The 62,399-nt window shown below is 42.2% G+C and overlaps 1 protein-coding gene across 2 annotated transcripts; it reads right to left on the bottom strand.

Moving 5' to 3' along the window:
* Positions 1-7,198: 7,198 nt before the first annotated feature.
* On the bottom strand, positions 7,199-61,929 carry MFSD6 (major facilitator superfamily domain containing 6). 2 transcript variants are annotated; one of them, XM_056111754.1, is made up of 7 exons: positions 60,324-61,929; positions 27,287-27,384; positions 12,315-12,476; positions 11,303-11,401; positions 9,873-10,153; positions 7,645-7,669; positions 7,330-7,472 (listed from the first exon to the last, which is right to left on the bottom strand). In XM_056111754.1, exons 1-7 carry the CDS (start codon positions 61,883-61,885, stop codon positions 7,462-7,464), a joined length of 2,238 nt encoding a protein of 745 aa, XP_055967729.1. In that variant the 5' UTR covers positions 61,886-61,929; the 3' UTR covers positions 7,330-7,461. The 2 variants fall into 2 exon arrangements, with proteins under 2 accessions (XP_055967728.1, XP_055967729.1); XM_056111753.1 differs by lacking the exon at positions 7,645-7,669 and having other exon boundaries at positions 7,199-7,472.
* Positions 61,930-62,399: the final 470 nt, after the last annotated feature.

The following is a 62,399-nucleotide window of genomic DNA, read 5'->3' as shown; positions in this document are numbered from 1 at the left end:
CTTCTATTCAGACATCCGCTATGATGACTTTCTCATAAGTATAAATAATTCTAACATTTTGTTAGTTTCATCTGATTTATAATGGAGTGTTGTGTTTAATTGGTGGCATTTTGTGTATGTAATACGTGTAAATTCTCACACTCATCCTGTTCACCTCCCAGGAGACAGTTTGTGAATCATGAGAGGTATGTGTGAGTAACCTGTGTACTCTGCCAGCCTTCCCTCGAGCCCTTGGGCTCTGGCCTATGCACAGCAGGTATAATTGTGACAATAGAAATTGCTAAACAGAAAATAACTAGTCTCCTGTGATGTTGTTCTTCATGTTTCTTTCTAGAGCAACTATGCATTGATCGGTTTCTGTTATGTTAATACTGTGACACATTAAACAATTAAAAGCATTGCTTTCATGAATTGTTGTTGTGTTCATTTGATTTTGGTTTATTCGATAGCACTGGTCAGAGTAATATAAAACACACCTCATCACTTGCTTGGGATGCAAGATGTGTGTTGAAAGTAGACTATAGACCAAACACAAGGACCACTCAATACCTCCACAACACCCTAAAGGAAAGAGAGAGCAAAAGGGAGTGCCCTGTCACAGAGGTGGGAGGGGGGAATGGGAGGGGGTGGAGGGATACTGGGTTCATTGGTGGTGGAGAGTAGGCACTGGTGGAGGGATGGGTACTCGATCATTGATGACTGAAACACAAGCTCGAAAGTTTGTAAGTCTACAACTGTACCTCGTGGTGTTTCACTGAAAAAACAAAAACCTCATCATCCACATTATAGAGATAACACACACAAGTAATCTTTTATTCTCTCCCAGACTTCCTTCTTTACTTTGTGTTTGTCTCTCTTCTCCCATTCTTGCTTTAATGGCCTTTAAATGGCTTAAGTGATCAGGTGGTGAGATGGCTCTGCTTTTCACAGGTGGTGAAACCCTCCTTTATGCTTCCTCCACCATCGGTGTGCAATTGTAGAGTTCCTGTGGGAGTTGGTGTTGTTGCTGACGCTTGGTACCTCACAGAAGCATGCTGTTAGCAGGCTGGACTATGTGACAGTAAAATATAGGGGTGAAACGTAGTGTGGGTGGCTATGCTTAAACAATCATACCATTCAAATGTTATTTCTAAAAGGTTTTTAAACATCACTTTTCACAAATATGAATTGTACAATTTTCCAGTAATATGTAGGCTTGAATTACAGAGGCGTGTCTGACATTTAGGACTTTAAGTATATAAATGTATGACTTTCCTATTCTACACATTTAATAAGAAAATTTAGATTTTGAGAAGTTTGGAATAGGTAGATTACATCCATCTCTCTAAGCATTTGGATGAATTAATTGAATTTCAATAAATGAAGTTATTGTCACAGTTATACCTTCTGTGCATAGGCCAGAGCCCAGGGGCGATCCTGGCCAAAGGTCTCAAGGAAAGCAAAGCAAATTTCACATGCTTATGAACCCTGAAATGAACTCAAGAAAAGATACAGGCCTTGTACTATTTGTTCTGTACATGCTTATTTCCCAGAGTTATAAAAGAACAATTTTCAAATAAGCTATTTGGGGGGTGGGGAGAAAGGATGGTTTGAGTTATACCCAGAAGTGTCCAGGACTTAACTTTGGGCGGTGCTCTGTGGACCATATTTGGTGCCAGTGATGTAACCAGGGCTAGCTGTTTGCTTTATCTGCTATACTATGTCTCTGGCCTCAGCTTTTATTTTTTGGTCTTTCTTGGTCCAACAAAGGAAAGGTCCTGTTATAAATAACATGATGGATGTGAAATTGTGGGAAAAACCTGCAATAAGACAGAGAAGGAAGTATTTTCAGGTGCTGTAGAAGCAAGCTGCCTCTGAGAAATTTCCCTGCTATGGGTAATTTCTGGGTATGACATTAACATGCACACCATGTGATGTAGCTCGGCCTGATGGATTCAGAGCTTTGAGTTTGGTCACTGGACCATCAGATGACCTACCCTAGCCATTTCCTATAGTCTGTCCACCAGCTAGCCAGCTGAACACTCATGCATACATATGCCTGATAGGACTAATGGATTCCCAAAAGACAGATCTATGAGGGATCAAATTATAACAACTTTTACTGGTGAAAAGAGAACAGAAAGAGGTTTTGTTAAATAATTCATGTTCAAAGTCTAAAGCTTGAGCAGGCCCAGTAATGTCTCCATCGGAAACTTTGTTGTTACTGTGTTTGGCATATCGAATACATCACGGGTAGCTTGATTGGGCTGGAGCCATAGCACAGCGGTAGGGCGTTTGCCTTGCGCGCAGACAACATGGCCGACCCTAGTTCGATTCCTCCGCCCCTCTCGGAGAGCCTGGCAAGCTACTGAGAGTATCTCGCCTGCCCGGCAGAGCCTGGCAAGCTCCCCATGATGTATTCGATATGCCAAACACAGTAACAACAAAGTCTCCAATGGAGACATTACTGGGCCCACTCGAGCAAATCGATGAACAATGGGAAGGACAGTGACTAGCAGTGACTAGCAAAGTCTAAAGCAGACACCACCCTATCCATGAGTCTAGCCTTGCTTGGGTGCTGAGCTCCCCAACTTTTGGCAGACATGACATGACCTCCAACATCTTGACAGTGGTCCTGCCATCTCTCTCTCTCTCTCTCTCTCTCTCTCTCCCTCCCTCCCCCTCCCTTCCTTTCTCTCTCACACATTCATGTGTGTATACACACACACACACACACACACACACTTTGTTACTACCCCTTTTCTTCCTGACATATAGTAAAATTTCTTCCTGATCTAAGAAACCACTTTCCTCTTTTTCACCTCTGTTCTGCCCCCATCCAGACACCAGCTTCTTTTCCATCTGCCTAACAGTTTGGATTTTTGAGTCTTCTATTTAGAGCTTTGCTGAAATGACACAGGAGTGGTTTGGGTCTTTCAAAATAGTTTTGTCTTGTCCTCATGTACCAAAGGAAAGAAGAACTTTGCTGTGGAAGCTCATCTTTTTGCTTTCTTACAGCCAGCTCTGTAACAGCCTGCCCTTATCTTCACAGAATAACAGTTTCATACTGAAGATGAAACTGGAGGATGCAGACATCTCCCACATGAAGTTTCTTCCTTTACATTATCTGTATGGCGGCCAGAAGCCTCATGTGGCCATTTACATTTTGGAATATGAGAACACTGCAAACATGAGCTTAATCCCAGCTCTGGCTAATGGCTGCCATGCCAGGCTGCCTTTCTACAATGCCATGTCTTGCTGTGCAAAGCCATGGAGGTGTCTGCTTCTCTTTGCAACGCCTGAGGCCTTGTTCAGTGTCCTGAGCGACCTTGGCTTTCTCTACAGTATTGTCAAACCATTCAAGTCATCTCCAGAGTATAAAGTGCCAGTCACTCACAAGTAAACAATCACCTGGAGTTTTAAGGTACCTTCATTTCTAGAACTCTAAATAGAAATGCAATCATAAGTATGTGTAGATGGCACACGAAGTCCCGTGACATGCTCCACACAAGCAGGGCTGGCAGGAAGGTAGACCTGCACTTGGCACCAGGTGGATTTGAGTTTGTGATCTGGGTCCCAAGATGTATAAGGTCCATAATGTAAGGTCCCGTAACATGAAGTCCCTTAATGTAAGGTCCCTAATATAAGTCCCCATAACATAACATAATATACCTCCATGTCAGGCATAATGTAAGCTTCACATTTGAAGTGGGGACAGTGATAGGTACCACTTTGGTTGCTAAAAAGACAAAATGGACATCTCATCAGCAGGAAAGGAACCCAGGAACTATGGGACCTTCCAAGTTCACTCCAGGTGGGCCCAGAGGAGTACTGCTTAACCAGTGCTCCCCACAATGCCAAGGGGTTGAGTGGACAATATGGGCAAAACTGTCTATCAGAAGCACTGGGCCAACTATGTGCTTTATGTGGTGCATGGCAAGAGTCATGAGTCAGTCACGGTCACGGTCCTCCCGTCGATTTGCTCGAGCGGGCCCAGTAACGTCTCCATCGTGAGACTTGTTGTTACTGTGTTTGGCATATCAAATACGTCAAGGGGAGCTTGCCAGGCTCTGCCGTGTGGGCGAGATATTATAATTAATAAAATAAAATAAAACAGCCCTGCAGTCAACCCTCCCCTTCGCAAACGCCACACCCTGGGCGCCCCAGCCCGGGGAACCCGTATCCCCCTGAGCCCCTCCTCTGCACAGTCAGCCCATGGCCCTGGCCACCGCCCCACCCGGCACCACCTGGGACGTGTCCAGCTCTCGGGGCGGCTTTGGGGCGAGGGAGGGTCTCCCTCAGGCCCCGTCTCCTGTGTCCCCTCAGCTGAGTGAGGAGTTGAGGCTGCACCTGACCCGGACCCTGGTTGAGAACTACGGGCAGCCCCAGGCCGCGGAGATCACCGCCTCCATGGACCGGCTCCAACAGGACGTAAGCACCACGCCCACACTTTGCTGTGCGACTCTAGGCCACGCGCTTGCCCCCTCTGGGCCCCCGGGGGCCACATCCTAAAAGAAAGCCTGAGAGCATGAGTGACTCCCGGGCTCTCCCAACACAGCCCCCCCAACACGCGTCTGCCCGGTGCCAAGGCTCTACTTCCTGCTCCCTCCACCGACCCCACCCCAGCCCACCTCTGCTGCCTTCCCTGTGAGGGTCCCCCAGCGGCCTCTCATCGGCGCCCTGTCTGGCTGCTGGGTGGTGGGGCTTGGCGGGGCCCGACCTCACGGCTCCTGTCAGAGCTCCGGCTGGCTGGAGGCCTGAGATCAGGATCTAGGGGCTGGAGCCATAATCCAGCGGGGAGGGGCTTGCCTCAATGCACACTGCTGGCCCGAGGTGGGGGTGCAACGGTGCCCTGTCGGGTCCCTCAAGCACCGCCGGGGGGGGGGGGGGGTCCCTGAGCAAAGCCAGGCGTAAGCTGTGGACGGTCCGTTTCTGCATTCATGAGTCAGTAAAGCAACAAATTTTCTTCATATTTTCAGGAGGTTTCTTGGCTAGTGGAGAGATACATATTACAGTTATCTACTATTTAGTTAAGGTACTATGTGATTATTTATTCGCAACTAGCCTCTGGGTTAGTTCGCCACTCAGGTAATTCCCTCTCTACCATCACATAGGGAAAGGTGTATAAAATAAATCATCAAGGCACTTATTACAGTCTGGGCTCTGTAAAACCCTGCGGATTTCCAGGGAATTATAAGTGAAAGTTAAGAAACTCAAAATTTAATCTGAACTAACATTAAGATTTTTTAGTATGGCCTATGTCACTTTGAAGAGGGGAAGAAAAAGTCACAGAGGTATCTCTCTAGGCTAAAAGGCTGGAGATTATTGCATCGTTGAATCAACTCCCACAGTGAATATTTCATGACAAAGGGCTTATTGAATTTGGTCTCATTTACAGAATGAAGAACTTTTATTTGTTTGGTCCCTTCTTTAGCATTTAAGAAATTATTTTTAAATGGTACTCATTTTTTTTTTATTTCAACATGTCAACTGTGCATTTCCAAAACAGCAGGCTTCTCAAAGGAATAAATCGAAACTTGTAAACACGAGATACAGTATAAGTTTTTGTCTTCCTACATTCAGTTTCACAAATTCACATACTGTACATTCAGAGGTGAGCTGCAGCCTATCACCCATTTCTTTATTTCTAGAATTACATAAGCATAATAAATACATCTGATTTTAAAGGTCACTTAAAATGAGTCATGATCATTTACAGTACAGTACGTTTCAGTTCAAGTGCAAAAATAACTATTTGCTGAATTCTATTTCTTTTCCACTATTTTACTTTTGAAGCTGTGTGTTGTGAAGCTAGGTGTCCACGTGTAGCGCTTCTCTGAGACACAGCTGGGGGCAGCAGTGTGATATGTGGAGAGGCCCGCACTTTGCACTTGATCCCCACTCACCAAGGCCAGCAGGTAAGAGCTGTTCTTCAAGCTCTCCTCTCCTTTCCTTTCTCCTTGCTTTCTGCACTGGAGCGAACCCACGTGCATCTGAAGCCACACTTTTCCCTACAGCCTCCCCTCAGGCTTCCCAGGAACCCGGCCTGGCCTTTGTAGCAGCTTCAAGTGTGATTCGCCAGCCTCTGTTCCGACTAGTCGTGGTATCAACTATCTCTGAAGTGCCCAGTGCCTCTGTCCCCTGGGAAAATACTGAGCTCTGCTTCTTTGATCACTGGAGTAGTTACGTCTTAGCCCTGTCCTTTCCCGTTCTGGTTTCCTATTCAGTAGCGACCCCCCACACCCCGCACCAAAACCAAAACAGAAACTGATGCAGTATGTAATTTTTAAAAATGGTATCCCTCCCCCAGGCACTTATATCTTATACTGTTAATTGTAAATAGTACTGCTTAATTAAAGAAACCCTTATGAATTCAGTGGGGTTTTTTTCTGCTTTATTCCATCAACAAATTAGAGCTCAAATCACTTTTTAAAATTGTAAGTAGTGACGGAGGCTCTTTACAGTATCGTATATTTAGTAAAGCTTTATCTATAAGCCACAGGATACTGAGTTGGTAGGTTTATTTGCAATATTCTCTCCTCTGGTCTTAAAGCCCATTTAAAACAAAAGGCATTTTAAAGCTCGGCTTAGTTTGCAATAGTCAGTAACAGCTTTTGCTGCCCCAAGACTGTTGAGTCTTTTTCCTATTGACTATTTTTTTAATTATATACCATATACATATAAAAATATATTTGCTAGAGATATGCCAAGTTTCTGATGAAACTTTCCTTTTTTTTTAAGTGAAAGCATATATGCTATTAATTTCTATCTGGTTACTTTTGTTTTGTAATATGTCTTAGAATTTTTAATGGTTCGTTCTCCTCAAGAGAAACAAAACGCCAGCTGTATTTTGCTTCTGCCCAGTTTGCATGAAGAGCCAAATACTCGGGATAGATCATCAGAAACCATGTCAGCGTTCACCTGGTCCTTTCCCTCCACTTGGTTTAACTGCTGGTTGCAACTCTCCGCGGGGGGCAGAGAAGTCCTGTGGTCCTGGGCCTCCTCGACAAGCCAACAACTCGAGTCCCCGGGCGCTTCGTGCCCCTTCCGTGGGCCTGGCGGGAGGATGGTGGGTGGAATAGCTGCGTCCCTGCAGATGCCCGAGGGAGCTGGGGCGGGGGGGGGGGGGCGGGGGGGGCGCTGGATGTGGGTTCCATGTGAATGAGACGGTTAGAAGCGGAGATGGTGCCTGGTGCCGTGCTGCTCCTGGTGAGGGGATGCGAGTGAGGCGGGTCCCGGTGCCTCTCCCAGGGTCCCCAGGAGAGGAGCCGAGTTCCATGCAGGGTTTGAGGAGAGCAGGGCCCTCAGTGTCCTTCCCCGGCCGGAACCTGCCGGTCCCCACCCTCGGGGCACCCCTCTGCGCTCGGGGGAGCAGGGCTGCCGCCGCTGTGCATCTGGGGCGCTGCTGCTTGCGGGGATGGCTGGTTTCGAGATGGGTCGGAGGGAGGCTGCCGGGGCACCGCCGGGGACGGCTGCCGGTGCTCACTGGTCCCCTGCAAAGGAAAGACAGACAGGTGGCCCAGGCTCAGCGAGAGGGACGAGATGCCACGCTTGATGGAGTGCTTGCAAAGGAACAGAAAGGTCGTGTGGGGGCGGGGGAGATGGTCCTTGAAGGGAGCGTTTGGGGGAGTCGGTAATTAGAGGAGTAAGGACAGAGTTTCTTACCTTTCATCTCCTTTCCTATGTGCAACTGCCAAAGCCGCATGAAAAACACAAAGACTATGAGCAGACGGATCTTGGGGGTAAAGAAACATCACGACCAATTTTGCCAGTTCACTACTAGGAAGACAGTTTACATCAGCGGACATGTACTGAGCCCCTCCCACTGGCCGCTGGGGCTGGGCAGCATGGACAGGTAACTGGGCCGAGAACATGGACTTCAGTTTCTGGAAGGGGGCGGGGGCTTGTATGCCAGGAAATAATTTCACATTCTCAGCCCCCAAGAGAGGACCAGAGAAAGAGCATCCTGACTCAGCTTGGCTGTATGCTTGGGATTTTGACATGTTGCTAAAAGTTAACTAAAACAAAAGATGCAGCATCCATGTATAAACAGACAAACGAAAGACAAAGGCAAGGAAGTGAGGGTTTCTGTAAGCAACTATGAGTACATACTCCAGCATGTCACCACAGCAAGTCAGCAAAACGCTGGACCCCCACATCCACAGTCCTGGTTTTTTAAATTGCATTCTCCCCCGCCCCCCACCCGCAGTGGATTGTTCTCTGAATGAGTTGCCCATAACTTCAAATAGCTTAGCATTCAAAAAGTTATTCCCATGAATGCTTCATAAATGTAAAAAAAAATTCTCTAGTATATCAGCTTCTTCATAAGAATAACCAAGTCATGTCCTCTTGTTTTTATTAATATTTGCATATCAGAGAGAAAACTTAATGTTCCTTAAGCCCAAGAGGGCTCTGTACAGATGAGGATGAGTACCAAAAGTGAGGAAAACAACACTACGAAGGCAGAAAAGATCTGACCTTGTTCTTCACCCCCTGACTCACATCCTTCCTGAGCTTGGCCCCCTCTCCACCACGTTCTCCTCCTTGTTGGAGCAGAGGAGGTCTGGGAGTTTATTATCTTGACAAAAAGTATCACGTATGAACCAGCATGCAGTAAGGTTAGCAGTCATGGGTCAGATTTGGTTTAAATTCTAGAAATATAGCAGGTAGGGTGTTTGCCTTGTACATGGCCGACCCGGGTTCGACTCCTCAGCCCCTCTCAGAGAGCCTGGCCAGCTACTGAGAGTACCCCGCCCGCATGGCAGAGCCTGGCAAGCTACCGTGGCATACTCCAAAAACAGTAACAACAAGTCACAATGGAGACATTACTGGTGCCTGCTGGAGCAAATAGATGAACAATGAGATGACAGTGCTACAGTGCTATCACAAAGTTAAGATACAGTTAAGGTACTTTGAGCTTTTTAAAAAGGAAATTAACCAAATTGCTCTTTATTTTAAATATTTCCCCTTCATTTCTTCTACCTTATGTGCCTTCTAAAACTAGATAGAGGTGACATGACTCAGCAAATAAAAGGGGTGATTCATACGAACATCATTATGTATACACTTTACTTTGACCAAACTGACCATAGCTATCACCCTTAATCATTTTCCAAAGGCGGATTTCATTATACTTGCCTACACTGTTTTATCAACATGATTTTACTTTATTCAGGAAAAAACACTTTCTAGGGAAAAGAAAAATCAAAAAATTATTTTGATTTTTGATTTTTAAGCCATACCCAGTCATGCTCAGGGCTTATTCCTGGCTCTGGTGTTTAGGGATCACTCCTGGAGATGTTGGGGGACCATATGTGGTCCTGGGGATTGAACCTGGGTTGGCAGCAGCTTGAAGGACAAGCACTTTACCCCCTGGGCTATCTGTATCCAGCCCTGAAAAATCAGGTTTTCTATTTTTCAGATGAGGTTACTAGCAAAACCATACTTCTACTGAGTTAAACTTATTCAGGAGGGCAGAGTTTTCATTAATTTATCAGATACTTATTTAGGTACCTTCACATATATGTCCCTGAAAGAATTTTAGAATTACAGAGATTCATTGATATGGTCCCAAAAGGCAAGAACCGTATATCCTCAGGGCAACTGGTGTCTGGAAACAGTGAAATTAAAAGAAAGAACACAAAATCAGAATGGATTTATTCTTACTCTCTTAGGAAGTATCACAATTCTCTCTAAAAGCGTTAGAACTCCATACAGCAGAATGTCCCCTCTTTGGAACCTGGTCTATACTACTACAATGCACTTGTATGAGTACTGAAATTATTTGATAGATGTCTATTTTCTCCTCCAGACCTTCCATAAATCTTGTTGAAATAACTGAAATAATGAGAACTGCTGAGACCATTTCATGCCAGCCAGCAGAGGAACCTTACCTGTAAAGGCTGGATCTCAGAAGCACGGCTGTCTCTGGTTAACTGCATCATCTCTTTAATTTGGTAGAGTGCGTAGACAAAGGTGACCCAGGGTGAAGAGCTGACCCCCCAGGCTGGCTTATTCACATCCTCCTGTTCTTCCTGGTGCTTGGTTTTCTTGGGTGGAAGTCTGGGCTCAATGCGTGACATGGCATCTTCTGTCTGTTGCTGGACCAAGTCGATGGTTGCTATGGGAACAGGACTTGAGGGAACAGGAATTCTTTCTGCCAGCATTGTCTTGTCTGGAGAGAAAACCATATTTAAATTTCTGTTCAGAGTTCTTCTACATATTTAATCCAATGCAAAAAATAAATGAATACATAAGTGGGCAAGCCCATAAGCTTAGCAATATTAGTAAGTGTTATCAAGGGCATCTTTCTTGGTATAAGTATGAAGCAAATGAATATTTTTCTCTTTCAGGATCATCCCCTTCTAGGGCTTGCTAGACGACTCACTTATATTTAGTTGTGACATGCATTTTTCCTATAATATTATATCTAATGTATATTGATTAGAGTGGATGTTGCCTTAGGCTCACTTCAGGACTGAGATTTTTTAAAGATAAACTTCAAACAGGAAAAACTTATGTGATAGCTGGGGTGTTTTATTTGTCTGCTTGTTTTTTCCTTTACCAGGGCACCAGGGCTATGGAAGAGACACAGTCTAATTAGGATTGTGAAAGAGTGAGAAAAATCAGGAGTGAGAAAAATCAGTATTAGTCTTTCTTTGTAACTTAGCAGCCAAGCCTTTCTCAGGGGTTTCTTTAATAAGCTAATTTTTCTTTAACTGAAACACTTAGGCAAATCCTTGAAGAACGAAACACCAAAGAAGATGAGGCCTAGTATAGGAAAGAAGCTGAGCAAGAATCTCTGTCCTGCTGGTTGGCCTTCTTCACTTCAAGAAATTCTTAGCTACACATTATATTTGATTTGATCTCTTTATATTACAACAATTTTCATGAAGTCCATGCTGTACTAAGGGAACTTTTCAAATAATGAGACTTTTTTTTCTTTTCAAATGAAGGTAAAAACATAGAGATTAATAAACTCCTTATCCATGGCAGTAAAACTACTCTATAGTTTTGTATGTATTTGATTCATATTTTAAATCTTTGGGGAATATTAAAGAGATTTAAAACCATTATTATTCCCACATTCCCATAACCCCACTGGTGTCTTGCACCATAAAAACAAACAATCAACCCAAGAAAACCCAAAGCTATGAAAAAACACCCTCATGTTCTTTTTCCAACAATAGGTAGCTTTTCCTCAACAATAGCAGGTGAGTTCATCCATACACACCACTGAGAAGACAGAGGGCTGTCACTGCCCTGGCAGAGTATGCATACGCTCTCCCCCAGCCTTAAAACCACTATGAATGGGCATGTTTACCTTCTTCCTCGTCTGGCACTGCCAGCCACTGTATCAGGCTGAAGAGCAGGAGGATTACCAGGCAGGCCATACCAATCCCTCGGAAGGTCGAAGCAGCCCCTGTGAAAACAGTGGATGCTATAGAGTAATTCTGGGTGAGGCATGATGGCCTTGTTCCAAAGCCTGGGGCCAAGGCAGCAGAGCTGGGGATGACCCAGAGCAAAGCAAATAATTATCAGCTTTCTAGAATACCAAAAACACAGGGCTGACAAGGTGCCACGACCCTAGTACCAGCAACACTAGATCTGTTATTGATCCATTTTTTAATTGTATTTATAAAGGACTGCCTCGAAATGCTTTTCATCATAAAATTCAGTGGTATTTTCTTCATAAAGGCCAACCACCTACTGAACAGCCCTATAAATCTACAGAGGGGATGGCAATGCTCAGAGGGCTATAAATTCTGACATCCGACCTCTCCTGCTAGTTGGACCTTCTGACGAAGTCATCTATCAAGCAGTGAAGATGTTGGCTGAGCACTCAAGATCTGAAGCAGATCATTCATCTCTGCCCCAGGCTCTGAAGTCCCCACAAAGAAGATTTGACAGTTCTCACAGAAGTCGTGAGATTTACAAGGCCAGCCTACAGTTAAGAATTTTCTGGTTCAAAATTGCCAAATTTTCACAACAATGAACATCCCCTCTCTGGCATTATATCAGCAGGTTTAGGAAACTTTCCTTCTAGCTAGAAGCCTGTGCTTATTCATTTGTTGTGCTCCTTTGAGGTATCTGTGTAGCTTTCGTATAGCTCTTTGTCAGAGAAGTGTAGATCATTTAAGACAAGCTCTTTTCACCTTAAATGATTCAATCACGCTACTTTATAGCTGTGATTTTCATGGAGTTCAGGAAAAGAACATGAAAAGTGGGGTTCAGCTTCTGGTAAGCTTGAGAAATAATCTGTATGTCTACAGAGTTGTTGCTGAAAATCCTTATATTTGCATAAAAACTAGGAAAAAAGGGAAAGCCATTCTTACCGAAATAGTTGACTAGCACGCCTCCAATCATGGCCCCACAGCCACGGCCCAAGCCCAGGTGTAGGCCCTGCAGGATGCCCTGAGCTGAAGTCCTCAGCTCTGGGGGAACCGCAGCACTGAGGTAAGAGATACAAGCTGCCCAGATGGCTGCGTGCGTCACCCCTAGGGAGTTAGGACAGAGGCACCATCAGCATCATTTTTTTAAAACCTGATTACAATGCTATAAGGTAAGAATTTTGTTATTGAGTCATCATGAGATACACTGTTACAAAGTTTTATTCATGATTGAGTTTCAGTCAAACAGGGTTGCAACACCTGTCCCTTCTTAGAGTACACATTTCCCATGATCCGTTTCTTCAGTTTCCCTCCTGTCATGCTCCCAGACTGCCTCAATGGCAGACACTCCTCTCTTGCTCTCTCACTTGCGTGCACGAGCTCTCTCTCTCTCTCGCTCTCTCTCGCTCTCTCTCTCTCTCGCTCTCACTCTCACTCTCTGTCCTTTATTTTGCCCCATTCTGAATTCAGATGCATACAGTAGGGCGTTTGCCTTACAAGCGGCCAACATGGCCAACCCGAGTTCGATTCCTCCGCCCCTCTCGGAGAGCCCGCCAAGCTACCGAGAGTATCTCGCCCGCACAGCAGAGCCTGGCAAGCTCCCCGTGACGTATTCGATATGCCAGACACAGTAACAACAAAGTCTCCAATGGAGACGTTACTGGGCCCGCTTGAGCAAATCAATGAACAATGGGAGGACCGTGACCGTGACATTTCATGACAATACACATGCCTGTAGCACTGTAGTATTGTCCTCCTGTTGTTCATCGATTTGCTTGAGTGGGCACCAGTAACATCTCACAACAAATTGTGAGACTTGTTACAGTTTTTGGCATATCGAATACGTCACAGGTAGCTTCGTCGTGTGGGCGAGATACTCTCTGTAGCTTGCTGGGCTCTTCGAGAGGGGAAGAGGAGTCAAACCCAGCTCAGCCATGTGCAAGGCAAATGCCCTACCCTCTGTGCTATCAATCCAGCCCACACATGTCTAATAAAAATACTTTTAATTTGTGGTAAGTATACCTAACTCAAAATGTACCATTTTGCTGGTATAGCTCAGCAATGTTAAGCATGTCCACAGTGTTCTGCAGTCATCACCACCATCCACTTCCAACATATATTTTTTCTTCTTCCTGCAGTGTCAGGAATTAAACCCAAATATGGCACAGACCCGAACACTGAGCCTCATCTCTAGCCCTACTCCACCATTCTTGTTTGTTTTTGTTGTCCCAAAATGACACGTCTGTACTCACTAAACAATAACCTCCCACGGTCTGGGAAGCAGCTATCTACCTTCTGTCTCTATAGATCTGAGTACTCTAGGTACCTCAGTAAGTAAAAGTACCCGGTATCTGTCCCTCCAGGCCGGTCTTATTTCACTTGGCATAATGTCCTCACAGTTCATCAACACTGTACCACATGTCAGAATTTCCTTCCTTTATAACACTGGTATCTCACTGTATATTGCTAATACATTCTGTGGTTGTGTTGATGGCCAAGGTTATCACTTCTTTTTGGATGCTGTGAAAGTCTGCTGCTATGCATCTGCTGTGCTGATACTTGAGTCCCTGCTGTCAATTCTAATTTTTACTTTCTGCAGTGCCATGGACTGAAGGCTGCAAAGGCAGGTGCTCTACCACTGAGACACATCCTCAGCCCCCAGCAGCTGGCAGTTCTCTTGTGGACATAGTCAGAATTGGAATTACTGGGTCATATAGTGATATGTTTAATATTTTAAAGTACTACCTGACTGTTTTTCACAGTAACTGCACCAATTAACATTTCCACCAGAAACCCACAATATTTATGTTGTTATCTTTTTTTTAATAATCACAATTCTAATGGATGTGAAACAATATCTCATTGTGGTTTTACTTCCTAATGGCTAGTGATATTGAGTTATTTTAAAAATGTGTTCATTGGACATTTTAAATATTTTCTTTGGGGAATGTTGAATTTCTTTGCCCAGTTTTTGAATTGGGTTATCTGATTTGTTATCAACTTATAGTAATTGTTTTTCACACAGAACACACCTATTTTGGCAATAAGAATATTTTCAATAATTTTTCCAGATAATTAGCACCATGATTAACATTTCTTGGGATACAGCTATTTATCTTCAATGATTTACATTTACTGTAATTCTATAAATGTAGTTCAATTGTTATTCAAAGGAGATAACAACTTTATGCCTTTTAATATACAGTTCCAATTTATTTTCTAAGTGTATATAGAAGCCATTTATAATGCCTCATTACCAGTTTCATTATATTTTCACCACTTGTTAGGAAGGAGGAGCTGAAGATAACAATGGGGAAAATGGGTCATTATTTGAATGTAGAGCCAGTGTGTATTGACCAAATTTAAATCTTTATTACAGTACTGCTTTAAATGTAATCAGGATTATTACAATGGTTTTGATAGGTAAGAGGTATTAAGAAACTACCAAGGTCAAGTAAATTAACCATGGGCTTGCTCCCTGAGAAATAATCTCATCTGGATATAATATAATGAGAAATTCTGAACCTATGTTTTGGAAACCTAACCTAAAAGATTAATATTCAAGTAAGGTTTAATCTGACATTAGTCTGCTTTTAACTAAAATTGTGTATAACAAGAGCTGGATTTATCCTCTTCCCCCAAATCATTAAAACCTAGACAAAATATATGAAACAATCATTGTTTTCAAGATACAAGACGTCAGCACAAGAACAGAGGACCCAGAGATCACTGGGAAACAAAGAAGGCCCTGGCTTGCTGCAGGCAGGGCTAGAAACCCACCAGGCACCCAGAGGAACCACTAAGTTTTAGAGATGAGTTCTGGGGAGATCAATGCAGGCAGTGCTGGAGGGAGATGACCACATAATGCGAAAACTCCAGAGTGCTGTCTGCGCAGGGCTTCTCCCAAGAATGCAGCAAATCACTTATTAGCAAAAGCAGGTGTCGGAACTATCCGTACCCAGGAAAGAGCTGCCCAAAGCATGACAGGAAACAGTATCCCAATGAGTGACAGGAATAAATTCTGTTTCCATATACCAGTCCAAGGAAACTAAAGATTTATGTTTTTGCTGAAGTCCTCATAGGGTCTTACGTCAGCCTTCCAGAATCATTAGCCCTGTATAAGCCCTGTCCTGATCCTGCATAAGCAGTTTTTAGGGACAGACATAAAATTATTGCACCCATTTGTGGAATATAAAATAACAAAGTATCAGACTAACACCCAAGGACAGTAGAGACAAGAGCTAAGAGGATTGCTCCAGGGTTGGAAGCCTGCCTCCTGTGCTGGGGTAGAAGGCAGTTGGGAAAGAGAAAGGATCACTAAGTCAATGATGGTTGGAAGGATGGCTCGGGATGGGAGATGTTTGCTGAAAGTAGTTAAAGGGCCAAACATGACAGCCACTCAGTATGTGTATTGCAAACCATAATGCCCAAAAGTAGAGAGAGAGAGTAAAAAAGGAAAGTTCCTGCCATAGAGGCAGGGGGTGGGGTCAGGTGAGGTGGTGGGAAGGATACTTCCATGGAGGGATGGGTGTTCAATCATTGTATGACTGAAACTCAACCATGAAAGATTTAAAACTGCATCTCATGGTCATTCAATTAAAAAAAAAAGCAATATCCAAAAGGCTCATACTAGTTTCAGGTGAACTTAGCTGCATCCAGTACAAAACTTAATTTTATAGGAATACAAAAATATTCAGCTCCCAACAAGGTAAAATTCACAATGTGTCTGACATACAATTCCGCTACCAGAGCTGGTCTTACTTAAGTAACTCCATATGGAATGATAGTGGAAACATTATGCTCTAGAGTTAACAGAAAAACACCAAAATAATATTTCTTGGAGCGAAAGAAAGTCCATGGGGTAAGGCTCTTCTTGCCTTGCACTTAGCCTACCTGGGTTCAATCTCTGGCTCTGTATATGTTTCCTCAAACCCCACCAGGAATGAGCCCTGAGAGCAGTCAGGAGTAAGAGTTGAGCACAGTGAGGTATGGCCCCAAAACAAAATAATAACAATAATAATAATAATAACAGCAGTAGATAAGGAGGCAACCAGCCTTAGAGGGAATTTTTTTTACAGATATATATATCTCAACCTTGAACAACATGTTAGTGATCTCTTATAGAAGGGCATAATAGCCCCTAGGTGACATACAACAATCTCATACTCTTTCCTCTAAGGATACTTTTTAGTAGCATTTTCAGCTGTTTTTCATAATAAACAATACAAAACATACTATTTCAGTTCTGCTTTGGGGCAGGGATTGGGGTTCGGGATGGAAACATTCGAAATATGTTGTTGGGAATGTGTAATGGTTGTGGGATTGGTGTTTGAATATTAAATGTAAACAAATATTGTTAACTACTTTATAAAATTAAAAAATAACAAAAAATTTAAAATTAAATTTTAAAATAAAAAATAACAGCAATATATTATATACAATATACTGTTATACATTGTATCTATTGCTATTATACATATTATATATTATATTATGTATAATAGCAATAGATACAATTATATATATATCATGCAAGGCAAATGCCCTACTCACTGTACTCTCCCTCCAGATCAATAACATAAATTATTTTCATTTTATATGTTTCAGTAATCATTTCAACTAGATTATTCTTTAACTAGAAAGAAGGGCTAGATGATTAGATTAGTATGCATGCACACTTAATTTCTACAAAAATCAAGTAACATATTTGCTTTATCCGACTAAACAATTCCAATTCCTTCGTGTCAGCTTTCACAAAAGTAAATAAGGCCTGGATAGAGTCTTAATTATAAAAGTTGACACAGCGGTACATAATAGAAATATGTAAGTGCACTCATTTACATTATGAAAGAGACTGATAACTTCATTTCTTTTCAGATAAGTCTATTTTTTCATGAGCAATAGTAAAGAATAAAGCTCAAACCTATTCCAAGAAGAAAAATGAATTTATCTAAAATTGACTAAATTTACTGAAAACATCCAACATAGGTTTAAGTAAACTATTTCTTAAACATGAATTATTAAAGACCCCAAGCCACATCGAATGGCTGTACATTCGATTTTTGAGTATAGGGCCTCCCAAGTGGTGCTCAGGGAGCCTCCCCCGGCGACACATGGCTTGGTATTGTGACAGGGCCTCATGGTGCATGACCCAGAGATACAGTGAGGTGGGTGGGATTAAACTCAGGGCCTCCCGCATGCCAGACTTGTGTGCCAGCCCTCTGAGATAGCTTCTTGGCCCCCCTAACTTTGATGGTGATTCCAAAAATGTTATCCATAAATGAGCATCAGTTACAGGATTTACAAGCAAACAAAATGGACTGTGTAATTATGTGACTAAAGCATTAATATATCTTTGCTTTATTTCTAGATTTATTTCTAGATTCTAGCATTTATTCTCTTACATGCAAAGACCTGGGAAAATACAATCTCTTCCAATGACAGGATTTCTTTTTTAGAAAAATTCTAAAGATTTTATAAAACTTCTCAGGTAATTAAAGCATTTTCCAGCAGGATGGCTCTTTAAAATCAAGATGCTTTTAAACTGTTTTTAGAATTTGTTGGCGGGTATTAAGTGGCAGTTGTAAAGACTCTATAGTTAGATTTCTAGAGTTTTCTTATTGCTCTCTGAGACTGATTAGATAATTGAAACCGTATTCCTTAAAGCAACTCAGGGTGTTAATTAACTGAAGTGAAATAGTTTAAAAAAAATTAAGTGAATTTTTTTCTCCCTGGTACTAAAAATCCAGAAGAATAAAAGCCACTCTTTATTCGCCAACAGTTTCCAGGCAGATGATATACAAGTGAAACAATAGCAGAGTTCTCTGAAGTTTCATATTTCAAAATATCATGTAAATGGAAGAATAAGTGAAATTCATACTGTTTCCTAGAAAGGAAACAAGCAAAACTTAACAATCCACAGGAAGAATTCAGACTGATTTTATCACATCCGTATATGGACAGCTGTGGAGATGTGGTTCTCATTCTTAAACTTGAATATGCAAACTTCTAGCAAGATTAATACTGTGAAGCTTTTGCAAATGTTTTTAGTCAAGTTGTGTTTTGGTCTTCTGATTTGAAAAATAAAAACAACAACAAAAAGTCTAAAAACATTCCACTATTTTTTGTATTTGTGAGACAGATAAGAAAGTCTGATTTATACTACCTAAACTGACATTCCTACAACACTAAGTAGGTGAAGATAAGTAGGGGGACTAGGGTGAATAATGCTCCCACTTTTTTTTACGTATTAGAAAATTAGAAATATATTATTTTCTTTGTAATGAAATAAGCAGACATTCAATGGCATAGGTCAATGTGTTTACACTAGAACTGTACATTTCAGTATGAGATAACTACATTGGTGGATCAAGCAGTAAGAAGAAAAAGATGTTTCTCCCTGGCTGATAGCTCAAACAAACACACGGGACTTGATTGTTCTAGTAAAGTCCAGAAAAATGTATTCTATAGTTAAACATAATGATCTACTTTGGGAGATTTTCTGGGTAGGGTCAAACATGCCCAACATGATTCCAGTTGGACATCTAGGATTCTTTGGGTTTTGTTTTACTTGAACCACTTGTGCTCACTGAACAAAACAGAAGCATCTCTTTAGCACTGGTAAAATTGTGAGAAACTTTTCCTGTTGGTGTACTACAGTGTACATTTCAACTGTTCAGTGTACCTTTCAAATTCTGGGATTTTTTTAAAGAGCTGTTTCTAGATCAGCCTAGTGAAAATCAAGGAGCCTATTATTCCCAAGAAAATGACATCTTCGGGCAGGCTATGGGGAAAAGAGTCAACTGGGTTAAGACAATGCCAAAGGCAACAAATTACCAGTATCTTGGTGATTTCAGCATTAGATGTATAATTTTCCTGCTTATATAAAGTGCAGTGGGGATGGGGGATGGGGGAGGCAGCACTGAATGTAGTCATTGAGACACAGAGACTGCAGAGACTCTGCCATCTTTAATATCTGGCTGCCCTGGATACCAATCACTAGCAGGACAATGAGGGAGGAGAGGATGGCACATGGGAAATTTTCTGGGCTTGGTTTAGATGCCATGGACATTTTTTCTACTCATATTCCCCTACCCATAACTAGTCATACAGCCATACATAATTGAAAGAGAAGCTGGGAAACACAGTCTGGCTGGGCGTCCATGAAAAAATAGGAACAGTGAATAGTAGGCTGGGCGCTCTGCCAGACAGAGGCCACTAATGGCCTGGACTCTCCCAGTATAGCCAGGGCCCCTGTAGAGAGCACTGGGCAGCGGCTGCAAGACTCTCAGATGTCACGCGGGAAAGGAACTTTCTACGGCACACAACACTCGACTGTTCAAGACCAGCATTTGCTCTCCCTCTAGCAAGGCTCCGCGGGACAGCGGCCGAGTAGGCTCAGCTCCTTGAGAAAAGCGCTAAACCATACTGAACTGAAACAAAGCAGGGAATGATCTCATGTGGAGAGAAGAGGGAAATTGCCTTTGTGAATAAAAGGTCCAAATTCCATGGAGCTTCTATGGGCGTTCCCTTTAGAAAAAGATATATGAGTGGCTATAAAGAAAATGCCCACGAAAGATAACACAATGTACGGTAGAGGAGGAGGGCTCACATGAATTTTATCTGCTTGCATTATGCCCGAGACATACTTTCAAGTAGGTTTTAGGAGGGAACCATCCAAATTGTTTCATCAATACCTGGCAATATTCTGTATTATATGCTTAGTGTTTCTCCCTACAAAGCCACACAAGTGAGCAGCTTTTATTCCAAGCCAGCAGAAATGTCCCTTCCCCAAAGAGAAGCTTCAACTCAGTGTGCACTAAGTTTGTGTCCCTTACACTCACACCTTGGAGCTTAAGTCATGGCCAGGCTGTAAACTGCGCTTCTGCCTCTGAGGGCAAAAGCTTCTAAATGACTTTTTCCTCATCCTGACTTTTACATACTTGTAATTTCATATTTTACTTTGTCCATTCTTTAACATTGGGGAGGCTAATAACTATGGGTCTTGTGAAATCCTGAATACTTGGCATGGATTAATTTACTGAACACTGAGATTAACCTAGTCTATAGTCAACCAGTCTGAGATTTGGAAAAACTGAGCATCTTGTCTACAGCATACACAGATTACAAGCAAGGGAGTTGGAGTTACCAATAGTCTTTACTGGAACCTGATCATGTTATGGCTTCCAGAACATTGCACACTTTAGGAAGTTGTCTCAGATAACTGATGTAAGAGGTGGTATCATGAGAAAATGATTATAATAGCGTAATATTTCTATAGACATGCAACTAATGGTGCTGTGACAACAAGCTACCATGTAGCTTCTAAACTGAGTTTTCAAATGTTCTTAATATTTGTAAATTCTTGACTAGAACTTCCTATTATTGAAGAGCTTGAAGAATTAAAAGTTTAGTGCATTTTCAGGGATCTTTAAAATCAATCAAACAGAAATTTATATGCTGTCTATATGCATGTTTCTTTTCTTTTTTATTTTATTTCTATAAAGTTGTTCACAATAACTTATTACATTAAATATTCCAGCACCAATCCCACAACCATTATACCTTCCCATTATTTTGAATTATTTTGAATCCTACTACCACCACCCAAGCCTACCCCAAAGGCAGATCCCAAATAATTTATTTTGTACTGTTTTCTATGAATAGTCTGCTAAAAATTATACAAAAAGCTTTTCTTAGACAAAAGTATATATGTATGTTTCTTTGAAGGGCTGAAAAGGGCCTTAGAGAGAATTCAAATGCTAGAGCATGGGCCTAGCACATGTGAGGACTGAGCTTCATCCCTGGCACCATAGGTATAACCCTGGTGATCCTCAAGAATGCAAGGTCTGGCTCTGATGGCCCCAGCAAAGCCTTGTCAAGAAACACCCAAGTGTCCCTCTATCCATTTGAGTATAGGTCCTATTTAAAAGGCTCTATTAAAAAATATGTACACACAGACAAACATAAATATCAGTGTTTTCATTTAAGAATGTCACTGTCACTCACTGTCCTCCCTTTGCTCATTGATTTGCTTGAGTGGGCACCATTAACATCTCCATTGTGAGACTTGTTGTTACTGTTTTTGGCATATTGAATAAGTCAGGGGTAGCTTTCCAGGCTTTGCTGTGGGGGCGGAATACTCTCAGTAGCTTGCTGGGATCTCCAAGAGGGGCGGAGGAATCAAACCTGGGTCGGCCGCATGCAAGGCAAACGTCCTACCTGCTGTGCTATCACTCTGGGAATAAGAAGTTAAGAATTCAATTTAAGAATTCAATATTTAAGATTTACAACTAAGAATACAATTTAAGAATACAACTAAGAATTTTAAAGTAGTACTTATAAGTGGGAAGGAATTAAGTACTAAGCTATATAACACAGTGTATAAGTTAGAGAAAATTTCAGAGGTGAGATAAATATGGATGCAATTAACAGAACCTAAGAACTGGTCCTTAAAACTGAGCTTTCCAAGGAGTGAGTATGGGTAGGGCACTCCCAGACAATAATGGAGGGAAGCAGACACCCTGTTGGAGAGTGTGGTGCTGGAATAGTGTACACATGACACCATCTCATTAATAGTTCTGAAATCATTGCACTTTAAATAAAAAAATAAATAAATGGATGCAATTGCCCAAAAAGTGTGCATGGAGCAGAAGACTTAAAAAAATAAATTCTAAATGGACCACCAAGTAATTCTTATTTTGAAAAAAATTAGTATAACAAATTTTCGTAACTGTGAAACACAGGAATGGCAAAAAAACAAAATTATAAATTTCAAAGAACAGAATTATAATTTATAAGACAATTCTGATTAAAAATTAATTCTATCAGTAACACTGCTGACTTTTCTATGCCAATTTTTAAATGCTCACTGAGAGACCTTACATGGACAAGGACCTGTGTTGTTTCAAGGGTGAGTCAGACAGAAAATTTCCCATAGGGGTAATAACAGATCAAAATATTGTCTATAATTTCCACTGTCAATAATGGTGTATAGTAATCCTTTTGTAACTTCTTCCTATCCTTTGGAAGATACGAGGAAGGATAGCATGGTTCTGATGCAGCTGAAGAGGCATGCTCAGTAAGAGAGCAAAGCTTCATAAACGTCAGTTCTACTCCTCCCACTGGTGACACTGGTGACATTAAAAATCCATCTTTCATCAGAATCTTAACCTGGCTCCCATTGCTCCAGCATCCTGTGGAACAGCATGTAATACAGACCTCGTTTTCAGTTCTCATTGTCTGCACCATTAATTTAAGTATCTCAAGAGGACCCTACTAGGGTCAATCTGGCCCTGGCCCTGCTCTCCTTAAGAACATTTTAGCCACAAGTATAATTTTGATCCCATTCAATTTAAAGTCTGACAATCAATATTCACACTGAAAGCAATTTTTGGCTTGATTTTTATGAAATGTCTATAATTCCTGATCACCATCATGAATGTTTAAAGACTTCTTATACAAAGAGTAGAGGAGAAAACTCTTATGGGTTTTAAAAATGAGATGTTGGAAATATAAGCTATTCTACCTGATGTACTAATGCTTAGATCCACTGGTTCTTTAAAATTACTTGTAGGCTCTTTATGGGTAGGAAATCTGTTTTCCACTTCTTTCTGTAAAGCAGCCAGTTGCTCCAAAGAATGACATAGTTGCTGCATATGGAAGCTGGACTGCTAAAAGGAATTGGCTATAAGAGAATATATGCTATGAAATGTGAGAAAGAAGCATTCCAACAATTCCCAACAGCATGGAAAGACTTACCTTCATCTCCAAACAGATCCCCACCCAGCTCTTTCTAGATGCCTAAAGAACAGGAATTTTGATTTATCCCCATCCCTATGTGCTACATTGAAATGTAGAAGAGCTCTGAGGAGAAAAAGCCATCAGAGGGTCCTCCTCCCTCTGTTATACGTGACCCCAAAGATGAAGAAGTGGGTGATCAGAAATAGGGAGTAAAAAAACAATCCCTTATCTCTTTCCCTTCATGTGGTTTCATCCCTCCCCCGCCAATGTGGTACCATTTCTCCTGGTGAATGCAGGGTTAGCCAAGGGGTGATAGGGATAAAAGACAGAACTCACCTTTGATTTTTAGCATAGCTTAGAACTAAAGAACTGAAATGCTGACTATTCCCTATCAATGATTAGAACTAACATCCCACTTCCTGTTCAAAGATTCGGCCATTAGTAAACCTCAGGTCACTGGTCCACACGAGATGAAGGCATGGACTAGAGAGATGGCTCAAAGGCTGAGCACATGTTTTGCATGCAGATGCTCATGTTCAATCCCCAAACCACAGGGGCACATATGGGCACTGCCAGGAGTGAATGCCAGGCACAGAGCTGGGAATAGCCCCTGAGCACTGCAGAGTGTGCCCCCAAAAGCCCAGTCCCCCTTCAACAGAAAGAAATTAAGGGCCATGCATCATGGCAGTGTAGTCTTCCTGTCATTCAATCACTCAGTGCTTTGTCATGCTTATTTCTCATTTTTACTGCATCCTCAATAAAATAAACAGCAGAGCCACTTTACAACCACTTGGACAAAGCTTGTAAAGGTGGAAGAATCCAGAATGCCAAAATAAACATTTTTGGTAAAAAAGAATGTGTTCCTGTGATAAAAGATTAGTTCCACATGATTATTTACAGTTTACCGAGGGATGGGCATGCGTCAAAGCAAAACAAGGGATTTCTCTCCACTTTGGCATAGTCAAACATTCAGCACACACTTTTGGAGAATGAAACCAGTTTAAGACACAAAGAGCTCTTGGAACTGGTACTGAGCCCTCTGTTAGATTAGGAGACTCTGTATTTACAGATCCTTCTCACTTCCGCTTAGTAACAAGGTCCCTGCTGGCACAGGAAAAACAGAACTAAAGCACACATGGAGAATCTGTAACCTGTCATGGGAGGCAGAATTCCTGCTTCCCTTTAGAGCATGGGCAATTCCCAAAGCCCTGGTATAATCACCCCAAGGTGCAGAGAGTACTGTACACACTTCTGGTTTGCACCTGGAACAATACAGGTGTACACTTAGGGCCCCATTAACGGCCAGTCAGCTGGCACATGGTTCTTGGTGATACCCAAATGCTTACTCCACATAGACCACCTGGTAGACTCTGATGCACCATTCCAAACCCAATTCATTCCCTAAAGGAATCTTTCAAATTATCTCTCCACATCCTGCTTCTGGCTTCACCAAGATAATCATCCCCTTCTTGGAGGGAATATATAGTAATTACCTGCTTATACATTTGTTACAGGCTTCCGGAACAAACAGTGAAACCTTAGGGCCTAAGGTAGTATACTGATTTATTTATTTTTTATAATTACAATCTCAGGTCCTGAGCATACTGCCTGATTCAAAGTAGCTATTTAGCATTTCTTTCTTTTTTTTCTTTTTTTTCTTTTTTTTGGGGGGGAGGTGTCACACTCGGCGATGCACAGGGGTAACTCCTGGCTTATGCACTCAGGAATTACTCCTGGCGGTGCTCAGGGGACCATATCGGGATGCTGGGAATCGAACCCAGGTCAGCCGTGTGCAAGGCAAACACCCTACCCACTATGCCATCAGTCCAGCCCTGATCTTTAATAAAGTTAATAGGGAAAGTTTGTTAGTTGGTTGATTTGGGGGCCATAACAGGCAGTGCTTAGGGACTATTCCTGATTTTGTGCTCAGGGATAACTCCTGGCCCAGCTTGGGGGACCATAAGAATCTAACCAGGGCAGGCCACATGTAAAGCAAGTGCCTTAACATTTCTGTGAAGTGGGAGGCAGAATTTCTCTCCACTTCCAAGAAAGGTTTTTTTTATTCACATCAGCATTGATTTTTAGCGTGTGTGTGTGTGGGGGGGGGGGGGGGGGGGACGTGGCAGGAACAGAATGCAGGGCTTCACATATGCAGGCCAAGCTCTCCACTACTGAGCGACACAGCTGACCCAGGTCAGCTCTGCTCTCCCTTTAACCATTTCATCAAAAAGCTTTTCTTTTTGGCTCTATTTTCTTGAGTCATTTATGCAAATGTCATTTCTGATCTAATTTGTAAGACAGTAATTTTATTCCTGTATTATTAAATAGGCCTGTAATGCTGTAATGTGATTATCGTGATGTTATTATGGAATATTAGGTAATCACATGTGCACTGTTTATTCACGTATCATAATAGAAGAGAGAAGGCAGTACTCAGGGTACTGCCACTTGTTTTCATATGTGCACTATTTATTCATGTATAACAGTAGAAGAATGTAGACTGTACTAAGGGCACCCACTGGTTTTCATATTTATTCATGTATAATAGTAGAAGAGTGTAGGCAGTACTAAGGCACCCCGGCTGGTTTCCTCATAGAGGCTGTGCATGGCACACCAACACATCCCATGGCTGAGTCAGGTGAAGATGCTGCCCAGCAGAATGGAGCAGAAATGGGGATGGCAATTGGGGTGGCCTATGCCTTGTTTCTGCACCCGTCTTTGCCAAGGTTCGTATTTAGCACTTTGTCATCCATAAAGGACACAATGCTGAGATGTGTGTTCCACTTTAAGATTCTATCAGAATTCTAATTATTACAAGTATGAATTTCTTAATGATTTTCCAGTTTCTGTGTATTACAAATATCCTTTAATCAATCACAATATTGCATCGGTCCTGAGAAAAACACAGTTAAATGGTATACCTGAAATTTATAACTCTACTATACCTACAAATTATAACTAAATCTCCTTTTAAGAAGGGTAGGATGGTTTTTTTAATCATTGCCATGGGAAAACTGAGAATGAGTCTGTGTTCTGTACATTTTGTCTAAGTGTATAATTGGGAATCTTTTATTTTGGGTGTCATAATCAGAAACATTACTTTCTTGTGCTGCATTTACATTCTCAGAGTTAAAGAAAAATGATATAATAAACTATAAAGCTGATAAAATTTATATAATCATAAACTATATAACACAGTTAGTAATTAATTAGCTTGGGCTCTCCCAGAAAATCTCAAGTCATGTGATATTGTTCTGACACTCTGTTTGAATCATGATGTCAACCACGAATGGAGGAACCAAGCTAACAGGGTTTTCAGAATATAGTCCAGATGACATAAAATTAGGTCAACAAGGTCTGGATAGAAATCTGCATGGAGAGAGGGTGCAATGGGTAAGGCCTTTTACATGGCTAAAGTCTTATACACTGGCCCAGGTTTATACCCATGCACTCCCTATGGACTGCCGAGCTCTGCTAGGAATGATCCTGGAGCCAGGAGTAAGCCATAAGCATCACCAGTGTGGCCCAAAATACACACACACACACACACACACACACACACACCAAACAAAAACAAACAAACAAACAAAAATAAACACAAAGAAATACATGTTTTCAGCCTTCAAAGTACATAGCAAGAGTAGCGTACATTTTTTTCCTAAGTTATATGTTGAATGAAACGTATTGATGCCAAGCGAAGAACTCAGGTTCAGATATTTGAGCAAAGATGTTAAAGGGTCATAGGAGAATAACTGCAAATTGTACCTGAAGATATAAAATAATCATGCCATTTTCCAGTAAGTATGGTGAACCTACAGAAATACCACAAAATTCATTCCAAGACAAATCCTTTCATAGTTTAAAACCACCTTTGGCTGCATATTGAACCACTGTACCTAGGATTTATTTTATTCTGGAGTTCTTCTTTCCATGTTTAATCACCATGTCTGAACCTAGCATTGTTCGGCTCAACAAACACAGAACAACACTCATCATAACTGAAGAACCAGAGTCCTGACGTCACCTCTTCCTTAACTCCCACTTGCACAGCCTGTGAACCAGCAGAGCCTCCCTTCCTTTGTAGCCAGATGCCAACGGCCACTGAGCTTTAAATAGTCAAAGTTCAGTTGCGGGGGGGGGGGGGGGAATAATTCTAATTCCAGCTGCTAGCTTACCTTGAAGAACTTCCATGGGGAGAACAGTCCAGGCATTTTCCAGGTAGGAAATATAAATATAGCGAGCCGTGTTGCAAGCCAGACCAATATACAGAACCCTACAAAACAGAAAAGAAAAAAAAAAGAAGCAAAGGAAAATAATTGAGGCCCTGAGATGAGCTATACAAAAAGCAAATATTTTACCCAGCCTTTCCCCTGCCCAGGCTGTCCCATCCTCTAGCAGTGTTCCAAACTTAGGAGGAGGGAAGCTAGAGGACAATTAAATTTAAACATAAGCTCTTAGGAAGACGGCGACTGCTTCTAACTGCCTTTGGCCTTCTCACAATGCGTGTTAATATAAAAACGAATACCATCCTCTCTGAAACTTAATTAGTAGCAGAGGAGATGCTTTTTTAAGATAGTCTGGGCACACTGCCATCTATAATGACATTGCTGGCTTCCTTCCAGGTGCTGTAGGATAGACATACTGGGGAGGGCAGCCACTCCACTATGAGGGGGAGGAGGAAGGATGAAAATGAGAACATGAGAAGAAGAATGTGGTCTTCCTTGCAAATCCCAAGATGCCAAGCAGTTTCACAAGGAGACTCTCAAGGTCACTAAAACTATCAAGGTCACTAAAAACTATCAAATCCATTTTTCCTATTAGTTCAACTGATACATATTAATTTCTCAAAATCCATTATATCATATCTGCTTTACTAAAACAGTGGTAACTATATCTCAACATCTCACTTTCCCCTTATCAATCACTACCACCAAAATGTGAGTATAATGAAATAAAGGCCTAGAGTGGTGCACCCAACCTAGAAGGTTGCCACGTCTCTCCTCCAGAACTGGATGAGCTGGTTTTGAAGCAAACAGTGGCTGTTTCTAAGTATGAAACACAACCTGATGATGGGGATTACTTTATTCGGTTGGTTTCCATTTTCAGATAAGTTCCCTAACCTGAATGCTTTCCTCTTCCTCCCTTTTCTAAATTCAACTAGGACTGAGGTGAAAACTCAAAGGTAAAATAAAGAAGTCAATAGTATAATCTGATATTTTTTCTAATCTTGCTCAATTATATCAACTATACTTTTATATTAAAGCCGTTCCTGTAAACATTGCTCTCTTTTACCAATACTGGATCAAGAAAAAAAAGCTCTGAGATATACAACTGGAAGTAGTAATTGTAACAGAGGACATAGAAATGAAAACTGGAATAGTGGATGAAACAGAAGATAGAGAGAGAGGAAATGGAGGTGTGATGGGCTTTAGGAGATTCTTGGTGGAATACAGAAACGGTCCTTTAACTTGTTTTGTGGAAATTTCACTCATATTTGCTATAATTTTATGTTTTAAGGGGTAAAGGATGTCATTCTTTTTGGTTTTATTTTTTTTTTTACGTCACCCAGCTCTTTACTTGTGTGTGTGGTGGGAGTGGGGGAGTAGAGAGTGGAAGGTCACTTAGCCTGTTGAGCTATATCTCTCTGGCCCCTCAAGATTTTTTGATAAAGAATTGTGTTGAGCAAATATCTTACAGAGCCATCAAGTATGGTCCTTCTGTCAGGAAAGAAACAAACAACAACAACAAAAACTGTGGGAAATTAGGACACAAACACAACTTGCACACACCTATGTCTGTCTCCTTTTAAAATTCTAAACCAGCTCTGTCGGTGACCTCCACTTATGTTAACTCTTGTGGTCAACAAATATTTTCACTAAGGGAAATGCAGAAAATAGTTCAGGCTTTATAAATCCCTTGCAACTCCTATGACTCTGTTGTGGAGTGAACTCAACCACAGACAACATGTAAATGAGCGTGGATGTCTAAGTTCCACGACAATTGGAATTATGAACACTGAAATTGAAGTTTCATATAATTTTTTATACATGGCAAAGTAATATTCTTGCCATTTTTAATGAACCACTTAACATAAAGTATTTTTAGTTCAAGGGCTATACAAAAATAGGAAGCTGATCAGATTTGATTTATAGGTTATAGTTTGCCAACTATGGCCAAACCCATTAACTCTCACTAATTCTGGCGATAAACCAGATTGACTAAAGCCTTTGTAAAAAAAAGGCCACAGATGTCAAGTCCCACAATCTCAATAAAGATCCCTGGGGCTGAAACCCAGGTGCCGTGTTCTGAAAGCTCCTATTTTATTCAGATTCTGAGTCAGAATAGAGAACCAATGTTTGAGCTCATTCTAAGCAACATCCTAAAACATATGCCTACAATATCACTGTCAAAAACAGATATCACATCTTCCTTGAGTTCACGCTGCTTATCCCAGTGGTTTCCCACCTTCTTATACATGCAGACTAGTGAAAAGAGAAGTATTTTGTAAATTGTTACTGCAGAAATAATAAATATATTATTTGTGATAGTATTTTGTGTATTGTTTTAAAGCTAATACTATAAAATAAAACTGCTCTCATAATTTTAAATGGAACAAGACATAGAGCAATAAACAAAAACACAGTCATAGAACATCTCAAACTTTTGAGAAAGCAGTATTTAATTCAAATAATGTTAGCGCAGAATATGCTGTTGCTTCTTGGCTAGAATTTTGATCCTGTGGTGCAGCATTGTTTCAGAGAGACAAAGGTCTGCATTGTTTTGTCAGTTTGATTTTTATCACTGAGGAGATTTAGCAGTTAAGTAGCAATGAATTTCTCATAGACTGGCAGGAAATTTTTGCAGACAAGTGTCAGTCCACAAAACCTGGAGGTGAAAAATCACTGGTCTATCCTGAACCTGAACCGTGGTCGAGGCCATCTCTGAACTAGGGTTTCTATGACAACTGTCCTTTAACCCAGGTCTGAGTCCAAAGGTCCTGACCTAAAATAATCCAGAGTGAATCTACTGACCCAGATTTGGGGCAGACTCTGCTTAAATTTCTACCATATGGGTTTCAGTGAGAGTCTGTAAGTTCTATAGTTCTGGTTCTCAGATTGCCTGCACAAATCAAGAGGTTGAGAACTTGAGTGAGCCTTCCACACTTGCCCACATTCTACTTTCATCATTTCTAGTCCCTTGAGACCTAACAGGTACCTTAAAAGAGAATAAAATAAGACCAAAATAAAATCAGAAACATCCAGAGCAATTTACCTCATCTATCTGAGTTCGTTTCCTTACACCTGCTCTGCAGACTTGTGATGATAACACAGAGAATTGCCCCCAATAAGCACTCAATAAGTGTAGCCTTATTACTTTATATATTTCTCCTGGCTGGCTCGGTGGGACCGTTGACTCTTTATGGGCTGGAGCGATAGCACAGCGGGTAGGGCATTCGCCTTACACGCGGCCAACATGGCTGACCCGAGTTCGATTCCTCCGCCCCTCTCGGAGAGCCCGGTAAGCTACCGAGAGTATTCGATATGCCAGACACAGTAACAACAAAGTCTCCAAAGGAGACGTTACTGGGCCCGCTCGAGCAAATCGACGATCAACGGGAGGGCCTTTACTTTACTTTACCTTTATTCTGGGGGCCACACCCAGCCAGCTCTGCACTCAGAAATTATTTGGTGGTGTTCAGGCGACCATACGGGGTGCCAGGGATTAAATCGGGTGAACCATGTACAAGGCAAATGCCCTACCTGCTGTACTATTGCTTTCCCCCAATACTTCATTATCCGAAAGATGAGGAGCCAGGTATCTTTTTGTTTTCTGACTCAACTTTTATCCCCAAATTGCAAAGGAGAGGATCCTGCCGGATTTTTTTGGGGGGGCGGGGGTGCTGAGATCAAAACCAGGGCCTAATAAATGCAAAGCATGTGTCCTTACACTGAATGACATCCCCTGGCTCCTCTGCAACCTTTCTGGGGAAGCCAGCAAGGGCAGGAAAGAGAAGACAGGGTTCCGGAAAAAAGACACGAAGTTCTGGAGAGTACAGAGTTCCAGAGAGAGAGGACAGGGTTCAGGAGAGAGAGAGAGGTCAGGGATCCAGAAAGGACAAGGCTCAAAAGAGAGAGGATGGGGTTCCAGAGAGAGAAGACAGAGTTCTAGAGAGAGATGACAGGGTTCCTGAGAGAGAGAACAGTGTTCCAGAGAGAGAGGACAGGGTTCCAGAGAGAGGACAGGGTTCCAGAGGGAGAATACAGGGTTCTAGAGAGAGGACAGGGTTCCACAGAGAGAGGGGAGGGGGACAGAGTTCTGGAGAGAGAGGATGAGGTTACTGGTGAGAGAGGAAGGAGTTTCAGAGAGAAAGGATGGGGTTCTAGAGAGAGGATAGGGTTCCAGAGAAAGGACAGGGCTCCACAGGGAGAGGACAAGGTTTCAGAGAGAGGACAGGGTTCCAGAAAGAGAGGGAGGATGGGGTTAGCGATGAGAGAGGATGGAGCTCCAGAGAGAAGGGATAGGGTTCTAGAGAGAGTACAGGGTTCCACAAAGAGGACAGGGTTCCATAGGGAGAAGGCAAGGTTTCAGAGAGAGGACAGGGTTCCAAAGAGGGAGGAGGGGGACAGAATTCTGGAGAGAGAGGATGGGGTTATTGGTGAGAGAGGATGAGAGAAAGGATGGGGTTCCAGGGAGAAAGGATGGGGTTCTAGACAGAGTACAGGGTTCCAGAGAGATCACCGGATTCCAGAGGTGGGGGACAGGGTTCCGGAGAGAGAGAAAGGATGGGGGTTCTAGAGAGAGGACAGGGTTCTGGAGAGACGACAGGATTCCAGAGGAGGGATAGGGCGCAGGGAAAGTGTTCCGGAGAGAGGATAATGGGTTCTGGTGAGAGAGGTCAGGCAGATGACTGAGCAGAAGCACTGGCCCTGCTGGACCCCTTGGAAGGACCACAACATCCACTCCTTGTTAGACAAAAGTAACACTATCACCAGGGCAAGGAGCAGCAATTTTTTTTTTTTTTTTTTTTTTTTTTTTTTTTTGCTTTTTAGGTCACACCCGGTGATGCACAGGGGTTACTCCTGGTTCTTCACTCAGAGTGAGTTACTCCTGGCGGTGCTCAGGGGACCATATGGGATGCTGGAACTCGAACCCGGGTTGGCCGTGTGCAAGGCAAATGCCCTACCCAGCCCCAAGGAGCAGCATTTATAACAAAGAAAAGGCAAGTAAGTAATATATTTTTATCTAATAGTCATTATAAGGTATTTTAACAATCCAAAGAATCTCTTAAATATCTGTCTTAATTATATTTCATTCACAAGTGCTAAACTTGTGTTGCCTCCACTCCAAAACCACATATTAAAGCACTACGTTCTTACCCCAGTACCTCTGAGTGTGGCTATGTTTGGAGACGAGCCTGTAAAGAGGCAACTAAGGTCAAAGGGGTCACGGGGCACAGGGGTGGAGGGGAGAGGGGGACGGCACAGAGCTTCAGAGAGAAGTGTGAAGGCCAGAGGAAGATGAGAAAGAGATGAGAGAAAGAGAAGAGAAAGGAGAGAAAGAGGTGGGGGGAGGAGGGAGAGAGGACAGATAGCTGAAAGAGAAGAGAGGGAGAAGAGAGGGAGAGAGAGAAGAAGGGGAGAGGGGAGAGAGGGGAGAGAGAGACAGAGCTAAGAGAGGAGAGAAAGAGGGAGAGGAAAGGTGGGAGAGAGCTGAGAGAGAAGGAGGAGAGGGGAGTCCTCGGGAGAGAGCGGCCCAGCTAACACCAGGCTCCTGGACTTTCAGCTTTTGTTGCTGTGAGGAAACAACCCTCTGCTCTGCCTTCAGCCTCCCAGTCTACAGCGTGCAGTGTCAGTAACCAGAGCCCATGAATAACAGGACTTGCTAATTAAATGGAATTTATCCTATGTGTTATTAAAGCATCGTCTTGTTCACGCCGAGCACATGTTCCTCATCATCTTCCAGGATGCTGTGGGGTCGAGAACATCTCTAATGAAACAGCTCAGAAGCAGCATCCCGTTCCAAGTGCAGGAGGCCAGTAAGTATCAAAGAGGCAAGATTAAAAGGCAAATGGTGGGGGGAGGGGGCGCGGAGAGATAGGACAGCGGTTAGGCGCTTGCAATGATATATATTCCCCCAAGCACCACCAGGGATGACCTGAGCACCATCAGGTATGGCCCCCAAACAAAACAAAACAAAACAAACAGCAATGCCTATGGGCCAGAGTAATAGTACAGCAGGTAAGGTGCTTGCCTTGCACACAGCTGACCCAAGTTGGATCCCTGGCATCCCACATGATCCCTTGAGCCTAAGTGGAGTGATTCCTGAATGCAGAACCAGGATTATCCTGAGCAGCACCTCCAGGTGTGGTCCAAAAAATAAAACAAAAGGCAAATTTGGAAAAGGTAGTTGGTGTAAGAAAATACATGTGCAAATAAGAACACATTGGTGTGGAGAGAATAATTCATCAGAAAACACTCTACTACGGAAAACCCAAATTACTAATTTAGGAAAAAATTTGAATTTGTCAAACAACTTGATTCTATATTAAGGAAAATGTAACAGGAAAATGCTAATGAAACTTGAATTTCTTATACCACCACAGTTCACTTTATGAGCAGGATAAACTGACTTGGTTATGTTAAGAAAGATAACTGATACTATAGTTTCCCAGAGAGACAGTTGTCAAGATATAGATACAATTAATTCTCATTTTGCCATTCCTGTCAGTTGTTAGTCATTATACATTTTCTTAATTTTAACAACTTATCAGACTGAGTAACCTCTGAGCCACATGAACATACATTTTGCTTCATCAGCACCTACTTTGAAACCCCTGTGTCCCATACACAAATCTGGACTCCTGGGGGAAAATCTTCCCCACTTCCCTGGTGAAGGGACAGATACAGAAACAAACAGATTAAAGACGGTGGTTCTAAGAGTGGGCAATAGTGTGTGTGTGTGTGTGTGTGTGTGTGTGTGTGTGTGTGTGTGTGTGTGTGAAGAGAACTTGTATGATTTGGTGGAGGGGGGTAGTTGGCATGATAACAAATGTGATCACTTACTATTTAGTTTGCTCACAGAAGGGAGATTTTCAGGGGGCACTGAGGTTTTTTTTTTTCCTGACAAATAAGTTTGGGACCATCTGCTCTTTAGAGTCATACACAGTGCACTGAGGGAGTCCTATGGAGGACACCCCCAGGTGTCCCTGGGAGTTCCTGGAGACCTGGGTTAGAAGCAATGGATAAAGGCAGTGAGCAAAGAAAACAATTCGGAACAAAAGTAACCAGAATAATCATTATTACTGTAATTCATGAACATGGAATGAGTCCATTTATTTGGGTCTTCTATATCTTTAAACATTTATAACAGCTTTCAGTGTATAGATATTTCTTATTTTTTTTATATTAACTCTCAAGTATTTTTCAAATAGCTACTGTGGGTATATTTTTTAAGTTTATAGTCAGATTGTGTATTAAAACACAAAGATTTGTATGTAAAAATTTTTCAAAAAATAAAACCTCAAGTGTCTGCCTACAGGATCTGTAACAGTTTCAGAAGGAACAAAGTAATTATTTATGAAGAGATGAAGGTACTTTTTCAGTCCAGACCTAATCCTGAAATGATTCTTCATTCTGGATTAACAAACAGTCCAACAAAGGAAGACCCAAGTAGGTTTATTCAATAAGGGTCAGAGCTGAAGCAGAAGGGAAGCACCAAGCACAGAGTGTTCTCAGGTGAATTAAACAACTGAGAGGCGAGCAGTCTGCAAAATCATCACTGGAAGAACATAAAGGTTCCTAGAAAATAAGTGAGACAAACTACTCAGATGAAGACTGATTTTTATTCTGGGAAGTGGAGAAAGGAGACTGAAAATGTTACACAATCCTTGTTCTAGATGCTCACATGCCAATGTTGACAAGCACTACTCAGGGCCAGGGGGCGGAAGACAGACTAACGGACTAGCAACCAAACACACTCAGACAGCAACACTTCAATAGGGGACACACCATTGGGGAAATTTCCTCAGCTGTGCCTCGCTATCATTTTTAACAGTTCCTAACAAAAATAAATAGGCTATTCATACCACAGTCTATAATCTGCATAGTATATTATTGATCAACTTATCTTTTCTTAGAATATGGCTTGCATTCAGGTTGGATTTCATTCTTCCCAGAGCATCACTTTAAGGTCCAAACAAACTTATCCCCCCAAACAAAGTTGTCTTCAGATTACTATCACAGAGAAGACAGACATCAGTTGCTAATCACAGTGAAGATTCTGGTGCTTGGGGTCAGGGAATACCTCAAAGGGCTGAACCATATGCTTTACATGTGGGAACCCCGGGATTCAATTCACAGCACTAGCTGGTTTCCCTGGCACTGCCCCCTGTGGTCCCTGGACACCATAAGGTATGACTGTACCCCTCTCAGTAACTCAACAGCAGGCCAGCAAGATGGTTCAAAGGGCTGGAGGACTTGACATGTTGGTTGGGTCCCCTGTATCACATGGTCCCCCAACACCAATGGGAGTGACTCCTGAGCACCATGATGGATGTGATGAAAAAGCACCAAGTAACTAACCACAAGTGTGTGTAGGGCTGCGAGCAGGTAAGATAGAGAAAAGAACAGTATGACAATGATATAATAGCTGGGGATGATCACGCTGGACAAGATCTGAGAATTAAAAGCGGGTAAAGGGATATTCTTGGTAACCTTTCAGTATCAATATTGCAAACCACAATGCCCAAAAGGGGGGAGGGGGAGAGAGAGAGAGAGAGAGAGAGAGAGAGAGAGAGAGAGAGAGAGAGAGAGAGAGAGAGAGAAGAAAAGCATCTGCCATAGAGGCAGGCAGGGAGTGGGGGGTTGGGGGTTAATGGGAGGGAACCTGGGGACACTGGTGCTGGGAAATGTACACTGGTGGAGGAATGGGTGTTGGAACACTATCTGAGTGAAATTTAATCATGAATAGCTTTGTAAGTGTCTATCTCAGAGTGATTCAATAAAAAAGTTTAAAAAATAAAGAAAAAACACCAAGTACTAATGAATGTGTCACTGTTTTCCTTTCATGTCCTCCAGTGCTCCCAGCCCCCACAAAAAAAAAAAGATAACCACTTCTATGAGCACTTGCTCTTCCAAGAACAAAACATTTTCTAGCAGTGTCACTGATTCATATTAATGAGCTAGTATACTGATGGATGTAGTCAGTTTAGGAAAGCAGGTGTATATTTAGAAGGTGGGTATATATCTACCTAAACCATTTAAAAGTAAGATTTAGCCCTGTGAAGTTCAATTTTAGTTTACTGAACTTCCAAAGGCCATGCCCCATACCTGCCACCACAAACCCATGTTTCTGCTCTTCGCACAATAAGGTTTCACTGTTGGCACTCTCTATTTATTTTTTTTAAATTTTTATTAGTGAAACACCATGAGGTACAGTTGTAGACTTACAAATTTTTGTGCTTGGGTTTTAGTTATACAATGATTGAGTACCCATCCCTCCACCAGTGCCCATTTTTCACCAAAACTGATCCCGAGTACTCCTCACACACCCCATCCCCCCCCATCCCACTCTGCCTCTGTGGCAGGGCATTCCCTTTTGTTCTCTCTCTCCTTTTGGGTGTTGTGGTTTGCAAAAGAGGCACTGAGTGGCAATCATGTTCAGTCTATAGTCTACTTTCAGCATGCATCTCCCATCCTGGGAGCATCCCCCCAACACCCTGTATTTGATGCTCCCTTCTCTACCTGAGCTGCCCTTCCCTTAGCATGTGTGGCTGGCTCCAAGCCATGGAGTAAAACTCCTGGTACTTATCTCGGCTATTCTTGGGTGTTAACCTCCTATTTTGTTACTTTATGTTCCCCAGATGAATGCAATCTTTCTATGTCTATCCCTCTCTTTCTGGCTCATTTCGCTTAGCATGATACTTTCCATGTAGTACCACTTGTATGTAAATTTCATGACTTCATCTTTTCTAACAGCTACATAGTACTCCACTGTGTATATGTACCAAAGTTTCTTTAACCAGTCCTCTGTTCTCGGGCACTCAGTTTTTTCCAAATTCTAGCTATTGTAAACAGTGCTGCAATGAACAAACAAGTGCAGATGTCACTGTTGGCACTCTCTTTACCCTTCCCTTGCTTGCCCTCTTCAGGGTCCTTTCTTCCACCCACTGTCACCACTGCCAGGGTTTCCTGGTTGCAAGGATCTTCACTGATCTTCCCTGGAATTCTCGCCCTCACCACATACTCCTCTGAGAGCACGAGGGCATCAAGAGCAACCAGAAAGCAGGAGGAGATGTGGCCACTGAGTCACTAGGCTGAGCTGCCCCTCCCTGGGCTCAGAATACCTGAGAATGAACTCTGAACCATTTTCTTATCATAAACTGAGCACTGGTACCTCTGACTGTGAGTATTCTTGACAGAAGACAACCCTTTCAGAAACCTCTTCCCTGGATGTTTTAGGTAGGACTCATCTCTTTCCCTCATTCCGCGGTGATTACCTTTGCTCCCATAAGTGTGTGGTACAATCTGTAGCCATAATGGGAGGAGATGGAGGCCCTAGGAAGGGAAGGCCAGGCCCATCTTTGTTCACAAAAGGAGTCTATGTTGCTTGAGCTCTCTATGAGTCTGTAATAATGTGATTTAATAGTATCCCAAGTAAAATGGTCAAATGAGAGCCCAGAAAAAACAACTGTCTTCCTGAGAACAGCATTTCCCAATGAACCCCTATCATTCTGAATGGTTTAATAATCCCATAGAAGCCACCTTTTCATGGCAAAAGGCTTGCATCCCATTAGGTGCTAAATATCAGTATTTGCAACAACTGAAAATGCCCCCACACATCTTTCTTGATGTTTTCTGTTGAGAACTTCTAGTTGAATCTCTCAAAACAATGACTTTATGATCTTTGTATCACAACAAAGTGTGTGTGTGTGTGTGTGTGTGTGTGTGCATGCGTGCTGTCTATATTCAAGTGATATTAGTACATAAACAAATCTACAGGGACAATAAATCATAACCAATGATTTTTAGGAAATTTGTAATTACAGAGTCCTTTGTTGGCTAGGGAATATATTCCTATGGATTTTTACATTTGTATAGTGAGACATGTACCTTTTGATAACCATATAGCAATAATATTATAAAGATTTAAAAAATTCAAATTAGATATGAGAAAGACAACCATGTAAATACTGGATTTAAAATAAAAACTGAAAAGAATTCTTGTATCTTTTAAGTATTTAAGTATTAGAAACAAACTGATGGAAACCGTAGATTATTGGTTGACCCTCATCAACAGAATTATTTTCAAATAAAATGTCTTGCTTTACTTTAAAGATTAATTGATTGTTTTTTTTTTAGAGGATGGTATTAAGCTATAGCTGGTGGTGTTTAAGGTTTTCTCCTGTTTCTCTGCTCAAGGATCACTCCTGGGAGTACTTGGGGGACCACATGCAGTGCTGTAGATCAAACCTGTGATCCACAACAAGATGCTTTGGTCCACGGTCCTCCCGTTGTTCATCGATTTGCTCAAGCGGGCCCAGTAACGTCTCCATCGTGAGACTTCTTGTTACTGTGTTTGGCATATCGAATACGTCACGAGGAGCTTGCCAGGCTCTGCCATGCGGGCAAGATACTCTTGGTAGCTTGCTGGGCTCTCCGAGAGGGGCGGAGGAATCGAACTCAGGTCAGCCATGTTGGCTGCATGCAAGGCAAACGCCCTATCGCTGTGCTATCGCTCCAGCCCGAGAAGCTTTGAATGTGACCCAAATTCCTTTACATGTGTTCACAGCATCATGTGCCTCTCCTCATGTTTTTGTGGGAACAGTATAATACACTGACACACTTGGAGGTATGCCTGGTTTGGTGCTTTGGGAGTCATTCCTGAAAGTACTTAGGGAATTGTTTGTGTTGAAAATACAATTCAGGGCCTCACATCTGCAAGGCAAGTGCTCTACTCTGAGCCACATCCCTGGCCCCTCCCTCTTCATCCTTTTCTCCTCTGTGGGCATCTGTTGACAGAACTGAACAGGCTGGGCCAGCAGGGACAGGGCTGTTTCACATTGTGCTGGATGGGGTTTATCTCTAGTGCTTGTTGTAAGGCAATAACTTAACAAATAACTATGGACAAGAAGGAAAATATGACTGCTTTACACAGAACTTCAACAAATATTTAACACCCTCTGCCAAGTACCAGCAAAACAATCATGAACAAGGCATAAGCTATGTACATATTTGTAAACATGCATGATTAGGCTATAGGAATAAGTGATTAGTATAGAAAAGAGTGCATCATCTTTTTCAAAAGGCCGGGAACTATAATAATAGGGGGAAAATGTTGTCCATATTTGGTAAATTTGGTAAACTTTTGATTTGTGCTCATAGAATCTGGTTAAAAATAATCTAGTCATTTCTGTAGACACACTATTATTCAGCAATTAACTAACTATAGTTTCCTTATCACGTGGAACCACATAGGGGATCCACAGCACATGTGCACAAGCAGATATTAGGGTTCTCATGTACCCACAGGCTTATTTTCCCAGTGTAGAAGCCACAAAGCTGGGAGTCAGTGGCATGCCTGTATTAAGTAGACCTTAGCCAAATAAATATCCAACAGAGACTCTGCAAACTAGCAAGCTCCTAATTCTAACTGGGTATAGGTTTCCATTGCCCTATTCTAGGAGAAGAGGCTGTAAGGGATTCACTCTTTCCCAAAAGTAAAAGGGAGACGAAGGAATTTTCATTTAGCGATGCATTTTTTCAGCAGTTACTACGTTCTATTTTTTTTCCCTACAGAAGGAAAAGGTAAGAATGAAGTCTGCATTTCTGCTGATTCTAAATCCTTCTATATTTTGCTGCCTTAAATCTCTCCAAATGACTGATAAACTAAGGGTATAATTATGGTGACATTGGCCAGTTCACTGTGCCATTGTTCTTTTAAGCTTGCTGTCTGCTTTTCCTTGGATTGCATATATCTTCAGGTAATGCAATAATATTTAAACAGAATATAATAAGTTAATTGGAAGACACAATCTGCTATTATGTTTTTATTGCTTCTATTTAGGTAAAAAGAGAAATGACTAACACTCATGTACACACACCATGATTCTGATGAAAAAGTTGTAATTTATCATTATAGGCCTATGATACACATAGAATAGGTTCAATAATAGCATAGCAACTCCATAGATCTCAGGTAAACAAATACTGCCATTTGACACAGCTATTAAGTTAAAGAAGGTTTCAAAAGTTTTACCTGACCCTACACCAAATTTGAAGAATCTAAACAAGGTAACCAAAATTCAGGCTGCAGCAATGCCATAACTAAATCAAAATAATAATCCCACTGTTCTTAACTTTGGCTGGACCACAGCAGGAAGTGGGTACAACTCAAAGATTCTTAACAAAAAATGAAAGGAGTAGGAGCAAGGAAAAGAAATAGGGAGTGTTGGGATAGGATGTTTGAAGGGGGATGGCTTCCTGTGGGGATTAAAGAAAAATCCCTGTGAGGGCCTTTCAAACATGTGAAGGACATTTCCACGGAAGAGAGAGTGGGCTGTATGAACCCCAAATCTGACCTGCAAGCAACTAGCACAATGAATATTGTTTATTTTCTAGGCAGAAATTAAGAGGATTTCTACAGCCTTCTTTTCGACTGGACTTGATCCTGCGTGACCTGAGTCTGACCCCGCCTGGATCTCTGCATGGCCCTGAGAATGACGTCTGCCCACAGGAGCCAGAGCTCCTGGTGAAGAGAACCAGGCTCCGATCCAACCGAGAGCTGGTTAAAGAGCTACTTGGGGCCGCGTGCTGGACTTCAGTTCCACAAAACACTTCCTGTTTTGCTTAGGGCCCTCAGTTGTCTGCTCCATTCTGTGTAAAGGTCTTGTGGGACACAGATTCTTCACACCCTTGTGAGGCAGCCAGTGCCATGACCCTTGAGTGGCCCAACAAAGGACCAGGGTTAAGAGAACGGAAGTGAAACCTGCAGGGCTGCACTGGCTCACTAAGGCTGCAGAAACAAATACCACAGACTGGGTGGCTTATACAATACATTCTATTCCCTGAAATTTCTGGAAGCCACCAGGCCGTTATCGTGTCCTGAAAAGACCTTCTTAGTTGGTAGAGCTCCTTCTCCCAGGATCTTCACGTGCCTGTGCTGTGGGCTGTGGTATGTTTGTGTTCCAATCACTTCTCCTCACAGGTTATTCAGGATTAGGATCCATCCTAACGACCTCATTTGAACATAATCACCCCTTTAAGGACCTTGTGTCCAAATGTGGTCTGACATGTGAATGACTGAAATGGGGTGAGGAATGGAGACGCAATCCAGCTCATAAAAATGACAGTGAGGTAACTCACAGGTCCAACATAAAGCAAAATTCAGTAAAAGCTGACAGGGTTTTCTTCAAGTACTTATTTTTCCAACTATCTATTTAATGCATAGATAGAAACAGAGCAAGTGATCCCAACGGTGGCGTCAAAAGGCAGAGAGAGGCTGAGCACTTGGCATTGTTAGCATTTTGTCTAACCTAATCCAACTGTATTGACTCATTGGTGCTATCTGGCTGATTGCTATTTACTTTTCCAGTGGCTGATGTGGAATGAAAGGTTATGACAAACAGTGCTAATTAATGTGTTTTCACAATGGTTGTGTGTGAGCCAAAGCAGTGAAATCCACAGCACAGGCAGCCTAGAAGCGAGCATCTCTGCAGAATGAACAGAACTGCTTTGGGTACCATAGAGGAATCTTGAAAAGATCAAATACAGGTAAGGAAAGACTCTACAACAATGTGCAGATATGTAAGCTACCATCCCATAAAATGTGAACATTTCAGCAAGAAACACAAATTCTGTCTGAGCTGGTCTGTGGAGAAATTGCTTAAGTTTAGGGTTCTGGCTTTCATTCAAGTCAATGGGCTTTGAGCTACAGGACAGAGGGAGGGCACTGGGGCCAGCTTTGGACCCAGGAGAGCCATTCTGTACAGGTATCGGTGAACCTTGCCTGTAAAGAGTGCACTCCATTTGATCCATGGCAACACATTTCTTCACCACTCCATAACTCACCGTAAACATACAGAAACATCATAATGTAGGCTCCTAACCAAACAAAAATATGCAAGAAACAATTCCAAACTGCAAAGGTCACAATGGTAAAGCCACGCAGAAACTCAAGTCAATGAGTTTTTTTTTTTTGTTTGTTTGTTTGTTTGTTTGTTTTTTTGCTTTTTGGGTCACACCCAGTGATGCACAGGGGTTACTCCTGGCTTTGCACTCAGCAATGACTCCTGGTGGTGCTTGGAGCACTATATGGGATGATGGGAATCGAACCCGGGTTGGCCCCATGCAAGCCAAATGCCCTACCCGCTATACTATCGCTACGGCCCCATCAATGGGCTTTAAAGAAAGCAAATTCTCTATACTGATTACAGTAAATCCTCTCTTAAATCATATTGCTATCACTGGCTGATAGTCCCTTTAGACAGGCAAGGCATGAGTGTGTTTTGAATGAGCAAAACACAAAGTCAGGGTCTGAGCAGGGATAGAGGGAGGGGTAGATCTAATGTGATTTTTTCCCCTTATACTAAAATCAACCAACATAGAACAAAATATTAGGAGACTGGGAACAAAAAAACAGGGAATCAAATCCAACCCTCTTTCTAACTTATAGAGGCAGGAAATAAAAAGGACCAGAGATATAAGAGTGATTGGTTGGTGCAAGGTCAAGGAAGAAGAGCAGAATCCCCTTGTCCTATAGTGCATTCATGGCAGGTAAATCATTGTACTGTCACTGTTCTAGGGTCCCTAATGAAGTCAAACCTAGACAAGCAGCAGAACACCTTCAGATGATTAGGCTGCCAGCAACCACAGTGCACTCAGAATAAGGAACTTAAGTTCATATTTGATTTGGCTTTAGAAGAAGGTCAACATTTTAAACATTGATGAATCATTAGGAAGAATAGGGTAAGAGCAAAGTAGAAAAGCAAATGCCACTCAACAGCTGCTCAGTGTCTTGTATCACAAGAATTTATTGGCCTGGAAGATGTTTCAAAGGAGTGGAGTGCCCATTTTGCATTGGAGAGCCCCGATTCGATCCCTGACATCTAATAGAGTCTGATTCCCACCCCTAAACGCACACATTCTGGCTCCACCAGATGTGGCTTTAGAAGAGAGAGGGGGAAAAAAGGAGTTTTCCAAGAAACAAAATCCAGTGCTATGAGAGGAAAGGAATCAAAAGAGCATTTCTGCTGACATAGGCCCCAGACACCTCGATTATCACTGCTTAGGCAGAAACCACAGTGAGCCCAAATATTAGCCACCCACCTTCAGGATGGATTTAGGCTTCACCAGACACAGTGCCTAGAATCAAATGATTAGAAGCTGTATGACCTGGGGCTGCATAAAATTAACACATTCTAGGGAGGAAACACACACACACACACACACACACACACTATTTGGCTTGGGCTGGGTAAGAAGCATAAATCAGGGAGGAGAAAAGCAAACACACTCACCTAGCAGAACTGTGAGACTATGAGGAGTGAACAGACCAGGGCTCTACACCAGGGAGTGTCTACACTGAGAATGCTCAGTGAACAGCCAAGGCTGTACACATCATCTCAAGTTCTCTAGACCAGCCTGGAAGGTTCTGAGAAGGGTTCTCTCTACCACAGCAAGGTAGGTCCCCCCCGCCCACACACACACCTTAGTGGAATATGATTCCTGGGAGGTGGGTCTCAGCCCTCCATTTCCAACTCAGGCTTTCCTTGCTCGATTGATTGATTGATTGATTGATTGATTGGGTTTTCAGGGAGAAACGACTCCCAGTGATGCTCAGGGTTTACTTCTGGCTCTGTGTTCAGGAATCACTCCCAGCAGTTCCCTGGTGGCCACATGGGATGCTAGGGATCGATCCCTGATCAGATGCATGCTAGGCAAGCGCCTACCCACTGTACTATCTCTCCAGCCCCTCCTTGCTCCACTTAAGTCATAGCAAATGCCTTTGTTTGGATGCTCTAACAAAATGCCATGGGATGAGTGTTAAATCACAGAAATTCATTTTCTCACAGTTCTGGAGGCTAGAAAGGACAGAGCAAGAGGCCATTTTGGTAGAATCCTGAGGTGAGACTTCTACGGTGCTCCTATATTCTCATGTGACAGAGACAGAACAGCTCTCTGCATCTCTCCTGAAGAGGGGGGACTAAGTTTGCCCTGAGAGCTAATGTTTCCAATACCACATCATTCCCCCCAAATCTATCACTGTCACTGTTAGGGATTGATGCTTCAACACAGGAATCTGGGGAGAGGGGAAACTTGAATCAGTCTACAACAACACGCTTCTCTCTCCTTAAACCTTGCACTCTCCACCCCAGGGGGGCCCACCCAGCAGTTCCATGAACCCCGGCTTCAGGTTCTCAGGTGCTCCACCCATGTCCCCCTGGAGTAATCATGCTTTTACCCTCAATAGCACTTATCACCCTCACATCAGGCCACTGGAAAATGAATATAATGAAATGACAGCTTTTGCTGAAAGGCTGTTGTAAATAAAAATATTTCATAAATAAAACATTTATAAAAATTACGTGATACAGCTTAAAGGGCAGGGAGAAAACTCAAAAGGCTGAGTGCATGCTCTGCATACAGATGCCTTGGGTTCCATATTGTTCCCAAACACTGGGGTGTATAACCCCCCTAAGCACAGAACCAGGAGTATCCCATAAGCATAGCCAGGTATGGATAAAAAAAAGAGAGAGAAAATGTAGAGTGATGGAGCATTTAGAATAAAGGAGATCTTACTAGGAAGACAGGTGGGTACTTGGAACAGTTTGATAAATGGTACCAGAACCTCAGAGCACAAAATAGAAGATTTAGCAGTAAGACAAGGTGCCAAGTGATGGCTCACAAGCCAAGCAAGGACACCAGCAGTGCATCCCTCCCAATCTCTATGAGTGTGCTTCTGGTGGCCCTTGAGTATAAACTGTAGGATCAGTTACACCTCAGGGCCGAGCATCATTGGGTCATTCCCCTATTCCAGTACTGTTAGTTATGAGCCTAACCTAAAAACTTTTTTTTTAAAGAGGTGAGACTGAAGGCTGGTGAGATAGTACAGCAGGTAAGATGCTTGCCTTGTTCATGACTGACCCAAGTTATATACAATATTTCTGGCACCCCAATATGGTCCCCTGAGACCTGCCAGCAGTGATCTCTGAGTGCAGAGCCAGGAATAAGCCTTGAGCACCCCCAGGTATGGCCCAAGAAACAAACAAAAAAAATAAGAAAGAAAAAGAAAAAAGGTGAAATAGGGTCACAGAAAGAAAAAACAAATAACTAATCTATCCTTATGATGTAAATCTATAAGGAAACGTTGAGAACTGGATGTGAGTGGTTCAAGTTGAGAATAGGAAGGAAGTTGTAAGGAAGTTGTAAGGAAGTTGCGAATAAGATGTGAGTTTGGGTTTGGGTTTAAATCTTAGTTATGCAACTGGTGTAACTGTGTTACCATGGGTGATACTACACTCAGCTACTCAAAACTGGACCTGCCAATGTCTAACTCACAAAGCTATCCTAAGAACTGCACCAGGGTCAGGAGGGGAACTATTTAGCAGGGTGTCTTTGTAAGACTCTCTGCAATGAACACTCAAATGGCACCATGGCAACTGTTATTATTTTTATAATATTACTCTAATTTTAAAAATAATTTTTAAAATTTAATTGTAAAATTTAATTTAAAACTTTCGTAACATTACTTATAATTGTTTTGTTCAAGTTAGATATTTAAAAATCTTGTCTGTTTTCTTTATCCTCTAGATTCTATGGTTACTTTGAACTTTTGAAGCTGCTAAGACAAAAAAAAAACAAACCATAGGTCAACATACAGATGTCTGGAAGAGCATTAAAACAACAAAGGTACTAGCTTAGAACTCAAGAAATATTAACAATTCCATTGCTCTGAGACTCTGACAATAAAGTAAAATGAGAGAATTCCAAAGGAGGGCAAAGAAACAATGAAAGATTCTCCACCCACTTCACTGTGATTTCTTAAAAAACTTTATCTCCCTCCCCTTCACTGCTATTTCTGTGATGATGGGGACTACATATATGTGTATTCACACATACTTTTGGTTTCAGTGCACGAGGGAGCATATGCTTCGGGTCTTGGGAACCCCAAACAACAGGGACACTGGGGTGACACTGGGGCCTGTAGCTTATTCATTCATTACTTGTCAAAGGAATGAAAGAATAATGATGGCCACCACAATACTACCTGAGTCTGTAGGTGAGCCTTCACTGTCCCTATTGGCTCATTTAACCTTATTAAAATGACAATGGCATGAAGTTAGTCTCCAGTTCACAAACAAATTACCTGAGGCTCAACAAAACTAAATTACTGGTTTATAGCTAGTGTGGGATCTGCATTTCAGGTTCTAATGCAAATGCATGCACACAGATGGACAGACAGGCATACCACTACACACACTCTTTCTCCGGGAGACATGAGATTATAAAAGAATATAAGAAAACAGGACAGCTACCAGAATACCCAACATTCCTACTAGGGCACAGAACACCACATTGGACCAACTCATTGCCTTCTCATTCTACTAAGTAGAAGGAAATGGTCGACATCTCATGGTGACATCTAAGGTCTGTGGCCACACCCCCTCAGAAAGGATTCCTCCCTGGGAGCAGAAGTCTTACTACCACAGCACAGGGACAGTCATAATAAGACCAATGCAGCTTAACAGTTCTTTCAGATAATAGCTGAACATCCACCTACATGCTCTCTTTCTAAAGAAAGAAAATGTTAGCACATTCCTGTTTGTGGATAGATTACTACTCAGAGATGTCATTTTCAGGGCCAGGAGAGATACTATAGTAGGTAGGGTGCTTGCATTGCATGTGGCCGACCTGAGTTCAATTACTGGCATTCCCATATGGTCCTCCAAGCACCCAAGAGTAATTTCTAAGCATAAAGCCAGGAGTAACTGTGTGCCCCCAAACCAAAAAATAAAAAAAAATAACATAAATATGTCACTTTTATCAGAGAAGAGATGCCTACTACTCCAGAAATCCAAATGGAATAAAAGTTTTCAGGAAAGCTTTGGAAAACTTTAAGGAGGTACACTAAGAAGTAAACTTTTAATATATGGCAGTATACAAATTATAGAAACAAAAATCTCAACTGTAAATACAAAAACATCTCAAATTGGAAATGGAAAGATACCCCCTGCTCATGGGTTGGGAGACTTAACATTGTCAAAATGGCAATACTACCGAAAGCATTGTATAAATTCAATGCAATCCCTATAAGGATACCCATGACATTCTTCAAAGAAATGGAGCAAACACTCCTGAAATTTATATGGAACAATAAGCCCCCACGAATAGCTAAAGCAATTCTTGGGAAAAAGAAAATGGGAGGAATCAACCTCCCGAACTTCAAACTGTACTACAAAGCAGTAATAATTAAAACAGCATGGTACTGGAACAAAGGCAGAACTGCAGACCAATGGAACAGGGTTGAATACACTGACATCTCCCCTCAATCATATGCTCATCTAATCTTTGATAAAGGTGCAAGTAATGTGAAGTGGAGTAAGGAAAGCCTCTTTAATAAATTGTGTTGGCATCACTGGACGGCTACATGCAAAAAAATAGGCTCAGAACTCTGCCTAACACCATGTACAAAAGTAAGATCAAAATGGTTAAAGACCTCAACATCAGACCAGAAACCATAAGGTACATTGAAGATAAAGTTGGCAAAACCCTCCATGACATTGAAGCTAATGGTATCTTCAAAGATGCCACGCCACTGTCTGAGCAAGTGAAAACAGAGATAGATAAATGGGACTATCTTAAACTAAGAAGCTTCTGCACCTCCAAAGAAACAGTGACCAAAATACAAAGACAGTCTACAGAATGGGAAAGGATATTCGCCGAATACACATCTGACAAGGGGTTGATATCCAGGATATACAAAATACTGGTTAAACTCCACAAGAAGAAAACATCCAACCCCATCCAAAAATGGGGCAATGAAATGAACAGAAACTTTCTCAAAGAAGAAATCCGAATGGCAAAAAAGCACATGAGAAAATGCTCTACATCATTAATCATCAGGGAGATGCAGATCAAAACCACAATGAGATACCATCTCACACCTCAGAGACTGGCCCACATTCAAAAGAACAAAAGCAACCTATGCTGGCGCAGATGTGGCGAGAAAGGGACACTCCTTCACTGTTGGTGGGAATGTCCACTGGTTCAGCCCTTCTGGAAAACAGTATGGACGATTCTCAAAAAATTAGAAATTGAGCTCCCATTTGACCCAGCAATACCACTCCTGGGGATATATCCCAGAGAGGCAAAAATGTATAGTCGAAGTGACATCTGCACTTGTTTGTTCATTGCAGCACTCTTTACAATAGCCAGAAACTGGAAGAAACCTGAATGCCCAAGAACAGATGACTGGTTAAAGAAACTTTGGTACATCTACACAATGGAGTACTATGTAGCTCTTAGAAAAGATGAAGTCATGAAATTTACATACAAGTGGTACAATATGGAAAGTATCATGCTAAGCGAAATGAGTCAGAAAGAGAGGGATAGACATAGAAAGATTGCATTCATCTGGGGGATATAAAGTAACAAAGTATGAGATTAATACCCAAGAATAGCTGAGATCAGCACCAGGAGGATTACTCCATAACTTAGAGGCCAGCCGGGTATCCTAGAGGAAAGGGCAGTTCAGATAGAGAAGGGAGCACCAAATAAAGGATGTTTGGAGGATCCTCCCAGGAGGGGAGATGCATGTCGAAAGTAGATTATGGACTGAACATGTTTGCCACTCAATGCCTCTTTTGCAGACCACAACACCCAAAAGGAGAGAGAGAACACAGGGGATTGCCCTGCCACAGAGACAGGGGGGATGGGGGGATGGGGGTGGTAGGGATATTATCCATGGTGGTGGAAAATGGGCACTGGTGGAGGGATGGGTATCTGATCATTGTATAACTGAAACCAAAGCACAAAAAATTGTAAATCTACAACTGTAAAAAAAAAATAAAATAAAATAAAGGGAAAAAATAGAAAAAAACAAAAAAAATCTCAAATTAGATATAATATATTTAAAAACAATTTTGTTATACACACTTGTTTAAAGAAGACACTTCTTTAGAGAAGTATGCTTTTTCTACAGAGGATAATTATATCGATAACACTCTAAACAGACTTAGTCTTTAAGCTACTTTCCAATTTTAAAAATACTCTTAAATAAAGAAAATATATTTATGTAGAACCAAGAAGGGTAATTATAGTATTTTGACAAATTCCCTTAAAGAAATAAAAACATTACAAAGTGAGGCTCTCCCTGTCCTCTTAGTTCTTCTTTTCCTCCCCTACTTTTACATCCTGTCCAGAAAGCTAGAGCTAAATGTGAATTTTAAATGCATTTTCTTCCCCAAATTTAAATGTCTTTCTAAGCATATAGATATGTTCACAAAAAATACCTACATAAACTATATCATTCTAAAACTTGCTTTTTAAATATGCTATTAAAATCTACATAAATTGTACCATTCTAAAACTTGCTTTTCTTTCCATCTACCCTGAATCATTGATCTAGTTCAGTCCTTTAAAGTTCTTCATAATAGCTACTTTATGACTAAATCATATTGAACAGATTCATTTCCCAGTTATGGACAGACTTTCACTTTTCACCATTAAAAGCAGTAGTGAGTTAAGTAAGCAACCTAGTACATTTCTTTCTGCTTGTGTGAGACCGTTCCCAAGGCAATGATAAACTTAAAGTGAATTTTTTGATCATAAGAAATGTTCAATCTCAGTATCACCGTGGACTGTTGAACTGTTCTCCACTATGGTTGCGTAGGTAATGAAGCTGCGGGAACTGTCTTAATTGTATCTGGTGCACAGTTTGCTAACCAGCATCTGGGCCCACGAGAGAATGCAAGGAAAATCTTTTTTTGGGGGGGAATCACACCCGGAGATACACAGGGGTTACTCCTGGCTGTACAGTCAGGAATTACTCCTGGCGGTGCTCAGGGGACCATATGGAATGCCAGGAATCGAATCTGGGTTGGCCGCGTACAACGCAAATGTCCTACCCGCTATGCTTTTGCTCCAGCCCCTGCAGGGAACATCTTCAGCCATCAAAACCACAGCTCATACAGTACTCCTGCTCCCTTTAACCCCAAAAGCCTCACTTAGCCCAAGCAACTGAAGTTGGAAAAGAAAACTAACCAAATATGACTTAACCAAGGCCACGAGGTCACTTACACTGTCTTACAAAAAGGGTCTTTTGTTTCCAATTATGAATAGTTTAATGATCAGTAATGCTGTTATTAACAAGTCAGCCTTGTAACAATAATATGGTAATATATTTCTTTGTAAAGATTCTTTTCAAGGAATTATAAAAAAAAACAAATTACTCCCTTTCAACTCTTGATTGTAAATTCTTTTACTTTTGAAACTCTATAAGCTTACAGTTTAATAATGAGAATACTCAAATAGTTCTGAGAGGCTTTTTTTCTAAAAATGGATATGAACATCTTTAAAGATAAAGTGAAAAAGGAACACAAAAAATAGAAACCTACCCACATATAAATAATAACTAAAATTATAATCATCCTATATGCCAGCTATTATGGAGACAATAGCTTAAGCCTAAGAACAAGATGTTGAGGAGAAATGCTTATTTGAAAAGCACAAAATTCTTAACTTTGTAGCCTTCATGACAAGTATACTTGTGATATTGTACTTTTTAAATCAATAGTCTTGCAACATATAAGAAGAATGAAAAGGTTAAAAAAAATCAACTGAATTCCTAACATGCCAGCCAATATTCTACCAAATGCCATGTTTTATCTTATTTGTTCCTAAAAAAAAAAATCCTCAAACATAAAGAGGTAGTGCTACAGCAAAAGTGAGGGAGGCAGGTGCCTTTATGTTTTTGTTTGTTTTTAGTTTGGGAGAAACACTCAGATGCACTCAGGGCTTACTTCTGCCCCACTACCTTGGAGTCACTCCTGGTGGGGCTCTGGGAACCACATGTGGTGCTGGGAAATGAAACAGGATCAGCTGCATGCAAAGCAAGTGCCCTGTCCCCTGTCATACCTCATCTGCCTGCAGGTGCCTCTATAGAACTCAGATGGACTTTTACCTAGGGGATCTGGTTGGCGGATTGGTTTTCACATCCTTCTTAATATCAGACAACAGGGGCCGGTATACGTAAAGTATATAAGCAGAGTTAATGAGTTTCTGTCTACAGTGGTCCTAGAGAGGAGAGAAGCTACTGGAAAGAAGCTGCTGCTCAGAGTCATCCCCAAGAACCAAGCTGCTAGCCATGTTAACTGTTTGCACTGTAACAATAAGGTTTTGCTCACAGCACCCCTATTTGTTGAAAGCAGCAAGTCAAATGACTTCTTGAAAGCCAGGGCTCTTAGAGGCAGAGCGAAGCTTGGACGAGGCTACCAACTCCAGGTCCATGTTGGCAAACACAATATGACTTCATGAAGAAGCACAGGAAAGAACCTCCCACTAGCAAACACAGTGGTTTCCTTTCTGTACTCTCTGCCCCTTTTTGTACTCTATATTTTCTCTTCTTTTATCTTGTTTCCTCTCTCTTACTTCTGTCTTAAGTCAATTTGTTGACACCAGAGATGGTGCCTGGATCTGGAGATGGTGTTGGAGGCGTGCTCAGAGAGGCAATTAGTCCTGAAGCAAGGTATAAACAGATTACATTGATAACCATACAACACTGTTAATGCTGCATCACAAAAGATATTCTTGTGCATGAGGCTACATTCAGAAATAAAGCACAGACCATACTTCAGTGTGATCAGAAACTCAGACACACAATAATACTTCCCACGATCTATTTTTCTCCTTGTCGCATAGGATTTCCTTGTTGGTTATACCTGCCTTGAATCTATATTTCCAGCCCTTACCTCTCCACTAAGCTTCAGCCTATAATAGACAACTATATATTAGAAATTCCCATTTAGATGTTCTAACTTCAAACCAAAAAAAAAAACCCTAAACTTTAAATTCAGTTTGTTACCCGAATTCTGTATCCCCTTCCTAATTTCCCTTTTGAATTTATGGACCCACCATAGCCAAGGTAGAAATGTGGTGGAGGGGATGTCTCTTTCCACTCCCAGTTCATTCTGCCCCCTTTCACCTCATAATTCATATATTCTCATATAGCCTCCCTCAATTTCTGCTGCAGTTCAAGCCTAGATCACCTCTTTCCTGGATGCATCTCAGTGGGGTCCTTGAATCCAAGTTATCCCCTGCACTGCAACAAAATGAAGGCCAAGTATCCTCCCTATTCAGATTTGCTGTGGTTCTCTTCTGCCTCTAGGAATAAACTGAGTGCTCCGAATTCCAGCACTCTTTGGCCTTCAATCTCCCCTATTCTTTCTCTGCGCATCCCTGATTTCCAGAAACTGGAATTTTCAAGGCTTAAATAACTGCTTTTTCAGCTCAAGTTGGTTAATACAGTGGAATATATCTGCTCCTTTGGAGGACATTTTGAATTAATCATGACTTTGACTTTAAGGGCTGGTGAGATTGTACCACATGTCAGGCACTTGCCTTGTAGGCAGTCAATCCTGGTTTAACCCCTAGTCTTGCATTTTGTCCCCCAAGCACTGCCAGGAAAGATCCCCAAGTGCAAAGCCTGGGCATAACCAGGCTTAGCCCAATTCCACCCCCCTGCAAAAAAGTAATCATTTAAAAGGAAGAAATCAGTGTCTCTGAGAAATAATATAGGGCTAGAAATGTTGCCCAGTTGGTAAAACACATGCTCTCATGTAGGAGGTTCTGGGTTCAATCCCCAGTCCTCCCCCAACATAAAGAAAAAATGGGAAAGGTCCACCATCTTTCTTAAAATAGGGGTCACTCCTGGCAGAGCTTAGCCATCTTGGCCGAGCTTTACTGGGGTGTAGGAGTTATACCAGTGCTCCAGCTTGTAGTGCTAGAGTGGCTGGTGCTTGAGAAGTTGGGGATGGAACCCAGGGCTTCATACATGCTAGGCACATGCTCTACCACTTGAGCTAAATTCCCAGCCTGCTTTGTTTTTGAGTTAAGAGTCCAGCTTTTCCCCGCCTCATGAGCTGAGGGAGAAGGCAGTGGAAACAGAGAAGAGATCACTAAGTCAATGATGGCTGGAGGAATCGTTCAGGATGGGAGATGTGTGCTGAAACTAGATAAAGGACTGAACATGATGGCCTCTCAGTATGTTGCAAACCATAATGTCCAAAAGTAGAGAGAGAGTATGGGGGAAGTTGTCTACCATAGAGGCAGGGGAGGGTTGGGAAATGGGAGGAGGGGATGGTGGTGGGGAAACTGAGGATACTGGTGGTGGGAAAATGTGCGCATGAAAGCTTTGTAAGTTTTTCTCATAGTAATTCAAGGGAAAAAAAGAAAGAAAAAAAAGAGGAGCTGCAGCGATAGCACAGTAGGTAAGGCGTTTGCCTTGCATGTGGCCTACCCGGGTTCGATTCCCGGTATCCCATATGGTCCCCTGAGTACCACCAGGAGTAATTCCTGAGTGCAAAGCCAGGAGTAACCCCAGCGCATTGTTGGGTGTGACCCAAAAAGCAAAAAAAAGAAAAAAAAAGAAAGATTGGCACAGAACTCAGAGCCTCCTAAGAAGGCACCTGGGATCAGCAGGGTTAAGATCAACAAAAAATGGCAGAAACAAGGTCAAGGAGGAGAACTAAAGAGAAATGCAAAGACAACCTTCTCTAACCCCCTTGATGGCCAGCTGAGACTTGGCCACGCTCTGTGGGGTTCCCCGAGATTATGCTGTGTGTATTTCCTGCTCTTCCATATGGCTGGTGCTTGGATAACAGCATATTTATGAACCTTCTCTCGCACTAGAAGCCTGAGAGCCAGCATCCTGTTGCCTCTTCTGGGACTTACTTCAGCACCTCACCAGGAACTCTGGATTCCTTCCCTTACTCTGTACCACCTGCATCATGTATTTTTTTTCTTTCCCAAACAGATGGGCTGGCTTATTTGGATACCTAACTGTGATTATGTTATAATTAACAGCTAATACCATTTAAAATATTATTACTCCTACCAGATATCGTTTGAATAGTAAAACTGACCTGAAATGTTATACTTCCAGGAAAATTCACAAATTAAGCCAATTTCTATGTATCCCTTCAAGTGTAAATAGTCAAATAAAGTAAAATAGAGATATTTGAATGGTGGATCGTTATGGTGGATCGTTACTCACACTTCTTGATCTCTTCAGCAAGACCAGTATAACTTTAAGATTCACTGATGTCTACTTAAAAGTCTCATTATCGGGGGTATGGTGCCGCCAGCAGGTCAATCTGTACCTGTGAGGCAAGTGCATCAGCAGCCTGATGGTGCCTTCAGACTTCCAGATACCCCAAAATTGCTGCTGTGCCTTTGGTCAGACCCTAAAAACTTGGGGCAAAGATTACCAAGAAAGTAAACGGCCAAAAATTAGGTATGCGGGAAACACACCCACAAACCACCTCTGGCTCCGCTATATAATTGGAGGCATGTCCTCTCTGGTTCCTGAATGAACTGCTTAATGGCCATGATCCCAGAGACTCAGAAAAATATCTCGGAAACAAAACAGATGGGTTTGGCGGCCCGGTGGTTGCCATCCTCCAGAGGCCACAGGACAGTCAGGTTTGGACCTGCAGTGATGAGACACACAGGGCCTCACGGGATAGAGGTGGAGCCAGTCCTGTCCTCCCCACCCCAACGAGACCCCAAGTCATTGTCCACAAACGGCCTCTCTGGCTCCTGATCAAGCTGCTTAACAGCCATGATCCCAGAGACTCAGAAACAAATCTCAAAACCCAGCGGCCTTTGGCAGAAATGTGTCTGGACCATGCAGTAGGTTACTGTCGCCGGGCCACCCCAGAGGGGAAAGGGTGCTGTCCCTCTGCCTGCTCCCCCTTGGTGGCTCGGTGGCCACCATCCTCCAGAGGCCATTGGACAGTCAGGCTTGGGCCCGCAGTGACAAGACACGTTGGGCCTCACAGGATGGGGGTGGAGCTGGTCCTGTCCTCCCCACTCCAACGAGAACCCAAGTCATCACCCACGAATGGCCTTTCTGGCTCCTGATCAAGCTGCTTAACGGCCATGATTCCAGAGACTCAGGAGCAAATATTGGAACCCAGCAGGTTTTGGCAGAAATCCCTCCAGATTTAAGTGTTAAAATTTTGGAATTTCAAAATTACGCGGCCACTACTGCAGCCACGTGACATCATATGTTATTCTTAACCAGCAATAGGAAACAAATTGTCTACTGTTGCCTTTTCAGCAGATCTGAGTGTTGGGGTAAAATCTCAAATAATAATGTTGGATTTGGTGTCAAAATATTGAATGTGATCAAAGTAGAGAGAGAGTAATGTGGAAATCATCTGCCCCACAGGTAGGGGGAGGGTGTGGGATGGGGGCATACTGGGGTTGTTGGGGATGGAGAATGGGCACTGGTGAAGGTACGGGTGTTTCATTGTATGACTGAGAATTATACCCAAAAGCTTTTTAAATGCTCTCACGGTGATTCAATAAATAAAATTATAAAAAAAATTAAAAAAAAGTAAGGTGGAGTTCATGCACAATTCAATCAGTTCATCAGTGGCTGAATAAATAGCAGTACTCCTACATTAAAAAAAAGTCTTGTTATCAACTTTGCATATTAGCCTAGAAATATGCCTGTTGTAAATACCAAAGTCTTTTGATTAGAAACCAAAAGAATAGTACTTGGTGTGTGTGTGCATGTGTGTGTGTATGTTTGTGTGTATGTGTGCACGTGTGCACTTGCACACACCACACCTGGCAATACTCAGGAATCACTTCTGATCCTGTACTCAGGGATCTCTCCTGGAGGGCTCAGGGTAACCATATGGGGTGCCAGAGGTCAAATCCAGGTCAGCCATATGAAAGGTAAGTGCCCTAGCAGCTATACTATCACTCCCGCCCCAAGAAATTTATGTTTAAAAAAAATGGATCATTAAGCATGGATATTGTTTTTCTGGGAAAACCACTTTCTCAGGGACAAAAATCTAAGGTCAGATATCTACTCTGCATGTGCATGAGTGTGTGCCTGTATGTATGTGTATGTTTATACTGATACATTATATCCTTAAAACAAACAAACAAAAAACCAAACCAAACTGCAGAGCCATTGAAATACCTAAGTATTGGGATTTTGGAGAATGCTATTCTTTTTTTTCTTTCCTTTTTTTTTTTTTTTTTTTTTGCTTTTTGGGTCACACCCAGTGATGCTCAGGGGGCACTCCTGGCTCTGCACTCAGGAATTATTCCTGGCAGTGCTCAGGGGACCATATGGGATGCCAAGGATTGAACCCGGGTCAGCCGCATGCAAGGCAAATGCCCTACCTGCTGTGCTATCACTCTGGTCCCGGACAATGCTACTCTAAAAACTTTTTCTGGTACAATTTTTTTCTTTACTATGATACATCAGGAGTGAAAGTGTGGAGTACCAGGTCATTTAAATCTTGCCCATGGAACAGGCAGCCAATAAGAATAGGTAATGGGATGGCTGGGGGGTAGGATAGGGCAGTAGATAAAACTCTCTCTCTCTCTTTCTTTCTCTCTCTCTGTCCTTCTCTCTCTTTCTGGAGACTGAGGAAAGCATACACAGGATAGAGTAAGTGACACAAGGAGAGGATATGACCATCATTCACAGGAAATTAGTAGACTGTATGGGATGAGACAGGGAAGACATTCTCAGGATAGGGCAGCATCATGGACAGGACCAGTGACATCGCTCATGTATAAAGGAGGGGCCTGGACATAGGGGAGGACCCAGACCATGTACTTTACTTGTAAAAAAAAAACCAAAAAAACCCTCTAATTTAATGTACTGAGTTTTATATGCAGGAAAATCCACTTTTGCACTAACAACTATGCATCATTTAAAAAATTTGCAGAAGAGTCTCCTTTGCCTGGAACAGAATATTTATTTCAAATAAGGAAGTCACCATGTGTATATCTGGGAGTTGAGGGTTGGGCCACACCCAGTAGTGACACTGTGCTTAGGGATTACAACTGGTGGTGGTCAGGTGACCATGAGTGGTGCTGAGGATCTACCCCGTATCACACACAAAACAAGCACTTTAATCCCTGTACTGTCTCTCTGGATCAGTCACAGCACATGAAAAAACATAGAGAAGGGCCACAGAATTAGATTCCTCGCTATGATTCTTTAAGGAAACATATAGACTATAAACGAAGAGATAATTTCTTCTCATTAACAATTCAATCTCTGAAACACTAACCTTTTATTTTGCTTATTCATTTTGGGTTTTAGGCCACACCTGGCAGTACTCAAACTGTGTGCAAGGATCACTCCTGGCAGGGCCTGGGGGAAGGGGATTGAACCCATAGCACTTTTAAACTCTCAAATCCTAACTTCCACAGCCAGACTGGACTCCCCACATCCCCACCAAGAAAAACATCTCTGTTCGACCTGAGTTTGTGAACCTAATCTCAATTCAGCTGCCAGCATTTTTTAAAGTAGTTAAGATAATATATCTGAATGGACAGAATTAAAGTCAGAAAGGGGTAAATGACCATAAATTGATGGAATCTTAGCAGGCTCTTGGGAGCAAGAATTTGACCACAAGATCCTTCTTCCATCACATCATTAAATAAGAAAAGGAAGTTCCTTTTGATATTTAAGGCAAGAAAATGAAGGTTAAGTGAGCTCTAGGATTTTAAGTAATAAGTAACTCATTACTCATGAAAGAAAAGCACGGGGTAAGCTTACGTAATTACTAAAATTAGTAGTAAACCCAGAAGAATTTTAACATGAAAATATATACCTCAGACAAAAGACAAAGAGAGAGAAGAAACTTTTCTTAGCATGTGAGAACCTAGTAATTCCTTTGAAAATAGAATCAACACGCCTACTCTGTTCTGGATCAACATTCAATTAATGCTACTGGCTGATTAAATAGTGACATCTAGAAACTCCACTCATTGGTAAACTGACTGGGTATGTATCTGGGGAAAAAATGACTGTGATTTAAAGAGACTATTAGCAGAGACGAGATTCTATTTGTTTACATGAGCTGGAAAGAAGCATCTAATTCATCACAGCCATGCTGCAAATACATCAACCCAATCTGAACTACATTAAAGGCCTTTCCAAGTTCTTCACAGGAGAATCTTTTCACAGAATATGCCTCAGGGATGCTGCACGTCTGGATCCAACCTGAGCCTAACTTTACAGAGTGAATGAAAACCAAAAAACTAAAGATTCGCAAAAGAAGAGGAAGAGCTCACAGCTTTCCAAATAAGACAAAAAGAATCAGAATCGTTTGGGTGGAAAATAATGATTGTTGATTGAAACTTTAAAAATAAGAAAATATTTGCTAGGGGTGTGGCTCAGTGGAAGAGCACCCACATGCCTTGCATGTATGAAGCCCTGGGTTTCATCCCCAGTGGCACAAGAAAAACACACAAAAAGCAAATTCAAAAATATTTTCTGCAGTGAGAAAAAGGAAAATTAAAGAAAAAAAAAAAGAATCAGTGCTTGGGGCTGGAGTGATAGTACAGCAGGTAGGGCATTATCCTTGCATGCAACTGACCCAGATTCAATTTCTGGCATCCCTTATGGTCCCCTGAGCACTGCCAGGTAATTCCTGAGCACAGAGTCTGGGGTAAGCCCTGAGCATTGCCAGGTGTGTACCCAGAATAAAACAAAACCAAAAACAGAAGAATCAGTGTTCAAATCTTGTCACTGTCTATTTCTCCATTTTAATTTCTCATAAAAGCAGCCAATCTATGGTCGGAGAGACCACAGAAGGGCACATCCTTGCATGAGGCTGACCCAGGTTCGATGCCCAGCACCAAATAGGGTGCCCTGAGCCCTACCAGGAGTGACCCCCTAGCAAAGATCCAGGAGTATATCCTGAGTACCCCCAAACAAACAAATAAAACAAAAACCTACCATATAGACAAAAATGATAGCTTTATTTTAGTTCCAGAAAATTTAAAGATCGAAGATTTAACTTCAGAAATTGACTAGCCATGCTTTGCTTTGAGGTGAGAATGCTTAAGAGCAGGTTCAGTTTGGATCACTTCAGACAAACAGAGATGGTGAGAAACATGCACAAGAAAAAGGAACTGTTTATCGATTTAAGAGATTACATAAGAAATTTCAGGTGAAGGGAAAATTCTGCATGTCACACTTCTGCACACGAACCTACAAACCTACAAAAAAATATATATATATACACACATAAATATATATATATTCTTTTGGGTCACACCGGCAATGCACAGGGGTTACTCCTGGCTCTGCACTCAGGAATTACTCTTGGAGGTGCTCGGGGGACCATGTGGGATGCTGGGAATCAAACCTGGGTCAGCCTCTTGTAAGGCAAACGCCCTAGCCACTGTACTATTGCTCCAGTCCCCAGATATTCTTATAACCAGAAGATAATTTATATAAGATTCAATTGCATGTAACATCATGAAGCTTGGATTATGGTTCACATCACAGCCTGATTAAATAGAATGACATCGTCACACACTATATATTCAAAATCAATCTAAGTTAGCAAGTGGTGGAGAATTGCCAAAGATCAAAAAAAGCAGATCCGGGGGCTGGAGCGATAGCACAGTGGGTAGGGCATTTGCCTTGCACACAGCCAACATGGCCGACCCGGGTTCGATTCCCAGCATCCCGTATGGTCCCCCAAGCACCACCAGGAGTAATTCCTGAGTGCATGAGCCAGGACTAACCCCTGAGCATCGCCGGGTGTGACCCAAAAAGCAAAAAAAAAAAAAAAAAAAAAAAAAAAAGCAGATCCATCTAACTCTTTCCTCATAAATGCTTGAGAAGAACAGACTCTTCAGGGCCTGTGGAATAATACTGAAATAGCAATCCTATATCTGAAAACACTCACTGCCTGAGTTTCTCTGTGTACAGAAAGGAAGCGGTTTCTAGGGTGTGTTTACTGGAGATAACCCAACTAGCTCTGCTCCTTCCTTCCTCCTGTTTCTATTTTAACGAGGAGCATAGAAAGCCTCCTCCCCACGTCCTGCCCAGTCCCACCCCCAACATAAATGTGCACATTCTTGAACGTGTTGAAAGAAGTCATCTCTGGAAACCAGAAGGTGTGGGGGTGCCAAGAGTCAGGAATTGTAAGCAGGTTCTTACCTGATGTGGCCAATCAACTCAATAAGCTTGTGACTGAAAAAATAAGCTGTCAGCTCAGACACATGACTTAGGACGGAACAGACCCCGAAGAGGGTGGTGGTTCCATTCAGGTCCTCCAGATGCCAGTAGAGAAAGGTGAAGACGAAGCCATAGCCAAACCCCATGAACCAGGCCACAAACAGCACTGAGCCGTACTGCACGCTGCAGAGCAGTCGGATCAGGTCCCAGAAGTTGAAGGCCTGCGAGTGGCTCGTGGTGGTTGGGGTCTCCTCAGAGGACTCGGTAGAGCTGTTCCTCTCCACCTGTGGGATCTCTACCTCCTTCCCTTTGCTTTCATTACTGTTGAAGTGGTTGTAGCGGAACCGGAACTGGGTGGCAACAATCAAGGCCATGGTCATGAGCACGCCAAAGACGATGAAGACGATCTGGTAGTTGCGGTACTCGGGGGGCTTACACCCCTTTCCGTCGATAAACACTTCAATGTGGGTGTAGTCAATCCCGATGCCCACAGACAGCATGGCCAGACCCCAGCCCAGAGACCCCCACATGCGCTGCAGTCCGTATCGGTCTCGGTGTTTGCCCAGGTACTGGAGTGTCACCGTGTCCACAATTGTGACGGAAGAGGCGCTGAAAAACTCCCCGATGATGACAACGACCAAGATCACTAAGAAGATAGCTTCGACCTCTTGTTGATCATAAACGAGTGTGACCCGGTCTGAAGGTAAAGGTTTTGTGGTCGTGAAAACAGCCGTGGTGGTCAACTTGGTCACATTTCCTGGGTGGGTCGGGCTGGCCGTGCTTGGGTTCAAGGTGAAGTCAATTACGGCACTAGTAGCTTCATCCGTGTGAGGCCACAGGGTGGACAGGGGGGTCTTGCTTGGAGCGATGGAAGAGACAGCAGTTTCTGTGAAGTTGGAGTCTGAGCTGTTTAGCATCTCTGGCGAACTAGATGAGAACAGGCTCCTTTTCTCCCGTATTCTCTGTGCTGTGGTCATCAAAGGGGTCGTGGAAGAATTTGTTGGCATAGTGGTCAGTGGGTGACTTGAATTTGTGGGGTGAGCCGTTGGGATTATCTTTGGTACACATCTCAAGGTGGCAGGTTTGACAAATCCGATGCCCAGGTTGAATAACACCCAACATAAGAGGGAAAACAGGAGGACAATCTTGCCTTTTCTAAAGCGATCTGCAACCACTCCCCAAAAGGGGGCACTGCAGAATTCAATGAAGTATCGAATTCCTACTAGCAGTCCACTCTGGCTGGGGGTCATTCCCAGCTGTTTGTAATACACAGGCAAAAGTGGATAAAGAGAGCCATAGGCGGAGTAAAAGAAAAAATAAAATACCTTGGAAATTAGAAGATCATTGTTGATTTTCACACAATGCTTCTCTATCCAGTCTATTTCCTCATTGGGAATAGCAGCAGTTTCTGTAGAGGAGGGCGTTTCATTTGCAGGCGGCTCCTGTTCCCTGGCAATGCCGTTAAAGGGATCAGCAAGTACATATTTCCTCTTCTGCTCCTCTTCATCGTCAGTCAGGATGGCAACTTTATCATCTGCCGCCATGGCTTCTCTCCACCATCAGAAAGTTTATTACCTTCAAAATTTTGATTATTGATCTGGAAAGTAAAATTTTAAAAATTGGTTAGTGATGTAATAACATTGAAACAGAGCTTCAGCATCCAGGAAACAATCATTTCAAACAACAGCTACGAAATAACAACTGTGTGAGGGCATTCACATCATGTACCACTTGTAGTCATACAATATTGATGAAGAAAAATTGCTTTCAAAAAAATCAAATACTTTTTGTGGCCACAGATGGACTAATTACTGATTCTCATGGGAGGGTGCTAGCTCAGGCCCATTCTCCATCTTTACACTTGTTCCTAGGATGTTGTCTAAACCAAGTACAAGGTACAAAATAAACTATTTGCAATTCCTCAGTCTCACTGTTCCAATAAATCTATAATACACCAGAGTGTTCATAAATGTTTGAAAATAAAAGTAACTAAAACAATTAGCGATAGCACAGTGGGTAGGGCGTTTGCCTTGCACACAGCCAACATGGCCAACACGA

Source organism: Sorex fumeus, unplaced genomic scaffold (assembly GCF_029834395.1).
Source record: "Sorex fumeus unplaced genomic scaffold, SorFum_2.1 ptg000014l, whole genome shotgun sequence".
NCBI lineage: Eukaryota > Metazoa > Chordata > Mammalia > Eulipotyphla > Soricidae > Sorex > Sorex fumeus.
Note: the sequence above shows the minus strand (reverse complement) of the source record. Positions and strands in the feature narration are given on the sequence as shown.

Bases quoted from the DNA above. Each gene is read 5' to 3' on its own strand.
- MFSD6 (XM_056111753.1), bottom strand. From the start codon at position 61,885: ATGGCGGCAGATGATAAAGTTGCCATCCTGACTGACGATGAAGAGGAG. The intron at 27,385-60,323 runs GTAAGAACCTGC...TCTGTTTTGTAG, and splicing joins GAGTTGATTGGCCACATCAG to GGTTCTGTATATTGGTCTGG. The intron at 11,402-12,314 runs GTAAGAATGGCT...CTGTTTTCACAG, and splicing joins CGTGCTAGTCAACTATTTCG to GGGCTGCTTCGACCTTCCGA.